This window comes from Dicentrarchus labrax, unplaced genomic scaffold (genome assembly GCF_905237075.1).
Source record: "Dicentrarchus labrax unplaced genomic scaffold, dlabrax2021, whole genome shotgun sequence".
Classification (NCBI taxonomy): domain Eukaryota; kingdom Metazoa; phylum Chordata; class Actinopteri; family Moronidae; genus Dicentrarchus; species Dicentrarchus labrax.
In genome coordinates, this window is record NW_026136715.1 from 2,352,103 (window position 1) to 2,424,191 (window position 72,089).

General features: G+C 40.8%; 2 protein-coding genes and 1 long non-coding RNA gene across 4 annotated transcripts in view; 2 read left to right on the plus strand and 1 right to left on the minus strand.

Moving 5' to 3' along the window:
- The first annotated feature begins 1,327 nt into the window (after positions 1-1,327).
- LOC127377866 (PDZ domain-containing protein 4-like) lies at positions 1,328-55,955 on the plus strand. 2 transcript variants are annotated; one of them, XM_051426142.1, is made up of 18 exons: positions 1,328-1,992; positions 3,200-7,475; positions 28,211-28,264; positions 31,359-31,461; positions 32,330-32,576; positions 32,688-32,772; positions 35,410-35,508; positions 35,940-36,002; positions 40,378-40,548; positions 44,854-45,347; positions 45,482-45,662; positions 46,350-46,788; positions 47,913-48,336; positions 48,470-48,540; positions 48,955-49,301; positions 51,672-51,812; positions 52,099-52,211; positions 53,517-55,955. In XM_051426142.1, exons 2-18 carry the CDS (start codon positions 7,416-7,418, stop codon positions 53,758-53,760), a joined length of 3,336 nt encoding a protein of 1,111 aa, XP_051282102.1. In that variant the 5' UTR covers positions 1,328-1,992; positions 3,200-7,415; the 3' UTR covers positions 53,761-55,955. The 2 variants fall into 2 exon arrangements, with proteins under 2 accessions (XP_051282102.1, XP_051282103.1); XM_051426143.1 differs by having other exon boundaries at positions 1,330-1,992; positions 40,378-40,479.
- On the plus strand, positions 19,314-21,174 carry LOC127377870 (uncharacterized). Its single transcript, XR_007887782.1, has 2 exons — positions 19,314-19,715; positions 19,845-21,174. It is a non-coding gene; the product is annotated as an uncharacterized LOC127377870 (long non-coding RNA).
- A 12,455-nt stretch (positions 55,956-68,410) lies between the features above and the next one.
- LOC127377231 (macrophage mannose receptor 1-like) overlaps positions 68,411-72,089 on the minus strand; it is a 24,108-nt gene continuing 20,429 nt past the window's right edge. The window contains exons 9-12 of the mRNA XM_051424953.1: positions 71,467-71,720; positions 70,624-70,965; positions 69,701-69,795; positions 68,411-69,178 (exon numbers count right to left, since the gene is read on the minus strand). Coding sequence (XP_051280913.1) covers positions 69,053-69,178; positions 69,701-69,795; positions 70,624-70,965; positions 71,467-71,720 — 817 coding nt within the window. The 3' untranslated portion in view covers positions 68,411-69,052. The remainder of the gene's footprint in view (positions 69,179-69,700; positions 69,796-70,623; positions 70,966-71,466; positions 71,721-72,089) is intronic.

Genomic DNA, 72,089 nt, shown 5'->3' on the forward strand with positions numbered 1-72,089 from the left:
TATTCATAGCTATGTTTTCATTAGTGTTTAATGAGCTGAAAATAAGAATCAATGTGTGTTTGTTACCTTAGATTGAGACGTTTTTCATCCAGTCCACCATCCTGAACCACCATGTTTCTACAGTAGCCCAGAACAGACAAACCAAACACTGGATCTAGAGAGGGGCGTTTACAGCCACTGTTCTCCATAATGTGAGCGCTATTCAGTGCCACTGAATGATATGCACTGCTCCTTTAACAGCAGTCGAGCTAAACATGTAAAGTTTGTCCTGAAGGTGGCACAAGAGGAAAGACAGTAGGGTCAGTAAAATCTGAAGGGTTCATTCTCTGGAGAGCAGGAATGGAATATATTGGATGCATCATCGGATTCATCATCCAGTTGATTTGAAATCGTGTTCAACCAATTATCCAATGACGATTGCACACCTGCTCTCGGCTGACTGTATATCCCAGCCAACATGTTTATGTGGGGGCTGAAGAAAGGGTCCCTGATGGGATTGTCTGCAGGTTCCATAATGGCCCTATGTCAACTGCAGGATTAGACTGGGTGTTAGGTGGGGCCCAACCCAGATGGGCCCCATTTGTGTTGCGCACTCTGAGCCGCCGCTCTTCTTTCCCGTTTGCCATCGGAGCCCCTCGGCTTTAGAACCACCTACCTGAGGGCAGAATCAGTTACTTCTTCTGAATCACTTCCTAAAACCCTTTTTTATAGACTTGGCTTTATGAGTCTTTTTCTAACTTTATTCTTTTTTTATTTTATTTTTTATTTAATAAAGTTAAAGTTTCAGTTGTGTCAAAATGTTTGCACAATTAATATAGTATATCAGGCAGCAAGTGGACATTTTGTCCTCAGAGTTGATGTGTTAAAAGCAGGAAAAATGGGCAGCGTGAGGATCTGAGCGACTTGATGCAGGTGGGGAGTAAAGGCTGGCCCGTGTGGTCCGATCCAACAGACGACCTATTGTAGCTCAAACTGCTGAAACAGTTAATGCTGGTTCTGATAGGAAGGGGTCAGAACACACAGTGCAGAGCAGTCTGATGGTACGAGACCAGTCTGGGAGCCCAGTGCCCATAATGTTAAGGCTGATTGGTATATGTGCTGTGTAAAGAAACCTGCAATGTAACCTGTAAAATAGGAACAGTTTCGTTACAGCGTGTGTTAGAGGCTGACTGCCTGCACAGAATAAAAGAATGTTGTTGTCTTCACTCCAGTTCTGCTGATTTCTTCTTGAGTGCAAGGATGACACGATCACCTTCCTCTGCAGGAGGCAGACTCCAACCAGAGAAACTCAAACATTCTCGCTGCTTAAAGTTGACATTTTGAAGATGAGAGGATTTGATATGCAGATGTGGATTAACAGCTGGGTGTGCTTTGAGCCATGACGAAGTGACAAAAACATGTTTACACGTGTGAAAGCCAGGGAACATTAGAGTGTCACAGAGATGAATGAACAGGTAAAGAACAATAAGGAGAAAGAGACAGAAAGAGAAAAAGAGAAGACAGGAGGGGAGGGGATGAGCAGGGATTCAGAGCAGGTGGGAGGGAGAAGCAGAGGAGGAGGAGGGAGGAGGAAGAGGGAGGAGGAGGGAAAAGCCATCGCTGAGAGGAAAATTAATTGCCGGCTGCAGGTTATTGGCTGGCTGTGCTGCCGCGGAGGCTGCTGTTGTTCCAGCGCGGGGAGGATGCTGCAGAAGGAGAGAGAGCAGCGAGCAGAGAGCTACAGATCTGTCTGCTGATCCCTGATCCACCGCCGGCTCATTCCACCATCCCATCATACATCTGTGAAGAGCCTGGGCTCCTCAAACCGGGAGGGAAGCACTGGATCTGTGTCATTATTCTGAAGGAAGGAAAGCAGGAGGAGGAGGAGGAGAAGGAGGAGGGAAGCCGGTGTGGAAGCTTTGCCCAAACGAGGATCACCTTCTGTGGGAGGACTCGGAGGCTGATTCCCCCGGGGAAATCAAGGAGTGGACGCTTCCTAAAACATCTGGAGAGGTGCAACTTTAAAAGAGATTTAAATTAAATCACTTGAGCAGATTTTTCCCCAGCAGCAGGAAGGCTGACAGGATCTGGAGTTTATATTTGTTCTTTTAGAGCTGCACTGCAGAAATCTCCTTTTCAAGTGTTATTTTCCTAAAAACAAGAGAAAAAAAATGTGCAGCTGCAGTAAGAGCATTTTAAATCCTCTTCCAGTCAGAGCTCAGGGTTTGTTCTTGGTCCTACAGTGTGTGTCTGAATGATGTCTGTGCAGAGTTTGACTCTAGAAGGATGTTTCCACATTCATCTGCTGAAAGTGGAAAGTTTCTCTGAGCTCATTGGAAGTCTGATTTTAAGGGGCGGGGCTTATGAGCATGATAGTCTGGAAGTCAGTCCTGGTCCAGTATGTAACTTATCTTGTCTTTTATTTTCTCATTTCTAGTGCAGCAGCCTGCCTATTGAGTCTTGTTTTAAGATACAAACAATCATTTATGGAAACTGTGCAACTAATTTTCTTTCATTATCTGTTAATCTGCAGATCATTTTCTTGATTAATTTAACATTCAATATTTTTAATTTTTTAAAAATTACATATATACAGGATCCTAAAACAGGCAAACAGGATTCCTGCTGGACACAAGATGTCTCCTCCTTCACTGTAAAGTCCACTCTCAGTGTCTGTGCACTGGTGGATCACACTGTACAAGTTGCATACTGGACCAGGGTTGACTTCCTGAGTATTTGTGATGTCACAAATTGTGCTTGTAGGCCCGCCCCTTCAAATCAGATTTTCACTGAGCTCAGAGAAACTTTCCACTTTCAGCAGATGAATGTGAGAACATCCTTCTAGAGTCAAACTCTGCACAGACATCATTCAACCATCACAGTGTAGGAACAGGAAGATTAACTGAGTTCTGACTGGAGGGGATTTAATTTTCTGCTAATTGACTGATTTCCAAACTTTACTGCTAGAGTGAAAATGTGTGAAATATGAATAAAAGCTGAGAGACTCTTGCTGCCTTACAGTCCAATTCTGGCTTGTAAAACTGACTGTAATCTTGTTAAACCTCTTCCTTTAAAATGGACACACCTCTAGCACACATTTTAAATTTGGAGGAAAAAGAACTGTAACAGGCTTGTGTGTGTTCATTTCTTTCATCCAGTCAGTGTGTAAAACCAGTAAGAATCTCTCTCTCTTTCTGTTCCTCTGTGTCTGTGTGTCCAGGAGCGAAACTAAGCCGGATTTAACCTTTGCAGAGAAACGATGGAGCAGAAAGAGGAAATCGGGGGATGAAAGGAGGGAGAGAGGGAGAGAAAAGGCTGAAGACAAAAACAGGATCCACCTCAGCCTGTCTTCCTCTCCTGGGACAGGACCAGGAGGATTTTGGGGGGAATAAAGTGAGTTTCAATCGCAGATAGAGGGAGACTGTTTAAAGCTGAAACAAAAACGGGTCTTCACATCTCTGGATTATCAGTCCTGAAGGAGGATTTTGGGAATTGATCTTTTATTTCTGGTCAGCAAAGGATGTAAAGACAATTCAATGTGAGAGCAGGAACGCTGGAAGATTCTTTGAATTGATGAAGTTTGGGCAAAGAACCTGAGAAAATTCCTCAGGGAATCTGTTTTCTGTTTGGTGGAAGTCTTTTTTGGGTTTTTGCTGGCCAATGAGATATTTTTAGATAGAAGAAGAGACTTTCTGAACCTACAAGTCACACCTTTTAATAAAAAGCACAAACTAGCTTTTTAGGGACCAGCCCTCTCCTGTTTCTCTCCATCTCATTTCCCTTTCCTCTTTTCTCTTCATGCACCTTTTACATCTTGCTCCTCTTCCCCTCTTTGGGTTGTCTGTCAGGAATCCCGAGCAGGATTTGAGGCGAATAAAGCAGGTGTTGATGACAGATAACAGCTGCAGAGAGGCAGAGGTAGACTCTCATAAAACCAGATAAGTGATGTTTAGCGACAGGAGCAGCAGGTAATACAGGCTGAATGTGCTGGTGGTTCTGCAGAGCATCGGCGCTGTCTGTCATCTTTCTGCAGGCTAATTCCATCTCAAGGACCGTCTGTGGGCGAGGTGGGCGATCATAAAACCAGGGGGAGGGAGGGAGATACTCGCTCTGCAAAGCATGACAGAGGAGAGAAAGAACTGATGTAAAGCTAAGATTAGGAACCCAACGTTATGTGTAAAAGGTGAAGAAAAAGAAAAAGGAACTGTGGTTATGAGCAACAGGAGTGTGCAGAGGGATATGTGGAGTTCAATCAGGTGCCTGTAATGTGGAAGAGTCCGGGCGAAAAAGAGAGAATTAACAAAAAGATCCAAAGGGACTGGATCTACAACAGAAACCAAAAACATCAATGATTCGAATGTAGGAAAAAGACTGGAGGAATAAGCACAGGTTAATCTGCTGAGCATCAAACGGATCAATAAACCGCACACACAGCAGGCCCACAGTTTTTAGATGAGCAGGGGAAAGTTGTCCAAAAGTGTGAAAATTGTTTTGAGGTCAGAGTTGGAAAGAAAAAGCCGAGGATGGGCCAAACAAGCAGAATGAGACATCAAGCAGCGAGAGGAAGTAAACTGAGCTGAGAAGCAGAAACAACACGTTCACTGATGCCAGATCTGTCTGCCAACATAAATTTAACTGCTCCAAACCTCCTTTAGAGGCTTTAATACAAACACTGCAGGAACTACGGGGATCCCTCTGGGGGGAAATTCAAAGACGATGGCCTTGTGGTAAAAAAAACTAGTTTGAAGATATTTGATCAAACTTAAAGCACCACACACACACACACAAGAGAGTTCACTTTTTGGCTCCAGAAAATGGAATTCATCCTGTTCTTTAAGCACAAATAGTTTTATTCTTAGTACTCCTCATTCAGGGGCTAAAACGTTACAAACGTCACAAAAACACAAAGCACAAACTGGTTTCTATCTCTCAAAAGAAAAACAGGCTGATTCGAAGAAAAAAGTCATTTTAAAGCACAATTTATGAAAGGAATCCTTCATTCAGGTGCTAAACTGGTGTGTTCAGCTCAATAAGCTCTGTTCACTGTGACATCAATATTCAGGTGCTTAAAGGTGCACGTTTGTATGATTCTTTAGGATTTCAAAGACTTTTGTATCAATTCAAAGGCACAAGCAAGCGTTAACAACTGACCCCTGAAATCCATTGTAAGTGCACAGCTCTTCTCTTCCTGCTCTAGAAACAGAAATCCTACTAACATTTAATATTTCAGCCCAGAATCAGCAGTCTGTTTGCTGTGGGTCTTCTCTTTTATTCTCCTGTCAATTTGGGGAGAAAAGAAGTCGTTTTAAACGCTTGCTGATGTTCAGATGAATTATTGAACTGAAAACTGTTCCAACAGTTTACAGCCGGAGGAGTTTTTCTTTCTTTTTCTCTCCTTCATGTCTTATTAACTGACTCTGGCCTCGTTTCCACTGCGGCTTAAGAACAAACCCCAGGAGAGGTTTAGAAAACTAAACATTTGGCTGAAGACATTCAAGTATTTTGTAAAGATTAGCGAGGCGTTCACAAGCACGGCTGCCGGTTTGACTTCAGCTTTGAGTGGTTTTATCAGCAGGTATCACTTTGATTCACACTGAGGAAAGGAAAAGCAACAATTCTGTCAGGGAAATAAAAATATATAGATTTTTTGTATCTGTGACTTTGTTGGTGTCACTGAAAACAGAAGGTGGGAGCACAAAATTTGGACACATTTTTACAGTTTTAATTCAGTGCTTTAGTTTGGATTTATCTGGATTTATTAAGCGAAATTGTTGAATTTATTTAAAACCTGACGACCAGAAAGATACATCTGATCACAAAGATTATCATTTTGACCTGAAAACACCTTTCCTTTGTGTTCTTCAGCCATTTGAGCTGCTGGTTGTGTTTTAAACAGCTCAACACATTAAATATTTAACTTATTACTGAATCCATTTCAAGATGCGAGATTCAGATGAGTAAACAGACCTACTAATTTTGACACAGAATTCCTAAAAATGTGTGTTTGTGTGCAACTGACGGAGAGCTGGGTGATGCTGTGGACGCGCACACACACACACAAACACACACACACACAGGTCAGTGTGAGCAGTGTGTAGGTGGAATTTAATCAGACACACAAGGCGACACACTGAGGAAGCACACACACCTTCATCCTCCTCTCCAAAGACCTCCTTTTTCATCCCTCCATCACCCACATCCTCATCATCAGGACCACTCCAGCAGGAGTTAGTTTTCTAGGACGCCCACAAACTCAACTGTGTGCGCGTTTTAACAGGTTGAAGCACAAACTCAAGAGCCTCTTCATCCCCCTCCCCCTCCTCCTCCTCCTCCTCCTCCTCCTCCCCCTCCTCCCCTGCAGGCCTGAAACAATCTGCCATGCATGAATAAAAATTAATTTTTCACCGTGATGAAAAGATGCAGCGTCTCGCCTCCTCGCCGCCCGCGGGACGGCAGATAAAAGCTGTTTACTGTGAGGAGCTGTTAGAGCAACACAACGAGTCCTTTCTGTGGGAAAGAAACAACAATGTCCTGCTCCTTTTGTCTTCTGTTTCATCGCTGTTGTTGCCTGCGAGCCCGTGACGGAGCACACAACAGGAACTGAACTCAGCTTGACTCTCAGCTGGGTTTTTATCTGAAGTGACACTTTTCTAAACAGAGACAGATGTCTTTGGTGAAGACTTTGGACTGATAGAGGCATCTGTGTGTGTTTCTGATAAACTTCATGAAGCACACTGGGGGATTTTTCAATGAGGTGGCTTCATTTTTTCCTTTTCATTTCATTTCATTTCCTTTTCTGAGGAAAAACTAAAACTACAGGACCCAGTGCTTGTGCATAATTGCCAAAAACACTAAAAACTGACTCGATTTACTTTTTAATTGGATTTTCCTTTATGCAGAAGAAGCACTGAAGCTACACACAGAACAGTTACTTTTATATATTTGAAATAAACCTGGAAAACAGCAGAATACATTTGAATCTCACTAAAACTTTTCTTATGAACTGCTTGGATTTCTCTGAGGATTTTTGTGAAGGATCTTTGATCAGCATTTACAAAGAACAAACACAAATCTTGTCACTTAAAGGATCTTTGACAGCAGGGATTACAGTTTTCACCAACATTTCAATTTGCCCCAAGAATTTGTCAGAATTTTCTTCGGCTTAGTTTATCTCAGCTTCAGAGACAGTTATCTAGACAAAAACATTATCTCTCGGGAACCTCATTGTGGGTCAAAGGTCAGAGGCTTAAAAAATAATTAACAAAACAGACTCACCTGAGGACATCACATCTGCAGGTTAAAGGTCAGACAGAGAGCTGGATTATCCATACAGAGAGTCAGTTGTTTTCTGACGGACCTGCAGAGAGGACAGAGGAGATAAAAAAGACGAGAAGAAAGGAGAGAGAGAGATAAGAGGACGAGTGTCAGACGTCGTCATGGGCTGCAACATGTGTGTGGTCAAACGTCCGGAGGAGCAGTACAGGATCATGTTCCAGGTAGGAAATCAAAGCCTTCCATCCTGTTTTCTGAATTGCCCTGTTTAAACTTCGATAAGTGCGGTTTTCATTACATGATCTTGTTACACCCTCTTTTCTGGTTTTCCAGAGATTAGGCCCCACCTGCTGCTTATCTCATGAACCCCATCCTAATACCCCCTAACTGTAGTGGATAGAAACAAGCATTCATTCGCATTTTATTTTGCAGTATAACTCAAAGATCTGTTAAAGTTTGATGATACGTATAGATACATTTGGAAACACGGTTACTGAGCAGCGCTACTGGAGTGGTTGGGGCTAAGGGGCCTTGCTCAAAGGCACATCAGTGGTGGTAATGAGGGAGGTTAGGACACCCTAACCGACCTATACTGCCGGTCTGGGAACTGAACTGATGAACTCTCTGTAAAAAAAGCTTGCTCCTCTAACCTTCAGGCCGACACTTTCCTTTCAGGCAGCCGCTGGTTTTATAAAATGTCTATTAAAGTCACAGTTAACGGCCTAGTGTATAGGAGTTAGTAGCATCTAGTGGTGTAGTTTTGCATGGTGGTTCAACATGGCGGACTCCATAGGGCAACCCACCTGTAGATAAAAACGTCTCATTCTAAGGTAACTAAAGCACATTCTTATATTCAGGTGATTATATACTAATAAAAACATAGCTATGAATATTATTTTACATTTCTGTCAATAGATCCTCTTCAATGTTACGCACTGCACCCTTAATATTTAGTTATCTTTATTACTTTCCCCAAAATTATGTTATGTTTAATGAACTTCTAATGTACTCTGTGTTGGTGTGTTCAAGGGAGCTCGGATATCGTTGCAATGATATATATAATGGCTGCAACTATCATTTCATTACTGATTTATCTTCTGATTATTTTCTGGATTAATCAATTAATCATTTTGTGTCACAGAACATTTTTTTGTTACACTTTCCCTCGAGGTGTCTTCAAATGTCTTTTTTTGTCTCACCAGCAGCCCAAAAATATTGAGTTGTCTTCTGACACAATAAAGATCCTTGAAACTACATTTCACCTCAGGGCTGCTGTGTACATCATGAGGTAATAATGCAGGTGTTGCCTAAGGGCCCTGTAATTCCGTTTATAATTTGGAGGTACAGCATTAGGCACACACTGAACCTGGACCCCTCAGGTCCCTGAGGGATTTGCCTGGTTGGTTTTCTGCCTGCAGCAAAAATGGAAGCCGTGAAAACAACCACGTGAGTTTTTTTATTCCTGAATCTTTAGATATTCAGATGTTCTTGAAAGCACCAACACACAGAGACTTTTCACACAGTAACGATAACAATGTTTGAAGTTTGAAGTCATAGAAATAAAAAAGCTACCTGAGAGGAAGAGAACAGGGCCGTAGCTGTCACTGAGGTTGTGTCCTTGATCATGTTTCTAGGGTTAATGTACAATTCATTCAGTTATTTTTATGGTTCATTATGAAAAAAGTCTAAATTCTGGTGACGACTCTGAGTCTGAAAAAGAAAAGTCTAATAATGAAAAGGTCAGATACCAAGAAAGTAGAAGAGGAAGATGCAAATTCCACTGCTTTTGTTTTGGAGAAAGAGGTGAAGGTGTGTGCGTGTGTGTGTGTGAGATTCTCATGGAAACTACGGCACCATTCATCACTGCAGGTTGCTCTAGTTACTCTGTAAAGGTCATTGTGTTATTCTGCTGGGTTTTTTTGCACAGTGGAGGCTGAAAGTCACAGAGGACTGAGAACAGAAATCCTGCTCACACACTCCTACATTGTTCATGGAAAGCAGTGTGTGTGTGTGTGTGTGTGTGTGTGTGTGTGTGTGTGTGTGTGTGTGTGTGTGTGTGTGTGTGTGTGTGTGTGTGTGTGTGTGTGTGTATGCGCATGGATGCTCAGGCTGCTATGCATTAATGTGCAACGCTTCAGTTCACATAAAAAGAAATGCCTTGTTATTTGCAGTTGTACCACATTTCATTACATCAATCTGCTCGCTGTACAGAGGACAGTTTATATATTTCTATTTATTTTTACAACAATTGCAACCCGGAGCCCCAGGTCCTTGTTAAAGTAACTCACAAATGCAATGTGATTGGTATTCCACAGATCAGGTCTTTACTAATAATTGTAAAGTGAGAAAAACTGAATTCTGGTGATCCATTTTCTAAGTCTGTTTCATCCGTATTAACCAAAAAACATAAAGCTTGACACTAGATTGTAGGACAGATTAATGAATTGTGAAAATAAAGAGGTCTAGTCTATTTGTGTAAGAAAAGTGAAATTTACTATTTTTACATTTTATGTTGAGAAAATGTTGGCTTGGACTGAACTGCAGAGCGCTCTAAAAAGACCTGGAGGTGATAGTAAAGACTGTAAGGAGGCTTCCACCTCCTCCTGCTGATATCCAGTGACTGACAGGAAGCAATGTGTAACATGATAGAATGGGTTTCTTTCCATTGAGACAGGGATTTCACAGTGAAACTGACAATACACTAACAAGTCCTCCACACCAAACAATAATGAGCAGCTCAACAGAACAACAGATATGGAGTGTTTAATGATCTGAAACCACAAACATTTGTCTGTACCTTCAAAGGGTTTGGTTCAAGCCCAAGAATGACCTGCTTAAGGTTTGGGAAACCAACACAGACTGTCTGTGTATGAAACAGAATGAGAACAGCAGTCTCCCACACCCAATCATACGCTACAGGCCTCCCTCCAATGTCATGTGACTTCTGCTCTTTTGTTTCAGAGAGACAAAGACTGGGCTACAGGCTTCGTGGCTCTTATTGTGCTGTTTGGTGTTAGTCAAATCTCACAAGACTGGGCTCAGCTTGCATCTGACAAACAAGAGATAGCTTAGCTTAGTGCAGCACAAGAACACAACACCAGCAGCATCAGTAAAAGCAGAAAGAGAGATATAGCAGTGTTCCTTCTGTAGCCAAAAGTCCTCCAAACTAAACCACAAAATATTCAGTTTTTCACTTAAAAATAAACCATATGAGGGTCCAGAAAGGAAGAGTCCAGTGCCCGATGATAACAAGTAAGTAACAAAGCTTACGATAAGAAGCGATCATTTTATTAGCAGTAGTTACAAGGTTCCATCTCTGCTGTCTCAAAAACAGATGAGGTTTATGGTCTTATGCCTCTATCAGCTGGAAAACAGTGTGCTTCACATGGTCATTAAGGCACAGAACTGACTTGGTTAAGGATCGTGGTAATGGTTAAAAGACGCCCACATTGACAGTCACATGATATGTTGTCCCGTCCAAACACACTGACATCCTCCCTATCAGGTCTAACCAGCAACTGGTGCTGCTGGTTGTCATTGTTGAGACTACAGTGGAGCTGTCCATGGTCCTGAACCCTGGTCTGAATGTTGCATGACTGTACAGTAACCAGTGGAGCTGTCCATGGTCCTGAACCCTGGTCTGAATGTTGCGTCACTGTACAGTAACCAGTGGAGCTGTCTGTGGTCCTGAACCCTGGTCTGAATGTTGAGTGACTGTACTGTAACCAGTGGAGCTGTCCATGGTCCTGAACCCTGGTCTGAATGTTGTGTCACTGTACAGTAACCAGTGGAGCTGTCTGTGGTCCTGAACCCTGGTCTGAATGTTGAGTGACTGTACTGTAACCAGCCTGAGCTGTCCTGGAACAAGTCTTCTGCTGCTGTCTCGTCCGCATTCAGTCTAACTGTATCCTCTCTGCTTGAGATCTTATTTTAACCAGGATTGTTTTTTAATAAACAAAAATAAATCTGATAAATATACAATACAACCATCTACTAAGATCCTGTCTGCACCATGTCTGATGGGACAACTTTCACCTGAGGAGGTTGGGTGAAATGTTAATCATTTGGGTGGCTCAGTTGTTAGCTCAGCTGGTCTGTTTGTTCGACTGCTCTTGTGTATCAGAAAGCCAAACATAATGTTTGGAACAAGGAATTCATCCTTTTTAATGAAGTGAACAGGCAGCGGTTTGGTGATTGTTGATCTTGTAAGATATTCCTGTAAAGAAACTGACCGTCAACCACTCTGCAGCTATTAAGGTTGCTTTCAGAAAAGCTCCCTGTGTGAAACTGTATACTGTAAATGTTCAGCAGGGTGTTGCTGTAAAAAGACAAAGAAGCTCATCTCTTTCTGAATAAATTAAGTTAATGTATTATAATAAGAAACTTTATAATAGTTTGTAGCCTTCACTGCTGCTGAGTTTGATTTTCAAACAGGCTGAAACTGCTCAGCGTGTCGGGAACAATGTAAGGATTCAGGGAATGTGTCAAGAAGCATCGTAGGAATGGGTTTAACCTCCGACAGCACATGTTTATGGAGGAGCTGCAGAGCCGAGCTCCCCTCATACATAAAACACACAGACTCACTTTCAAATGATCACACCTGTAAACTTCCTCTTCTTTCACCCTCTCATGCACCTAAAGAAGAGGATTTTGCCAAAGAAGCACAAAACTACATGTTGTGTTCTAAAAGACGACCATGAGAGCACAAAATATCCACTTCTTCGCTTTCCGCTGTGAACTCTGGATCTGTCCTGCTGGGGAACACACATTTCTTTCTCTTCAACTACAGTTTGTGTTCACAAAAGACTGAAAGGCTGTGAGAACACAGTGGGAGTAATGCTTTACTCTCAAACACACTCTCATGTATATTTATATGGACCAGATCACACAGTTACACACGAATACAGTTGTTCTTATGGGGTTACTTATTTTGTTTCCTCAATTCAATCAAATATGTGCCACTAAAACTCAAAATCCTGCTTCCAAATGACCTCATTCATTCATTGATTTATGTCTCTGTTCAAGATAAAATATGTAAAAATGTGGTATAAAACTCCATAATGAGAGAAGGAGAAAGGAAAGAATGGATTGCAGGTGAAAACCAAACACTGTTCAGTAGCATTTAGCAGTGAATTTCAACCATTAGTATCGCTCAGCCTTCTAAGTGTGTAGGAGAAACTACTGTGCACAAAAAACCCTAAAGCCCCTCTCCAGAGCCAGTGTTCAGTTTGTGTCTTGTGTCTGTGTTCGGCTACTGTAGAAACATGGCGGTCCAACATGTCAGAATCATAGAACAGGACGTCTGTAGATAAATACAGCTCATTCTAAAGCAACGAAAAACAACTTATTTTCAGGTGATTATACACTAATGAAAACATAGCTATGAATATTATATTCCATTTCTGCCAACAGATCCTCCTCAGTGTTACACACTGGAGCTTTAAGCCAGTCAAAGCTCAGGGATTATCTGGGAGGAAAGTAGTAATCATAGGTGGCAATTACAAGAACATTAAGTGATTGTTGTAACAGTTGCAACATAAAATCAAACACAACCATGTGACAATCCAACAATAAGAATGAAACATAAACATACCATCCAGAGGTGGGGTCTGGATCCTCCATATTAACACTTAGAACCAGTGTTGGGTGTTACTGTAATCACTTTACAGTAATACAGCACATTACTGTTATTAATCTAAGAAGAGGCTACATCATTTCAGCATAATGGGTAGAAGAAATCGTATAAAAGAAAAAATGATAGTCTTTACTTTCTCTGAGGAGGATTCAGACACTGAAGTCTGGGTCCGTAATGGAGATCCTCAACTGCTTCCCTACGATATCCATCAAATTGAACACTAGACGCTGTCTAGTCGGCCCATGGAGAGGCTCCTCAGCCTGAGCAGTCTTGTGCGGACTCCGAGGAGGAACGGACAGTCTGATGGTCTCATGAGGTTCTGCTTTAGTGATAAACATGTGAAATAAGCTGCACTTGTCTGATATAAAGCCAGAGTTTGGTGAGCGAGCGACCCCAGTGAGTTTGGGTCATTAAATGTTCTCATTAAGTCATCTCAGGAAGTGATGTAATTACTTTCTACACAGAGTAAATAAGTAAGGTAATGTATTACTTTTTTGTGATGCTTAGAACACAGAATGTAGTTTTTGAAAGTGTGATGTTGCCAGCGAGTTATTGTGTGCAGAAATGAAGAGAACTCGGTGGAACCCTGCAGTGTGATCCACTACTGCAGCCCTCCAGCTCAGGCTGCCCAGTAGCTCTGGGCATCTATCTGGGGTTGTGGGGGTCTCACATCAAAGGGTTTGGTCGTGAGCGGCTCGGATTTTGAGATAATTGAGAGTCACAGGTCGGTCACGGTGAGGGGCGGGTGTGGGGGTTCAACTGGGACTCACGCAGCGCTCAGATTTAGTTGGAACGCTTTTTGGATTCTGCGGCAGACTGTTCACAGCACGAGACCCTCGATAGACACTCCGCTGAATTCTTGTTACAGAACATGTCTGAGGCTCTAAAAGGCAGAGAGCACACACACACACACACACACCCACCCACCCACCCACACACACACACACACACACTCTGCCTCCTCCTGAGGTTTTGGTTTCCACACTCTCTACTGATTGTTAGACATCATTACCATCTTCACTAGGTCACCTCGGGAGAAACACACACACACACACACACACACCACACACACACACACACACACACACACACACACACACACACAAACACACACACTCTTGGGATTCACATTCATTATATAGCTGTTGTGTCCTGATTGATCTGAGCTCCCAGGGAGTTACAAGCAAGGATTCCTGCAACCCCCAACACACACACACACACACACACACACACACACACACACACACACACACACACACACACACACACACACACACACACACACACACACACACACACACGTCCATAAATATGCCTATATATTCTCTCTCCCGTTGGCAATCTGAAAAATTTGATTAAACCTCAAAATCATCAAACTGCTTCCCTTAACTACACTCAGACTATCCCCCTCACTCTTATAGTTCAGGTCCATTTTCTCACTCTGATCTTCATCTTCTTACCGACCTGCTGCCACACTGCCGGTGAGAGGAGCGAGTAGGCTTCAGTTATTACCATCCGCTCAGAGCAGTAAGATTAATGAATAGCAGTGGGTGTTTCCTCGTAGGCTACACACAGGCTGCCCAACCTATCTCTGGAGGTTGTCGTATGGAGGCTGAAACACAGACCTGCAGACACTGAGCAGGGCTGACAAAACTACTCCACCTTTATTTGATTAAAAAAGGTTTCCTAGTAGCAAAAATGCAAATGATCAGACTATCAGGGAAACTAAACATGAGTTAATTCATAAATATCCAGAAGTTTTAGATGATTGCATTATGGTTATACTAACATTATTATGGAAAGCACAGTAGCCTATTATATTTCATTTGGAGAGGAAACTGCTTTAAATAAACACACACTCACATTCACTGTGACTCATAGTCACATAGTGGTTCAAATGATCGGTTGTTGAATGCTGATAATGCAGTCGTATTGTTTAAACTTCAGTAACTACAGTCGTGACTTCAGCTGGGAAACCTTCCTCTTCGATTACGTGAATCTTTACAAAAGTCAAACTACCTGGAGGAGTTGAAGCTGTCGGATCCAGCTGAAGGTCATCTGTGCTGTCGCTCAATTTAATCAGTCTGATTAAATGTTACACACACACACACTCTCACATGTTCTCCCTGCTACACACACACACACACACACACACACACACACACACACACTTATTGTAGCGTTTTTTCCTCGTTCTTGTCTTTCATTTCCTCTTCTTCCTCCCTCTGTCCTACACGCAGAAACACACACACACACACACACACACACACACACACACACACACACACACACAGATGGCACCCTCTCCCCTAGCAACAGTTATGCAGTTATTGCCTCAGTGTGCCAAACACACAAACACACACACACACACACACACACACACACACTGAATGCCCCCTGTCACCTTGGCTACGTATGAGAGGGTGTCACTATCAATGTGTGTGTGTGTGTGTATGTGTGTGTGTGTGTGTGTGTGTGTGTGTGTGTGTGTGATTAATGAGGTCTGTAATGGATTCTGATGACCTCATGAGATTTGAGGAGGAGATGATAAGCAATCACATACACACACACACACACACACACACACACACACACACACACACACACACACACACACACACACACACACACACAGGTTGAAGCTAATTTTAGACGTGATATTGCATACTGCTTACAAGAGCAATGGAAAGACGTGATTGGATGCAAACATGGATGCAGGCCCCAGAATTTGTAAAAGTGTGTTAACCATTCACAATGAGCCCAAAGCTGTGTGACCCCACGTCATGAACACACTGAGAAAGAGAAATGAGAAAGATCAGGAATGTCTGAGCTGTCACACACACTCACAGTGTGGGTCAAAGTTACAACTAGCATCTGTATCTCCATTGTTAATAATTAGTACGAATAAAAGCTAATGTAACCGATTTCACTTCCTGTCACAAACCTGCAAACTGACCCACTGCAAACAGCAGACTCACACTGTTAGAGAGCAGCTGGTGAACGGAGCATTTAGCAGCTAAAGAAACAGATATTTCCCTCCGGAGCTGGTAGAGACCAAAACAGCTACAAGAGAGAATATTGGACTTCCATTCATCAGGCGGATCCACAGACAGCTCCAAATAAATCAACATGTTCAGTCACGTACAACAGTTATAATTGGACCCAGGGCACAAGAATTACTTATTAAGTGTGCCATATATATATACATATACACACATATATATACATACACATAAATATATGTATATGACCAATATGTGTTGGATTTTACAGTTGAATGAGTATCATCTCACCACATGATCAAATAGAGACTTGACATTGAACAACATCGACCTACTGCCCAGCAATCATCATTATATGTCTGTATAAGACAAAAATATCAAATAGTGTAAGAAATTAAATATTTTATATAAAAGGACCAGTGTGTAGGATTTAGTGGAGGTGTAGTTGCAATACTCGCTCTCTCCATCCGCATCACAGCCAGTGTTTGTCCATTCTGGCTTACTGTAGAAACATGGAGGTTCAACATGGTGGACTCTGTAGAAGAGGACCCGCTCCCTCTGTAGACAAAATCGCCTCATACTGTACCTATGAATATTATATTCCATTAATGTCAATAGATGTGACACACTGGACCTTTAAGTAATTCAATTATGGGAAGAGTTACCGTAGTGATTGATGTCTTTTGCTACTTTTGTTTGATGGTTCTGGTGCTGAGGTCTGAGAGATGAGGAGGAGGGAGGATGATAATCTGCAGATGGTAATATAATAATTCACTTTTCATTTTATTCCAATATAACCTATACATGAGTCTGATTCATTTATGAGGAACCAATAGCTCCACTGCAGATTACAGTGAGATATGGAAGACTTTTTTTCCTTTTGTAAATGGAATCCACTTCCTGAATAAATGCCAGTAAGTGCTGCCACAAAACAGCAGCCTCTGGTTTGTCCCACGTTGCCTCAGAGCATTTGAACGCCTCTCTGGTGGCTTCCAGCTCCGTCTGTCTGAACGGAGCTAAATGGCTGCCGGGAAGCAAAGAAAACATCTGAAGTGAAAATCAAACGTCAGGAATCAAACTTGTGTGTGTGTGTGTGTGTGTGTGTGTGTGTGTGTGTGTGTGTGTCCCACAGGGCTCCCTGCAGCTGTGTGTGTGTGTGTGTGTGTGTGTGTGTGTGTGTGTGTGTGTGTGTGTGTGTTAAAGCTGACAGGTGTAGAAGCTTATTTCATTTCATCCGATTTCCTCTGCCTGGGCCTGTCTGGACACACAGACTGGGCCTCTTTCTTCACCTCTCCCCATTCTCACTTTCTGTCCTTCAGTCTTCCTTTTTTTCCCCTCTCCATTTCCATCTCTTTCATTTTTTTCTTCCTTGTCTTCTGTCTCTTCCTCCTCCTCCTCCTCCTCCTCCTCCTCCCCTCCCCTTCCCCCTCCATTCTTCTACAATATCTCTGACTCTTCTTATTAAAGTCGTCCTTCTCTGATCTCGGTTTTAAATCTTCTGCCACCTCTATCGTTTCTCTTTTCTTTTTCCCATCTCTCTATTTCATGATCTCCCCTCTTCAGGGTTTCTCTGATTTTCTCATATTTCTACTGCTGTAATAACTGTATTCTATGCTGCACACTCTGCAGACACTTAACCTTCTACAGCCAATTCCTTTGAGTGCATTTTTTAAAATTATTTTGGGCAATGTATTATTATTTCTATTTGTGGTATTTATATACCATAAGGTTTATATATGATCTCTATGTTCATTTAAATTTTTCCATATATGTTTACATTAACTTCAACAACAGAAGGGAAGTTAGCCAAAACACTGATTGCACTAACAGCACCTTTAACAAACTGCTTTTGTGAGAGCTCCACATTCTGGATATGAACATGTTGTGTAGTCATGTAACCCAGCTGGCATTACTTTCTGTCTTATAATTATAAATCCACACATGTGCAGTGTGCGTCTTTTTTTCGTGATGTAATCAGATGATTACTGCGGATCATTTAATAAAAATCCTCATGAAATTATACAATTGGAATTTCATTAACATGCAGAGAGAGGCTGGTTTTAAAAGGGATGTGAGGATTTAATTAAAGTGGAATGGTTACAAAGGCTTGCAGATTTTCCTTTCCATCTTTTTTCAGAGTTTAATTTTTGTGTTGCAGCAACACAACATCAAAGCTGATATTGGACGGTTCAGAAAACACCTGATTATATTCAGTCCCTTCCAGTCAGAACTCAGTGTTTCTTCTTGTTCCTACAGTGTGATGTTTGGATGATGTCTGTGCAGAGTTTGACTTTAGAAGGATGTTTTCACATTCATCTGCTAAAAGTGGAAAGTTTCTTTGAGCTCACTGAACTCACAAATAGCTCAGGAAGTCAATCATGGTCCAGTATGTAACTCAGTGTGATGTTAAAACATATTTCACCTAACCCTAACCCTAACCATATTCATAGATTCTGGAATTGTTAATTAGGTGGAAGGAGGAAACGCCCTTCTCTGTTTTTTGCTATTTTTTTGCTAACTAAACATCTAAACTGTATGTCCATGAACTGGCACAAACTCCAGTTGCACACACCCGTACACCATCCTCACCTCTACACTTTTAATCACTACATAAAGGGCACATTGCTTCTTGCACTGGCATTAAATATCGGCAGTGTAAATAAATCAGGAGGTGCAGAATCGTCCAATGTGAAGTCAGTTATGGATGCTGGGCAGGCTGATGACAGCCCGGCTCAGTGAGTTTGGTTCGCTAATATGGACGAGTAAAACAAATCTAGCAGTTTATTAAAACCATAAAAACAGATTCTACAAACCCTTCTTGTTAACTTCAGCCTAAAACAGAGCATGAGTAATGTATCAGTACTGTAAATACTCATCAGTGTAGTCTTATCAATCTCTCACTCTGTCTTTTAATAACTTCCTTCCTCTCACTCCTATTTCTCCTCTAACCCTTCCTCTCGCTCTCTCTCTTATCAGCTCTCCTCCTCCCCCAACACTCCTCCCTTCGTCTCCCTCCGTTCCATCCCCGTCCATCAATCCTCCCTCTCACCCTCCTCCTGTTTGTCTCCTGAATATCTCTCTCTCTGCTCTTTTCCCTCTTCCTCCCCTCTCGTTTCTCCTCTCCCTTACTCCCCCTCCCCCACACCTCCCCTGCCCCCTCCCCCCGTCTCCCTCACCTCTTCTCCTCACTTTGCTGTCAAATTTGTCTCAATGGGATGCTGTTGCCGCGGTAACCGAGGTCATTAGGGAAGCTGTATTTATGCTTTCTCATACTGGAGCTGGCAGATCTGCTGTAATGAGTGTGCGCACACACACGCACACACACACACACACACACACACGCACACACACACACACATGCACATACACACGCACACACATACGCACACACACACACACACACACACACACACACACAGAAAACCCCACCAGCTGCTTGTGTAAACGACTTTACTTTGTCGCTGGCATCATTAAAGAGAGAGAGGGCGGCAGACAGAAGACACTGAAAAGGACGAAAGAGAGACGCAGACATACGCAGACATTACTTCAAAGATGTGCTCAACAGGACTGAGGGTTCACTCAGCGTCAAAACTGAAAACTAAACTGAGCTAAAGTGGAGCTGTTATACATACTCAGATAAAACAAACACTGAGCTGTTTCCAGACACAAGATACAGATACTGTACAATATCCAAGACACTGGAGAGCTAAGAGCTGGAATCAGGATGTTGGAGCTCAGTTTAGAGTTAGCTTAGCATAAAGACTGGAAGCAGGGGGAAACAGCTAGCCTGCCTCTCAAGCTCACAAATGAACTCATTCATTGAAAAGGTCAGTGTGTGCGATATATGGGCATCTATTGTCAGAAATGGAATATAATATTCATAGCTATGTTTTCATTAGAATAAGAATTGTTGTGTTTTTATTACCTTAAAATGTTAAATCTCCATGTTTCTACAGTTTCTCCTTCATGTGTGGTTGAGACGCTTGATGCCACTAAGACCTAAACACTGGTCCTTCCAGTGCAGCCATTGTGCCCTGCTACAGATAAGTTGAAACCAAGAGCAGCCAATGAGAGAAGCTCAACTCGCAGTACAAAGCAATGGGTGACGTCACGATTCACACTTGTAAAGCCCCATTAAACCATGTGTAACTCGGATTATTTTGCTTGGGACACTGGTGACCTTAGTGTGAGTATCGGTTCAGACAAACTGGACCACATTAAACTGGAGAGCCACAGACAGTAAAAGTGTGATTGACAGACAAAAAGAATGAATCCATCCTCTCGCATTATGGCACTCCGAGACGTCGTTTGTACGTTCTTCTTTAAAAGCACTCGTGCTCTCAGAGTCGTCAAAACTACATTAGTCTTAATGAGCTGTCGGCTCATTAGGCCGTCAGCAGCGGAGAGAAGAAACACTCCAGAGACAGAACCGGCTCGTTTGTATTCAGCTGCAGATCTGAGCTGAACACCAGGTGGTAACATGTTGCTACAAACCCCATGATGCACTGCTGCTGCATCCACAGGAGGGGCAGTTTGGTCGAGGGTAGCAGACAGAGGGCTGAGTGAATGTTACAGAACATTTCAGCCAGTTTTTGAGGATGAAAAATTGTTCTGAAAGCTTTTCACTGAACAACACAAAATGAACCAAAGCCATTCCGATTATATTTTATTTGTGTTATTTATCAACTCACAATGCTTTAAATATTGTGTGATTAGAGCTTGCCAGATGTGAGGATTTGCTGCTTTTGCCTGTTTTATATCACACTGAATTGAATATGTTTGGGCTACTTTCATATGATACCAGAAGGGGGAAAATTCTCTCTCTCTCTCTCTCATGGAAAGCACAAACGTTAGGATATTATTATTTATTTCCGCCCCCACGTTAGTTATTTAAGAAACCCCCACAAAGCTCATTTTATTACTCAAACCCTGCTTTCTGGCATTAAACCATCCAAAATAGTGGGAGAGTGATCAATCAATAGCCAAAATTGAATGGCAATAACAAAAAACATACGAGGACAGTCACATATTTATAGCACAACATATTCTGCATAATGAGGACTTTTATTTTTGGTACTTTAAGTATATTGATGATAACTAAAATGTTGAATTCATGCAGTTTTACTTGTAACAGTATAGAGTCATTTGAAGTTGTGATATTGAAGTAAAATATGTGAATACCTCCTCTACCACTGATATTTACAGTATATATTGTAGGAAATGTGTTACAGGAGGAAATGTGTCCACAAATATGATCTCCAAATAAACATTTGCATGAGAATGGTTGCTGACGCTGACAGACTGCGCTGTGTGTAATGGTGCTTCAGCTCATCAGACAACCCCAGGAGGGAAATGATGGCATGGATCAGTGTTGCGTTTGCTATGCAGTTATGAATCTTAAACACACAAGATAGAGGTAATCTGTGTGTTAGTATTCTGAGTTTATGCTGTTATACTTACAGCGACACAGTGTGTGTAACACTGCTGTCTGTTATGCAAATAAAGTATTGAGCTCATGAACAGGGGGTGGAACCATATCCAGCACAACATATAGAACATACCGATGACAGCTGTTGTATTACTGCGACCTGAAGGACTCAATGAAAACAATCTTTGTTTCTATCTTACAGGGTTCTGAAAGCATTTTCCCAACCTATGTATTCAAATATTCTATGACACTATTGTCTGAAGTAACATGCTCGCAGGTGGAAAGCTCTGCCCATGAGCAAGGCACTAAACTGCCCTGTTAAGTTTATGTTCTGAATCTTAAAACCCATTGTGCCTGTGATGCATGTTGATGCTGTGTGGATTTACATAATAGGCACATGACTGAGAATAAGCCATGGAATAAATGTGTGTAATATCTACCAGTGTGTGCCAGTGGCCCTCTCATCCAGCTGGAAGCTAATAATACGCTATTTAAATGATTTGTGTGTTCATATTTACATGCTTTGTTCCTAAAATGAAATGGAAATCACTTGTATGATGTTATGGCTGTGAGGGGCGGAAATGTTTCTGAATGATGGGGCTGAATGTGCAGAACTAAATCTGAATAATATGGCTGTTTGAAGGACAGATTGTACGGAAAAAGAAAATTAGCAGCAGGCTTTCTGACTTGCTGCCACATTTGTGTATACACATCCAGTCTGAGTCTGAACAGACTTTTCCTCATAAACAAAACTCCCCATGCACTGCCAACAACAGTCAGGTGCTGGTAGGTTTCAGGAAAATGTAGAAAAACATCCAAATTAACCACGGCACGCTGGAATGACATCACTCTGATTTATTTAGGAGCAAACAACGGGTTTCAACTGCAGCTTCCTCAGGTTCTCTTGGCAAGCAAACAGACTGAGTAGACTTTTATTCATGTTGGCCATTTTGACTCATCAAAGCACAAAAACCACAGCTGTGACTAATAACATTAAAGGATCAATTCTCCCAAAAGCTATTTTTGCCTTTTTTCCAGTGGTATCTATGCATGCAGATAGTTTGGGCTTTATTTGTCCAGGTTCGTACACTCAGTATCATTTCACCTCCGGAGACCCGGAAAAAAAAGGGTTTTATATTTAGATTTTTCTAAAAATTATTTTATGTTTTATGTGCTTTGTAGTGGGTTAAATAGAAACAATATATTTTCATAGAATCATGCTTTATGCTTACAACCGTGTTTAGATTCAGTACTGAGGAGCAGTGTGAGGTTCTCATGAAGCAGAGGGCAGTAACAGAGTGGAGGTGGGGGTGGTTGATGGACATACAAAGTGTTCAGTGGTAGAGACTGGAGTTTAACATGCTGGGAATGTTGGTTTCTTTTTATCGTCAGGATATTTAACTAGACTTAGTTTTATTTTACTAATATCAACCAAATCTAACCACAGAGGTATGAGTGCAGAGAATGCTCATGCGAGCAGGTTTGGAGGGCGCTGACAGACAAACTGTAAGAACATGCTTGTTTTCTGGTCGGTGGTGTCGAGCTGCAAACATCAGACAGAGAAACAGGAACAGACGCTCATGTAGGAGGATGTTGGGATTATTGTTGCTTTGACAGAAGCGTCAGCGAAATGCCTGGAGGGTAAAATGCAAATGTGTTTGGATAATGAATCATAATTCAGAGTGTTTAAGGAAACTCTGGAGGCTTCCAGGATTCTGGAGCAGCATGGAGATTGTAAAGTGTAAAAGACAACAGATGTGTTTTTCCTCCGTGCAGGTGAGTGTGTGCCGAGGTGTTTGTGTGTGTATTGATTTTTCTTCTTTTAAATGAAAGTGTGTATTTTGTGTGTGTGTGTGTGTGTGTGTGTGTGTGTGTGTGTTCCTTGATGAGCCAGCCGATGTGCACACACTCGTTTGAATTCTTCCTGCTGTGTCTGTCTGTTTTGTCTTCCTTTACGGTGTATTCAAAATACATTTTTAGAAACTGAGAAAAACAGCTTTGTTTATCAGGCTGAGGGTGCATTTTGGATGCATGAGAGAATTGTGAAAGAGTTGATTATAATAATTATTATTTGAGCGCCATGACTGATTGGACAGAGCTGGCCTGAGTCCATTGTAGTCTCGTCCAGTTTCATTTCAAGTTCATTTTCTGAAAGACTCAGAGGTCAGGATGGTCACAGGTGTCAGTAGAACACCTGGAGCCAGATGTGTAAACGATGCACAAAACCCATTTCCTTCACATGAACTGGTGTTTATAAAAGAATGTGCAGTGAGAATCTGACTTCAGACCAGTGTACACACAGTTTGGTGTGGGTGGTGTGATAAGGCCAAAATTAAATATAAGGTGAGAAAATAAAAAGTCACCCAAAGTTTCATTTAAACTGTATTTAAATAGCGTTGAGTGATGAATTTTATCATTTTTATTGTGTTCCCTCAGATATCCCATAGCAGCAGAAATGACATATTATACGTTTAAGATTTAGTTAAGGTTGACATTTGGAACCTGGTCTGAAACTTGTCTGGTCCAACATAGGGTCAGATCAGAGCCCGCTATGGTCACACACTGTGAGATACGGCTGTCACTGGCCATAAGTGGCTACCAGATCCGGCCCACTTGTGGACCATAATTTATTGCTTTATCTGGGCTGAGATTAAGTGGGCTGTGTGTCATTGGGACAGACCAATTTTGCGATGTGGGACATTGCGGTACGCCACAAGCTCTCTGAAACATATACAGTGTTATTTCTCAATTAAAGTATTCCTCATGCTTCATGCAAATTTCAGTATACATCTCCAACAAAACGTATTCAAAAGAACCTCCTTCAGTCAGTCTCTCTCGCATCTTCTCTTTGTCAACATGACAACTTTTCCAGAGATTGTTCGCAAGTTTTTCATTTTTTATTAAAGAATCTTAAAAATAAATCTTAAATCTACTGAACTTATAAATTAGATGGAAACATACCCATGGTCTGTTCAGATATCACAGTGTCTATCTTCTGACACACAGAATAAAGTCACTGTTCCTCTGGGGCCGTCTGGTAATCTCCACGTCTGTTCTCAGCCTCAACCTCAGCCTGACTGCCATTAGACTCTGAAAGTCCGGAGGATTGAGAGAGGTGAGAGCTGAGTGGAGAGAGAGAAAGAGAGACTGAAAGTAGAAATCTCTTTATAATGGCTGAGACTCCCTCTCACCTCTTTTCTCCCACTTTCACATTCCCTGTCTGGTATTTTACATTGTCAACCTCCCCCCTTTTCCCTCCCTTTTTTCCAATTTGTCCCCCAGTTTCTCCTGATTTCCTCCTTTATCCCCGTCTGGATTCAACCACTTTCCTCTTTCTTCCACTCTTTCTCTCTCTGACCGCTCCCTGTCTCCCTCTGTAGCTCCCCCTCTCTCGGGTATGATTATAGTATCTCTGCTTTCTGCTCGGCATGCTGGGAATGAAAATGGATCCCTCGTCCCATCTTTCTCCACAGTGTGTGTGTATGTGTGTGTGTCCATGCACTACAGGGAGTGGGTGGTGGGTGAAAGAGATAAATGCCAGAGGAAAGTGTGTTGATGTGGAACTATTTTTTTTGTGTGTGTGTGTGTGTGTGTGTGTGTGTCTTTGATAGATGTGGTGGAAATGTGTGCTGATGGAATCAGTAAATAGTTAATGAACAGGGAGGAGAACCGTGTCGAAGCCCCGGGAGATGATATTGATGGAGACATTCTGAACACATGGCAACAACAATACAGGACAATAAAAATAATCACCATCAGCTCCATATGTTCACGTGCTTCTATTTAAAAACCCAACAGGCCTGCAAGCTGAAGGCACGCCTTCTGTTTCAGTCGTGTTTTTACTCGTCAATACGTTTATGCTGCTGCCTGTTTATGTCAGGTCTCATCTTGAGCTAGCAGTGAGGCGCTGGCGGAGGCTATGTCTGTGGCGCCCCCCAGGGGATTGATTATAATAACATCAGTGATCTCCTAACCAGGTCAAAGTTTATTCTTGTCCAACACTTTACAGTCAAGAATGAATTCATGTGGGGATGCTAACTGTGAGAATTGATGAAGTTGATGTGCTAACCTGATAAACAACCTGACTCTGGAAAGTTATCGTTGGAAGCTGTTTGGAAAAGAGCGAGCAGTTTCCAGGCACGTGATTGGATGAACCATCTATCACTGTCTATCATCAGCGAACTTCAACCAATCAGATCAATGAACCACGTAACGTTGCTAAACTCTCACTGAAACTAGTCGGAAGAGCAAAAACGTCTTTTCCACATAGAAAAACCTTCAGTGCCATTCTTTGAAGAAATCCAGTTCCACTGATGCTAGCAGCACCTATGCTAACCTCTTTAGCAGCCACCAGGGTTGTTTTCCAATGAACTTCTCACACACCTAGTGTTAAACCACAACCAGTACTTCCTCAAAGGACACCACACCATGAGCAAGCACTTGGCAACAAATACTATAGTTTGTTAACTTGAGTATTTTTAAATACCAGTAGTTTCCATTGTTGTTCAGTAATATTTCTACTTGAGAACAGATTTGAAATCCTCTTTCCACCACTGATAAAGAAAATGTTCACTCTTTCATTAACATATTTGATTTCATTCACTTCTCTCTGAAACACTGAGACTGCTGGATTAGAAATCAATCCACATGCCTCACTCGTCAATACTGACTGAGGAACATCATGGAGACAGAATAATAACACTGCTTGTTACTGGTCTGTGGAACAATCAATATTCCACAAGTAATGAAGTTTAATGAAGTCTCAGCTCCAGCTTCCATCATTAAAAAGTCAAAGCAAGTTGCTAACTAGCCTCTTGGCCCAATATGTGCTATCAAATTGTGCAGACTAATGTTTTTTTTGGGGGGGGAATTGTTGAGTGCTTCTGTGAGCCCTACTTGTTGAAAATGATCAATATCACCTCGACTGAGATAAAACACAACAGGCTGCTGATAGAGATTCATCCTGTCTGGGCAAACATAAAGCTCCATTAGGTGAAAACCAGCCCTTGTATGGAAGATAGCAGCCAACTGCCGACAGAAGAGGAGAACAGTCAGCTCTTTTCTCCTGTTCAGTTATTAATTTCACACTTCACTTAGCTGTGATTTCTGTCGGGATTCTTACTGTTGCTGTCCCTGTAACCACACATACACACCAGTATAATGAGCAGGAGCGCAGCAGGCAGCCGGGGATTGTTGTAATTATAATCACACATTCACAGTCGACTGCCAAATCCACACAGACAAAATAAAGACAATGATACCGGTGTACTGAATATTCAAATCTGCTAGCCTCATCCATTAATCCATCTATCTGCCAGGCCATTATCTAAACACAGATGCACAGACTTATAACCGCAGTGTAAACATCACGGCTATTACCATCAATTAAACCTGAGATAAAGCTAGCTGTTAAATACAGTGAGGAACTGAAACATGAATTAAAAACTGTGTAACAAACAAAAACAAAAAGAAAACAAAAGTGATGTGAATGCCGTCTCTAGAGCCAGTGTTTGGTTTGTTCCTTTTGGGCTACAGTAGAAACATGGCAGTTCAACAAGGTGGACAAAAGTAACCATTTACCAGACCGTGTTGGCCAATTCAGACGTCTGGAACCAAGTGAAGCTATTCTCCATATAACCACGCACTGAACAACACACACACCCACACACCCACACTCACACACACACACTGTTGTCTCTCAGAGAAATGTGTTTTGTCAGGGTGGAGAGTCCAGGCTGGCCTATTTAATGGCAGATGAAACACAATCAGTGACCACACCACAACAGGCCTGATAGATGATTGTGGTTATTGAGTGGGTATTGACTGGCTCAGGCCTTATGTTCACTGACACACACCTACACACACACACTTACACACCTACACACACACACAGCCAGACAACCTGCAGAAGACATGTAATGCATAACAATCAGCTCTGAAACAAAGGCAGGGAGGAGGAGAGGTGTGTTAGACAGAGCTATGTGTCTGTGTGCAGCCATGCAAGTATTTATGAGCTAGTGTGTGTGTGTGTGTGTGTGTGTGTGTGTGTCACCTGGAAGTAGCAGGTTAGTGTGTGCATTCAGAGGTCCTCTGCATGTCTTCAGGTATCAGTTTGATGTGTGTGTGTTGCAGACATTAACTTCACAAGTGACGATTGCAGCACGCCTGGAAAATAAAAAAGATTCGCACAGTATTTTCATTATTACAGTTCACACTCACACACATCAGTAGACACTCTGAATCATAAATAATTACCTCCGTGTTCACTTGCGAGCAGGTGTTTCTTTTCATATTGCCCCCCGAGTGACGCCTGCACCCGCTTGTGCTTACAGCTATATTACGGATGCTAATGTGTGTGTCTGGCGGCTCGTTGTGTGTAAGCTAATTATGAGCTGTTGATTGAGGTGGGAGTGAACCAGGGGTTAGAGACTGCCCGTTAAATTAGCATCTGTTCTGCCAACAGTGCGTCCCCTTGAGCAAAACACTAGGTGGGTTTCATTTGACGTGCCCCTCGTGTGCTCGTCACTCGTAACATGGCATACTTGAAGTCTGAGTGGAGAAGTGAAGGCTCTGAAACTGACCCAGTAAAGTGAATCAGTTTATATCCTGTGTGCATTTCAGCCACCCATCACTCTTTATACTACTGCGGCCACTGCACCGTCATACAGGCGTCTACACTGACACTGTATGGAGTACGGTGTGGCGACACTGGCATTATGAACATAATAACAAACAAACAAACAAATACATAAAGATGTGTAGTTCTTAATGTTGGTGTCTCTGTTGTTTGTGTTCTTGTGTCGTTTCTCCTTGACTTCTTTCTTCTCTCGACTGTCTCGCTCTCCTCCCAACTTCAGTAACACCATCTATCTCTGTCTCCCTCTCTCTCGTTAGCAAAAAGGCTGGAGTAACTCCCTGCGGCCGATGGACAGACATGGAAACGCGAAGGTAGGACACACTTGGATGTTGCCATCCATCAGTTTTCAATGATCCTCCTCCACGACTTCTCCTCCTCCTCACCGACTCTCCTGTCCTCCATCCCTCCTATCAGTCATCTTTAATAAGGTTCCACTCCCATAAAGCTGATGATAGATAGAGAATATTTCCTCTCAGACTGTCATCTGTATGGCTTTTAATCACTGATTTATCTGACGAGGGGCTGATAAGTGTGCATTGTCTTGACTCTATATCATACATTCACATCTACATGTAAAGCTTTATTTGGTTGCTTGATGCTGTTGGTAGTTCCTCTTCATATCACAACCCATACCTCTTTCAGTGTGCTACTTCTGGAAAGAGTGCTGTTCATTCAGTCTTTGATAAGCAGACAGATAAATATAAAATAAAACGTACGTACTCTGAGTACTCCAGGAACTCTTGTCCATGTTGGCTTAAAAGCAATTCACAACAGAAACTGTAAAACTATATTCATTTCACTCCAGTTTATGTGTTGGGTATTTTAATCCAGTGGTTCCCAAATGATGTCCAGATGGTCTGCGGAAATTTGTGAAAACCATACACAGTTATTGCTATATACAATTATACGACATGTTTAAAAGAATTGTTCATCTACTGTATCAGTACTTTGTACACACCCTCCCGCACCCAGTTTTCCACATTATCGTATTCAGCAGCTTCCCAAAAACAAAACTGTGTGTTAGAACCACCAAGCATTTCAGAACCGAGCTCATTATTGACTGCTAATTCATTACCTTGAACTAGAGAGACCGCAGATGCTCTGAATTATGCAGGTACCTTGATTCATTATCAGTCAGCCTTTGACCTTGAATTGTTTCTCTGTTTTACCTTCAGTTTTTTAATCATTTTCCTCAGGTGTTTGATTTCTGAACTCTGTCTTGAATCATTAATCATCAGATGCATTATTCCTTATGGTTTCAGTATTCATCTGTCATTGTTCATTTGGCTAACGTTTTGCTAACAAACCTTTGGGGTCGTGGTCGTTTTGGTGCCGTGCAATGTCATCTTTAAGGTCTGTGAATGTTAAAATACAAAAATATAATAATAATATAAAAAGATTTGCTGTTGATAGAATAAATCCGGATTTTTCCTCAAGTAGTGCAATCAGGGGGAAAAATCCACTTGCACGCAAGAAATAGATAAATCGGATTCGCAGATTACCAAGAAATTAACTGAACACATCCGTGCTCCTCACATAATGAACACTTTTCATGACCGTTTCTCTAGCGCTGCCTGCAGGTCATGGGATCAACTTTATCTCATATTCACTTGTACTCAAATAAAACTTTTAGTTTAATGAGCAGACTGCCCATGACCTTTTATTTCCCCCTTTGCATGTCTTTTATTATTCATACATATCTACTGCTGTTTTGGGTTTGTTTATCGTAGGGACGCCTAAAGGTCGCAGTGGGATTTTCTTTTGTACTAGTTATTAATGATGATGATAATTATTATTATTATTCCCTTACAATAACCTTTTGCATTGTTTTGCAATATCTTTCCATCCCACTGTTTTCCATGTTTACAGAGAGATATACAGTATACAACTATTAGTTGTGACCATCGTGGGTATAGGATATGGTCATTGTTAGGTCTACGGCTGTAGCTGTGGCTATTCTTTACAGCTTGTGGAGTATTAACAAGAGCATAGAGATCATCAAAAGCCATCAACTATGGCAGGTGTGTTTGTGCAGAGACACTAGAAGGATGTTTTCACATTGATCTGCTGAAAGTGGAAAGTTTCTCTGAGCTCATTGAAAATCAGATTTTAAGGGGCGGGGCCTATGAGGATGACTTATGACGTCACAAATGGTATGGAGGTCAGTCCTGGTAGAGTATGCAACTTATACAGTGTGATCCACCAGTTCACTGTAGGAGGAGACATCTTGTGTCCAGCAGGAAAACAGACATTATCTCAGGATATTTTTCTAATAGATACCCATACTCATACTTCTAAAATAATGTACACCAAGCACATGGTGACAGTGACAAGGAGGAATTTCCTTTTAAGAGGCAGAAACCTCACGGCTCTAGGTTGGTGGCCGTTTGCCTCGACTTGTTTGGGTTATCTGGAGATATCAGACAGACAATTTTGTTCCACAAATTATTGTTCCAAGAGGACTGTTTGTGTATAGGTTTTATTATTTGTTTGTCTGGAGGAGATCTTTTAGTATTTTAAATCCAGCATCGTTTACAACCATGTTTACTAGCCTACATTTTTCTTCTTCCCTACCTTTGCTGGCACACAGCAGTATATCCTTGGGTGTATACACAGACAGTGACCATTGGTGAGACTGTGTAATGGTAAAACATGGTAAACAGAGGACCTGCTCGTAGAAAAACCATAGTGCGTCTAGAGGTCAAGAACTCCACTGTGAACCTTTAAAGACTGAGTCACAGCCACAGTAATCAACAACAACAACAACAACAACCAGAGCCACAATGACAGGGGCAGTAAGAAAAAACTATGTGGCAATAACAGCCACTTCAGCAGCCATAACACTGTGTAGAGAACCAGGTCAGAGCCCTTACAAGAAACTTTGTTTTGTGTTGATTCTGTGAACAAAAGCGGGAGTGTGTATACTGCCCATCTCATTTATTTCAAAGGTAATCAATAATCTGACTGAATCTGAATAACTATATACGGAAAATAGTGATTTTTTTTGCTGATGGACTTGTTAGTTGTAGTCTGTACTGGACAGACTCATGATGTAGAGGTAGCCCCGCCCTAAAGCATACCCTGCTTTATCATCTATTTTACTCTAAATGGGACCATCATTTACTAAATGAACATCATGCTGTATGGAAGAAGACTGAAACTACAGACTGAGACCAGAAACTCATCAGGAAATCATTTACTGAGCTAGTAAATCAAGTAAGAAGTTGGCTGATTTCGCCATATGATTCAGTTCTAACAGACTTCTTTTTTTGCAGCCCATGGAGTTTCCCCCTGCTGGTCATTAGAAAGAATGCAGCTTTAAGATTTCTGCGTTGGTCTTAATTTCACAGACCTGGAGGCTCTGTCCACAAATTACTCAATCTGTAACTCTGATCCCCTGTTCAGGTCAGAGGACGGAGGCCCTCTCAGCTACCGCTAGACAGACCACAAAATTCCCAGGAGTCTTTGCACCAACCTGGGTCGGTCCGCAAGAGTCACAGGAGGAAAGGTAAACAAAGTCCCACTATTCAACATCAGACACATGCATGAGCACATATTTTATCCTTTAATCAGTGCTTTTATCTGCTTTCATTTCACACAGGTAGTCCATCTTTCTTTTCTTCTGTCTTTGAAGCTTTGTGCTGCTGTCAGAAGGGAATCTCCCTTTTCCATCTCATCTTTTAAAATAATCTCACTTCATTACTTCCAACACAAACCTCACTTTATCCTCTTTTCTGTCATTCCCACGTTCTTGCCTCATTACATTCATCTGATTTCTCTTCGTCCCATCTAGTTCCAGATGATTTTTCGCTCTCTTCTTTGTCACATTCTCTTTTTTTTCTTTCTTCTTCCCCTCTTCATAGCTCCTGACACTTCCTCTCATGTCCTTCCTCTCATAAATATCAAATATTTTTATGTTAGCACTCGACTTTTACCATCTTTTCTGATGTAACTGCAGCGTTTTATCATTTCTGCTTATCTGTAAGTATCATCATCTGTCATCTGTATACTCTCCTATTTTTATCTGTCATTTCAAGCAAATAGCTGCCAAGATAAAAATATATATAAAACATGCAGTAAATACAGATTTGTCAGCTTTACAGCTTACATATACCTTGATTTTCTTGAGTTGTTGGTTTATTCCTACTAAAGGCGGCAAGCATGTTGGGCCTAAACATGTGTGTTATGTTTACAAAATGTACTGATCTCATCTGACCCAGATCTGGTTCTCATAATATCATTATCATCAAGATATCATGATCAGTTCACAAAATTAATGAATGATCTTTTCAACACATTTTTTAAAAACTAAATGAAGACAAATTAAACTCAGCTCGGTTCTGTGTTTGGTTAACCTGACCCTCCTCACTGCTCAGGTACGTTAGTGTGCAGCGGTAACGGGACTGGCAGCAGCTCTATCTACTCTGTTGCCATGGTGGCGATCCCCGACTGCGTCGACAATGCCACGCAGACGGACATCAGCTTCCAAAACATTGTGACTCTGGGAAAGAGCAGAGGTCATCACCACCACCACGGCCGGGGAGGAGGCTCCTCTTCCCCTCCACCACCTCCACCTTCACCTCCCCTCCCTCACCTTGTGGGACCATACGGGATCAATGAGTTGTATGTCCTGACCTGTAGTCGTTATGGGTGTCAAGGAAAATAATTCCAGACATGAAAAATCAACAATGTTAGATATGATGGGAATTGATTTTTCCTCCCTTCTCCCTCCAGCTGTGTGTTTGAGTACAACGACCCCGATGACTACTTTGACGTCTCGAACCATGAGGTGGACAGGCAGGATGACCTGGAGTATGAGGTGAGGACTCTGCTGCTGTATTATCATAAACCAAATGTCATTAAAAAATGATAAATGACAATCCTTCATTCAATAACACAGTTGGTTGTCAACCCTTTTTCAAGTACTTAACCTCTATAGTAATCTTAAATGCCTCAAGATCCCCTTGTGTGAGAGAGACTACTGGCATCCCCAGCTGCACATCTGTGTCACTATTAGAAGTAGAAAGACACATGCAAGTCTTTTAGCCTGATGAATACATCTGGAATATGAACTGAGCCAGCCAGCTGTGGTTCTTCACTTTTGCTGTGAGACAACAGACTTGCTCAGAGAGGAAAGACTCTTTTTTTCTTGCAAACATAGTTCACTGATGAGCTACCTTCAGAGGGGCTCTCACTCATATATTCAGTGTATTTCTTTGAAGGCCTTACAAAATATGACAAAATCTGTCTGCCGAGGCTCAGGCTGCTTGAAAATGTGTGTGAATGTGTCTCATTTCAGATGTGCAGATGTGTTTAAAGTTTGATCAACACAGCTGTTTACTCTTGCCTTGTAATGGATCACTCTTTAAGTGCATAACTGAGACCAAAAGCTTCTTTTTCAAATACATTTTCTGACTTGTGACCCTAACTACATTGAGTGCTGCAAGACACCTCTGCACAGCAGTGATGTGACTGAAAGCATTTCAGTGGGTTACTGAAGGTGATGCACTGTTACTGAGAAAAGTATAAAATTACCTCCTAGTTTAGAAGACAACCTTAGGGTTACTGCGCAGATCTTGTGTCAGGAAAGAACAAAGAGAAGGGATGAGAGGAAAGAAGACAGGAAAAAAGGAAGGAAGGTTAGAGGTAAGAATGTGAAGGAAGAAGGAAATGGGAAGAGAAATGTGGGAGGAGTGAGAAAAGAAAGGAAGAAAAGTATGAGGAGATAAATAATTAAGTGAAAATGAATGAAGGGGTATAAAAGAAAGGGAGAAAGGATATAAGGACAAAAGGAAGGATGAGAGGTAGGTTGGAAAGAAAGACATGGAGGAGAGGAGGAGGTGCACAGACAGAGAACTGAGCAAGGGGTCAATTACATGAAAACCTGGTGGATGGAAAAAGACTCAGAGGAGGAAGGAAAATGGAAATACAGACATTTCTGCTTGTGCTGCAAAACCATCCACAGCCTTCAGAAATGTCACTGAAACAAATTGACTTCTACAAGCTGTCATGTTTGCTGGAGAAAATCAGGAAGAGTGATGGTCAGAGTGGTCTTAACCTTCGAAAAGAGGCTCTAAGTTCAGTTTACAAATGCCTAATGGACCACTGTGTTTAGCTGAATGGCACTTTTTCTTTGTTTCTGCGCCGTCGGTTCACTGCTGTTTCCTGAGACAAATGCCTGTTTGGTCATTAAAGAAGTCAGCAAAGTGGAAACGTTTGTGCGCTTTCTGGCTCATAGACCAAAGAGACTTCCCAGAATCGCTTCCTTCTCTTCATTTTGAAATTCGTGTTCACTCAGTCCTCTGATCTCTTTCCTCCCTCATTCATTTTACCAATCGCTACCATCATTATATCCCCTCAAATTACTTCCTAATGTCCTACTTTTCCCTTGGATTACATCCTTCATTTCCTCCCTAAATCACCTCCTCCTCTCTGCTACATTCCTCTGTTGATGCCCTCTAGCTAAAACCATTGGTGGTGCAATGATGGTAAAAACTGCTGGTCTAAGGTATACTCTTTCTACACTTAAACGTATTCTTTGAGCTGTAAACTACATTATATGACTGTTCTGTGATGAAAAACATCAATGGCTGGTGTTAAAATTGACAAATCTGCACATCAATAAATCACCCTAAATCTTGTAAGGCCAATGCTTAAACAGAGTCGAACATTTAGGACTACTTAAAGTCATGACATTTATATAAAGGAAGAGCACAGCTTTGAGTACTCGAGAATCGAGACACATCATTCACAGTAGTTGATGCTAGTTTTTGCTAACCCTCTCCTTAATATTTTTCTATTTTGGCGCGTTAGTTCAGGCTGCAATCATACCGGAGAGTTATCCTCTCTGAGCTGTTAGTGCAGCTACAACACAGGTAACACAGAAACATTGACAAACGGCCGTGAATGTGCTTCTAGTGACTGTAAAAGCTCCAGCGGATTCTTTTTCTGTCCTTTGCTGGTCTCATTTTTAAAAAAAAAACAGAATTGATGGGTGTAGTTACACTGGTCTTAACTGGTTTTTGGTTTTCCAAACTAGCCAGAGTCTGTGCAATAGTGATCGGGGTTGGAGCTGCGATAACGATGCTCCGGCCATATACCCGGCCGAACTGTGAGCAGAGCTCAGCTGTCAATCAAGATGTGAAACCCTCTTTATATGACATAAAATAACTAATTAAAACCAAACTTTTACATACATCAGAACTGCCTAAAATGACAGAAACCAAAACATGTATGTGCTTTGATTGAGCCATCATGTGGCCGATATTTAGGTATATAGAGTCAATGGTCCGAACTAGTCCTGATAGTGTCAGCTGGTCTTCGACGGTGGCAACTGGTCTTTCGTAGTCCCAGCCAATCACTGAGGGCCACATAGTCTCTGATGTCATAAGACTGTATTTGTTCTAAAGCTTGAGACAAACCAAGACTTGCTAAAGGCCTTCCTCTGTTCCTCCAGGAGGTGGAGCTGTACAAATCCAGTCAGCAGGAGAAGTTGGGTCTGACAGTCTGCTACAGGACGGATGACGAAGAGGATCTTGGGATTTATGTTGGAGAGGTGATGACACATCTACTCTTCATCCCTTTACTCTACTCTTCCTTCTCTCCAGAGCTTATTCACCCATTCCTTTAACATCCAACTGTCTCATTTATTTATTCACTCCTCTGTGCATGATGCATTAATACAGCTCATAAATGTGTTACTCCATTTCCTATTCAGTCAATTAATCACTATTTTCCATTCAACCTTCATACATATATTTTCTAATCTTTTCATTTATTTATTACATCCATCCATTTATCACTTTATTCATTATCTTATCCTTTGAATAATTCCTCCAACCAATTACTCACTCTTTATATTCATTTAGTCAGCTTATACCAATATACTCTTTAATGGATTCATTCAATCATTATTAATTTATCTGTTTCTTAATTCATTCTTAATGCTTTGTTTATCTTTCTCTCTTTCTCTCACTTTCACTTTAGGTAAATCCAAACAGCATAGCAGCAAAGAATGGACGTATCAGAGAGGGTGACCGAATACTACAGGTACACAAACATTAATTTAGTTCTAGTTCTTCTGTCTTTATTGGGAACGTTGTTAACCCTCCCATAGATCTGGACAATTGAGAGGTTTTTTTTGGGTTGCATCAAACACTGATAAAACATTAAAAATCCTTCCTTATGAAAGCATTGCACTTGGATTAGGGTTATAGGTTAGAGTCTGTTATAGTACAGGTTCTATGCAATTCCTGCTTAATTCAATTAAAACTTGACTGCAAATAAAACTTTGTTTATCCAAAGAAAAGATTGTAAGTTATGTTGTGTACCTGACATAATTTAAGTACCTGAATAAAACGTACGTTGTTTTGTTGCGTACCTGATATAATTTAAATAAAGTAATAAAACATTACTTAACATACTTGACATTACAGCACAAAATCTAAGATCTGTGTTTGTTTGAGCCATCCACCCACCAGCTCCATATGCTCGCTCTTTATACTACATCACTTGGATTTGATGGCAGGCAGGTATAGAAATGACGCTAGAGGAATACCTACAGCGTCATATTTTGAAGCAGAGGGCCACTGACCAAGCAGCTGAATTTGACGATTTGGGAGTGAGACCAGGTTTCCCAGGGTCCACGCAATAGCTTTTTTTAAAGAGCTTTCAACGACAACTCACAATCTTCTTCTGGGGATGTAGTTTGCGCAGTTATTATCACAGGACCCAATATATGTATTGAATGTGGGTCATATGATAACAAATCAACCATCTCCATGACAACAGAGGAAAGACATTTTATTTTTTTTTTTTTTTTATTTGACTCTTAAAGGACCAGTTTGAAGAATTTAGTGGCATTTAGTGGTGAAGTTTCAGATTGCAACTAACTGAACACTGCTGATGTCTGGATTTGATGACCTGGTAATGAGAACTACAGTGGCAGCAAAGCACAATGATTATAGGTGATTATACACTAATAAAAACATACCTATGAATATTATGTTCCATTTCTGCCAACAGACCCTCTTAAATGTTACACACTGGACCAATAATTTGGAATTCTTTGTCATAACAAATAATTCACAGATTGATCAGGCTCATGCTCCCCAGAAGTAAAACCCTTTTGATTTTAATGACCCTTTGACTTTTCCTTTAGCTTCCAATTTAGGACAAACTTTAGACTTTTGAATTTTCTAAATTACCACAGTTCATTTAAGCCACTGATGACAGTGCAAAAAAATCTCTGTATTCATAAATATTGAATGTTCACCTTCAGATTAAGGTAAGCACATTTTCTGCACACTGAAAATACAAACTTGTCCTCTGCCAAATGAACAGGCTCTCTCAGGGTTAAGAATAGTTTCAGATCAAACTATGTAAATTTATACCTGGAACCACTGGGACGGTCTTATCCAATCAGCGAGAGCTGTCAGCAGCCCAGTTACTGCTGTCCTAAAAATAGACAGAGAGAGAGAGAGAGAGAGAGAGAGAGAGAGAGAGAGAGAGAGAGAGAGATGGAGGGTGAGACAACATTGTCACCCTGTGTTACCACCGCACTGTTCAGCTCTGTTTGTCAGTCAAGAGAGAGAGAGAGAGAACACTGCCGTACTGAAGATATTCAGACAACAGGTGACGGTTTAAAGAAAGAACCTGGGTTAAAGTTCTGTAACACACTTCATGTTGTGTTTAACTTTATTTTTACCCAAGTACATTTGTCTGAGAATCTAAAGAAGGTTCAAGGGGTATTTTAAGAGGATTTAGAGGTTTAAAAAACGGTTCTATGGGTCCTGTAGGAGGTTTTAGTAGCCATTGGTGAAGTTTTAGATGTTCTTTAGGTTGGTTCTATTGGTAATTGAAGAGATTCTACAGGTCTTTTTAGGTTTTAGTGGTTCTTTATGAGGTTTAACGCTCAGGATGTTCTAGTGGGCCTTCAGGAGATTCAGGGTGGTTGAACACTAATGAGAAATGTTGGAGCAACATGTCAGACAGCGTCCACTGTCACCGTCAACACAAAAGAGAGAATATATTTTGAAAGAACGCTGTTCATTCCTTCAGTAGAGTTCAAAATACATGAAGAATCTCTGACAATCATACTGAAGCTGCTCTGGACCTTACGAACACTTTCTTTCCTTTAATTTGTAAAATGGTTGATCTAAAGTAGCAAAATGCCACTAGTGGTTCACAAAAGATTAATTGATTATACACAATGCTGGAGCTCCTTAAACACACAAATACAAGATATTACCATCCTTTTATTGTGTAACCACATAGCACTATAGCCTTATAGTCTTCTAATAATATCAGACCACAACAAGATCTTGTATTATGAACGTTGGAAAATTAATTACTGTTACTACTGATACACAATTAAATATTCATTCACCCTCTTATCAACAATTTACAAAGCAAAAAAAAAAAGAAGAAAGAAGCAAAAGTCACATTCAGCTTTAATATTCTTCATTCACAGCTCTGCATTTCTGCTGACTGCTACGCATCATTTACCCAATGAATGTTAACTGCTAATAAAATACTGACAGACCTTGAGCCTTTAACAGCAAGTTGCTAACCTAGCAAAAAGTGCAACATTTTCCTTCAATTGGAAGACAAACTTCCTCTGATTGTATTGTACTGCTACAACAACCATCCTGATGAAGGCAAGATGAAAACATAAAGCGTCCTGGAGAAGGGTTGTGCTACCCGTTTGTGTGTCTTTTTTCTAACAAATCTCTTTGTAAAATGCCGTAATATTATTAATTATTATTAATAATAATTTGGATAAAATAGAAACTTAATAAAGAACTGGTGGGCTCCCTAATTGAACAAGGATGTGACAATACAAGTATTTATGTACAAAATTTTTTTAATACATGCTAATTTACTATCACCACTACTTATGTAACAGTCTAGGTAACCAATTCCTAACAAAAGTTATCTCAGGACACTTTTCAAATAGAGCAGGTCTAGACCGTACTCCTTCAAAAAATTATTTACAGAGACCCAACAGTTGCCACCATGAGGAAAATTGTCTTTTAAGAGGCAGAAACCTCGAGCAGACCCCGGCTCTAGGTGGGTGGCCGTCTGCCTATAATTAATGCTAAAGAATTACAAAGTGCCATAAATTGCTGTGATTTTATGTTTTTTACTTTGTAAGAGGAGCGGTGGGAGTTTAATTAGGAATTTAACCTTTTTCATATCCTGTTAAAACAATGTTTTTGTTTCTGCTCTGAAGCTGCACTCCCACATGTGTTCTTTCTAAGAGATCTAGACGATGAAAAACGAGCGTGAATACATTTATCTTCCTGACATTTCTTCGCTCATTATCATCTGACCTTCCCTCGCGACTGACGACCTCAAGGAAGCAGTGTTAGGGAGAAGGTTAAGGTAAAATGGGATAAGAATAAACCACGAGCAGCACCTGGCATCGCCATGGTTACCGGGCAGCGGATGAATGTTGTCAGCTCCCGTTCCCAAGGCAGTCCAAGATGTGGCGTCTGTCTGCAAGTTTGGGGAACATACCTGTCATTACACACAGTACAGCCAAATAATATCATATACACCTGTCACATGGTTCATACATGTTGCTTTTTAAGTCATATTTTCTGTGACACCTCACATAAAAAGAGAATTTGTTTGTTCTTCTGTTTTAAGAATTTGAGTTCAAGCTTCAAAATTAAGCAATTTGTATACTGTCTATAATAATTAACCAATAATTTAACAATAATAAATCATATTATAAACTGGACACATATTGTATGCATAACCTTCAAATTAACAAGTAACAGCTGACAGATACATTTATCACAGTAAAAAGTACAATATTTTCTTCTGTATTGTATAAAGTGCCCTAAAATAAAAATGCAGTGTACAGCAAGTACAAAAAACTCAAACCGTAGTTTTTCATTTGCACTTGGAAGGGTAGGGTGAGGCACTGTTAAACAGTTAGATGCCACAAAATCTACTCACTGGTCCATCAAGTTTAATATGACAAAGAATAGCAGCAAATCCTCGCAGCGAAAGAAGCTGACGGCACGAAATATTAGGCATTATTTCACTATTTTTGGTTGAAAAATTAAAGTTGATTATCAGAACAGCTGCTGATCATCTTTCTGTCTTGTGATTAATCGATTAACAGACTTATTCTTTGAGCTCTACAGCATGTTAGCAACGTTGTTCAAGTCATTATAGGAATAGATTTTACACATTGTGAGAAATGAAAAGAAGCTATTGGCTACCTGTGGAAGGAAAATAAAAAAGGTTAATTAATTGGCTAAAACTGAATGAAAAATACTGTTGTGTTGGCCCCATTGAGTGTAGACTCCATATTGTCTTATCTCTGCCTACGAACATGCCCATGTACTGTATGTATGATATGACTTTTACTAATGAATCTGATCCCTTTACCTCCCCTCAACCCCTCCAGATCAACGGAGTGGATATTCAGAACAGAGAAGAAGCCGTGGCCATTTTGACCAGAGAGGACAGCATCAACTTCTCACTGCTGCTGGCCAGGCCGGATATAGAGGTGACTTCACACGACACAACGCAGTTAAAGCACTCTCCTAAATCAATGCTTGTGGAATGCAGACTGCAGGTAACCATAGAAACCAAAGTTACAGGTTAACTCTCAGTGATGAAACTAATACCTCTGTTATACAGGAGAGACACGTGCAGGTCTATTAGAGGGTTTACAAGGTGTTCTGTGGCCTACCCACACCACCAAGTTTGTGTAAGTTTAATTCAACCCAAGCATGTTCCGAATTGTTGTAGTGCGCATTATCGCTTGTTCACAGGCGGGAAAACCAACCAGACACTCAGAGGTATGAAATTGGAGCTAAGTAATTTAACATTATAATGAGAATCTGCCCCAATCTGCATGACAACAGTGGTGAAATGTAACTCAATTCATTGTAAATGAACTATTTCCATTTAATGCTACTTTACAGTTACACACTACATTTTAAGAGCCAGTACTCTACTTTTTAATTTACATTTATTTGACATTACTTACTAGTTGTATTGCAGATTTAGATTATTGATACAAAACAGCATTTATTATCTGCAACATTGGTCATGAACACATTAAGGGTATGTTCCATTTCATCTAAAAATGTGTGGAAAATGCTGGTTTTGGGTGCAAATCACTTGTTTTTTCAACCAACAAACCACGAAAACAAAAGATATTCAGTTTATGATGATATAAAACAGAGGAACCACCAACGACTAACTGGTCAATCAAATCCCTTCACCACTTTAAAATAGAATGAATCGCTTCCTGTGAGATTGGTTCTCTTCATTTTCAGGTCCAGAAATAGTCATCACATCCATAACTTCAGGTCTAACAGTGTCTCCTGTTTCATCACTCAGCCCGCCTGCAGCCTAGTTCACTAACCTACTTTCTTCTCATATCACTGCTCTTGCGGGGGGCCGACAGCAGAGGAAAGTTTGGTTCCCACTTTCCTCCAGCAGGGATGTCATATGTTCACCTCCTTCTGTGCTTAGTTGTTCATTTATCCATCCGTCTGTGACTAACATGCATATGGAAAACTAACAGCTGGTTGGGCAGGAAATGTGTTTCCCTTTTTCAAATATTGATTGATTTTGGAGACCCTGTGACCTGTCCTATAGCACTACCATTATCACAAACTTTACATTTTCAAATGATTAGATCTCCTGACACTAACAGTTGTAAACACAACATTTGCTGACCTCATGATATTTCTCAAAATGCCACCATAAGGCCAAACCTTGACCAGATTTATTCTAATTTTCTGCCCTCCACACAGTATAATGTTGGTTGTGCAGCAAAACTAACCAGAGCTTGAGCCTTGGTATGCAGTCTAGATGGGTAGAGTTGGTTTACTTGTATTTTGGGTACAAAAAAAGGGGAAAGTGTGCAGATCCATGAGGTTATGTCTTTGTTAATGTCTCTTTAATTTTTGGGCAGTTTTGTGACCTGAAGTTCAATGTTAACAGTTTACAGTTTGTTAAATCTTATACATACATACATACATACATACATACAAAAATTCAACTTACATAGGGTTAGTCCTTGTCAAGTCAATTTTAATTTATGTAGCCCAGTAGCAGTGCAACCCATCACGGTTTGAGCCACAGACAAAAACTGATTGGTTACACTTCACAACTAATAGCTTATCAACACTGGAAGCAGCTTGTGTGATAAACAGGGAAGGCTGCAGATATCTCAAGTTACAATAAACATCACAACCCATTTCTATGACAACAAGCACACCCAGTTCCCAGTTACACCACTGAAAAAGTCAGCAGCCACAACCTGCAGGATTTCACTCAATGGAGGGGAAACCGACAGCATTTAGAACTTCGAGACGTGTTTTATAAATTATAAAAGCACTTTTATAAATAACATTGATTTTTAGTATTGTTGAAATACTGCACAGTATTATGTGGGCTAAAATTATACTTTATATTTATTGTGAAGGAACTGATTGATGATTTGCTTGTAATTGAAATTCTCAAAAGAACTAGATGACTTACAGATATATGTTGGTGCTCAGGTGGCATATAGCACTACTATTTCAGTCGAATATAAAGAAGGAAAAATTCCATCACATTTATATCAAACTTAAAACTATATTTTATTTGCACTGCAAACATGAATTCCCAGCCTGCAAACAACATGGCTACCTGGCTAACATCTAAATTAACTAAACCATCATAACTGAAATAATGACACTTGTTAGAAATTCACAGTGAGTTTGTTGAGCGAATGCCAATCTCTGCTTTATCTTTAAGGGTCTGAAACCAACACGTCCAGCTTCAGTCTGCATTCACTCACATTCAGCCTCTTTTCTTCATAACATGAATGTCATATACGTAACATTTATGGTTGTGTGTGTGTGTACTCTGTGTGTTATCACACACACACACACACACACACACACACACACACACACACACACGATAAATGTATCTAGAATGACAGCTGGTCCCAGAGTGTGTGTCCACATCTGCTGACAGAGGAGGAACTGCATGACGGCATATTCATACACGTCACTTAAAAGACACACACACACACACACACACACACACACACACACACACACACACGCACACGCACACACATAGATATTCACTGATGAATGTGTGGTGTGTCTGCATGCGTGTGTGTACACTAACATGTCAACTAAATAAATGAGCCATCAGTCAGTCAGTCAGTCAGTCAGTCAGTCAGTCAGTCGTTAGACAGCTCTAACACTTCAGCCAGTCAGATCTTCTTGTAATGAGGGAACAGGATATGATGGATGTTTTATTGACTGAGCAAATAACAAATTAGGAAGTGATAGTGGAGCAGCTATGATGAAAGGTAGAGGGAGCAGAAATGCACTGAATGACGTTATATAATGTATTTATATGAATTATGTCTGTTATCGCCCTTTCCGGTGGGGTAAACTATGGTGAAGTACATTTGTCTTTTTAACCCCAGAGTAAGATATCTGGACAGCTACTGTGCAGATTATAGAATGGAACAGATTGGACTACATTTATATAGCACCTTTCTAGTTTCACAACCACTCAAAGCGCTTTACACTACATGTCACATTCAGCCTTTCACACACATTCACACTGACGGCAGAAGTTGCCATACAAGGTGTTCAGAAACAAGTCAGTATCTTCCTTCAAGGACACAAGTTTTGCAGCCACCATAGTGTCTCCTTTGCACTTAGAATAGGAGGATGAAGCAAGGGAGTTGCAATCTGCAACTACACCACTAGATGCCACTATATCTACTACTACTATTTCCTAGAGACTGTTATTGAAAGCTCTGGAAAGCCCATATCCCTTGGACTCACTGTCCATGGGAGAGTGTCTATATGACTATAAACAGATCAATTTCTCTGTCTATATTTGCTGAGAACTGCATGGCTCATGCGAGCAGTGTAGCTGCCAGTTAACATGGGCGAAATAAAAAGGAATACATTTCGCAAAAAACACATGCTGCAGACTGTAAGATTCTTTTGGTTTACCTGCTAAAAGATGGTTATAGCCAGTAAAATCAAAGTGTTTCCAGCCAGAAAAATCATTGTTATTGACTGGTGTTATATTTTCTATTACTTTGTGATTTTGAGCAGATGGTGAAATATTTATAGTGGCAGAAGAACAGAACCTGCTGTAAATGCTGTTGAAACGAGACAGAGGGGGAGCAGTATCAGAGATAGAGGAAATGATGCAGAGATGAGAGGATGATGGATGAAGAGAGGAAATAGAGGAGAGGATATTTATCCCATGTGACCTAATTTCTTCCATCAAGGTCACGCGCGCATACACACACTCCACACACACACACACACACACACACACACACACACACACACACACACACACACACACACACACACACACGGATGGTATGGATACACAAGAAGATTGGTTCACACACATTTGATTACTCGTAAAGACCAAAACTGATATAATATCACAACTAAATGCACCACTCCAACACAAATTCTAATTCATATTTTTCTTCTTGTCAATAAATCCAATCCATTTAAAAATTTAAAAACACTCAAACTAACAATGTGTTAGTCCGTCTCCTTCAGTACTACCTCAGCTCAAAGCCTGCTTGTTTCTTCTGAAGACAGAATCTTTAAAAAGACACCTCACAAGTATTTCATTTCATTTTTAAAAAGGTTCAGTAACTTCCTAAAGCAGCTGTAGATTGATTAAATGAGTGCGTGAGTTGTCTTAGCTCCCGTTTGGAGTGGACATGGGTCGGTTTTTTTGAAGGTCAACTTGGTTATTTAAAAGAGTTAACTGTCATTTACATGATTACAGCCATTAACACTCAATAATTTAATGATGAGCTATACAATGTCAGCTTATTTTCATCTTCGCATTAATTGTCTCTGCGTCCTTCCAGAATGAAAACCCTGTTGACCCAGAAGAGGACATGGAGCTGACCCTGGAAGGAGGAAGTTTCCACCCAAACCCTCAAGCCTCCTCTTGCTCCATCACTTCCTCTCACCTTTCTGGCTATTATCGCCTCTGCCGGACAGGAGGAGGAGGAGGAGGAGGTGGTGGCCTGTCCTGCCCGGGAGGAGGAGGAGGAGTTGGAGAGGGTGCAGGGGGTGATGTGGCTGTGGAGGAGGAAGAGGATGAGGATGGGGAGGAAGGAGAGAGAGGAGAAAAGGAGGACAGAGACCCACCTGTTCCCCTTCCTCCTCTGCTGAGCCTGGCTCCTCTGCTGTGCAACAGCCAGGAGCTGGACAGCGGAGTGGGCCGGACCGACGACAGCACACGCTACGAGGAGTCGTCCGAACACGACCTGCTGGGTGATCAGACCAGTGCCTGTAACACCAACACCACCAACACACCAGGCAGCACCAGGAAGTTCAGACCGGGACCCAGCCCCAGGTAGGACAGGGGAGTTAGACGATAAATTGACTTCAGTAACAAATGCAAATACCGGGAAGAACTTTCAGATTCATATCTAACAATACTCAGTTTTAGTGTACCTTAGCAGACCCCTCTGTGTTTCCTGTACACAGACCCAGTCCTAGACCCAGCCCTGGCCTTGGCCCCAGTCCCGGGCGAGGAGACACCACCCCTCCCTTCCTCCACCTGCGAGACCTCCAGCTCAGCTCTGACTCCCTCCCTGGCCTTGACTGGGCAGCTGGAGGAGGAACAGGTGGAGCAGCGTACAGTCCCCACCACCATCACCACCACAAGGTACACTAAAATGAGGTCTTGTGAAAGGATAGGTCTGTATTGATATTGTATGATTTTGTATATCGTACTTATTTTCATCAATTCCCATAAAAAGCACACATTTTTTATCGTCGCACAAGGACAAAAGTTCAAGATCAAAAATATGGAATATAGCTTGACTCACTCTTTGTAGAACTAATATGACCCTAAAGACTCAGATAATGTATGTGCTTTAGCACAGAGAAAAACCTTTAAGCTATTATCTAAAATGTTGCACTTCACTTGGGCTGTCAGTCGTCTCATAGCAACAAGCGCTGCGACCAGTGCTTCCACTGTGGTCAGCGCTGCTGGATAGAAAGAGATAAAACAACTGTAATTTGACAGTAGTTGGCTTTAGTAAATTGTATTTAGCATTGAATACACAAGAAATGTTGTCATCACAGTTCATTAGATTGTTTCAGCTGAGTAAAATGAACCCAGAGTGTCCATTCAGGCTGAGTAAGAATGGTCTGTTTTAAGAAAATATTTTGCATTCACTTGTCTTCAGAAAGCGCAAATAATCAAACACAAAAGGTATTTTATCAGTGCTGCTCTCCCGAACAAAAATAACATCTAGATTTAGACTTGTAATGATTACTGGAAGACTTCTGTGGTTCTGTGGCCTCTATGTTGGTTTCTGGCTGCTAACGCCTGACCTCTGACCTGCAGCACTACCACCACCATCACCATCAGCCCGCTCTGACAATGATGATGATGCCAGGTCTGACGGAGGAGGAGTGCCAGCGATACCAGGAGCTGCTGGAGATCAAGTGCCAGTACGAGAGACGCAATGAAAAACAGCAAAAAGACGCAGCGGGGGACGTCAAAGGGGAGAGGAAAGATCAGGAGGAGAGGAAGCAGCCAGGGAAGGAAGGAGAGGAGGAAGATTCCTTTTCTTCTTCAGTGGTGGACGTGAACTGCAATGTGACTTTGAGTGAGCACGAGATGGCGCTGATCGAGGAGGAGTTGCGCCACCTGGAGTTCAAGTGCCGCAACATTCTCCGAGCGCAAAAGATGCAGCAGCTCAGAGAGAGATGTCTGAAAGCCTGGATGATGGAGGAGGAGACAGTGGTGGTCGGAGCAGGGCGACCAGGCCCTCCCGAAACAGGTAACCACGACAACAACTGAAACGTCAGTTGTTGAAAAGTCTAGCATCTTGTCCCATTCAGTATCCATGGAAATGTGAATTACAACCAGATAGGAGTATTTTAAGAAGATGTTTTGAGATCCCTCCCTATTTTATTTTATAAGAATAAAAGTTGTGGTTTTACGGGGGGGTTCTGTGTCTTGTCGTTGCTGTGAGGTTGCCAGGCAACCAGCAGATATAGTCTCAGCTCCGGGCCTCGAAATAGTCCGTTACACAACCCACCTTAAAACCACAACCTGTCATTTTTACACTTTATTTTTCTTTATTTCTTATTTTTCTATTAAACAAGTGAGCTTTTAATCTTTGTTGGTGCAGAACACACTGACAGATCAAGACACAACTGAACAGATTATCAGAAACCAGGATGCTGTGTAACCATGTAAAAATCGATAAAGTTAAAGGCTCATATTCAGCCTATAGAGATGAGACTGACATCAATATTTTTGTTTATTTCTCGGCAAGAAAGCAATTATGCATATTTCCCTGAACAGCCTCTACATTTCAAATCAACATAATGAGGAAATCTGCACTTGTTTCATTAGTTTTTCTAAAATGGCAACACATCAGCATTATTAAGGTTTTTTTTTTCCATCTGATACCAATTGATATAGGTTAGTCAGCTAGTTAGCTATCATTTTTCCAACATTAGCCAACTTAAGATGTGACACTATACATCTTCCTGTATCTCTGGTCTTGCCTTAACAAACCTCATTGAGTCAGTTACTTCCTTATGAATTATCCGCACAAACAGCATTGTGGTCTTTTGTTTAATTAGCATTTACCTTGATAAGATACAATACTAAACAAATGTCCACATATGTCACATAAACTTACTATTACAGCTAAATGTTCTATCATTTCTTCTTATTTTGCACTTGTGACCACACCTGCTCTTTGATGTCATTCTGCACTACAGTGCAGCGTTACCTCACCTTTTTAACCACTAGATGGCAGAAAGGCTTAATTTGAAAGAAAACGATTGAATGTGCTTAAATTAACTCTAATCACATATAAATATGTGGATTGTCGTTACTTTAATTAGTTTTTAACCTCGGAACTGAAAAACAAAACTTCCTTATTTGTAGGTCTGGATAATGATAATGACGATGATGATAACGACCCTCATCGCCACGAGCTGTCGGCCATCAACGAGCTCCCAGAGCGAGAGCGGTCGGACGACAAAGACAGCACCAGCGCCTACAACACCGGAGGAGAGAGCTGCCGGAGTACGCCGTTGGTCAGCACCGAGCAGATCCCGCCTCTCCACGAAGAGGAAGATGAAGGTGGGAGACGACTGATGTCTCCACCTCCTCTTCTCCCCCTCAGTCGCCTCCCACCTCTGAACTCCCCCCTTACCCCACGGCGTCACAGGCGGGACCGAGACAGAGAGAGACGCCACTCAAACCTCAGCTGCTCTTTTTCCCCCACCACTTACAGGAAGTATGAAACAGCCAATGGGAACGTGGCAAACAGCTCAAGGTCCACCCCCTCTACACCCTCCAAGTTCAGGTCTCCTTTATTGTTTTGTTTTTTACTGATTTTAACAGATCTTGTCAGTTTAAACTTAATAAAGCTGCATGCATATTTTTGTTTTATGTATAAATAATGTTGGATATTGTGCCCTGTTTGTTGCCACCATCAGGTCTCTGACCAGAGAAGTGGGGTCATCGTCAAGAAGGGGTGTGGCTGATGGAGGCCGGGGCTCCAGAGCAGGTACACAATGCATGTTTCTCCAGTTTAAGCACCTCAACCGCTAACTCTGCTGAAGCTGTAACTACTGTGTTATAATTCAACTTTTTCTTGTCAAGGTTCTCCACAGTAGATGCACATTAGACCCCAGTTTGAAAGGAATGTGTCTGAAGGAATCCCCTCAGAGTATTTTTATTTCTAGCTTTGAAGATAAGAAAGTCTTCATAGTCAATGATCAAAGTATGATCATAAATTAAAATCAATTAAAAATTGCCAACTCCATATTCTCTTGTTATTCCAACTTCCAGATGAGAAACTATTCTTCCTTTTGCTTGGGACCCCATTCAAGGACCCCTGTTGATCCCCAAGCTCTGGTAAAATGTTGTTTCCTCCTTGGTTCTGGTTTTTGACTGTTAAGCTGTATTGCTATCTCTGCAGGTGGAGCCACTGACAGGCCCATAGGTGGAAGTGCAGAGTCCAGTCCCTATTTCACCAGAAGACACCACAGCCACAACAAACCATTAGAGCGCTACCAGAGCTGTATGACCCTGCCCTCGGAGGGCCTGGTGGATCCACTGGACCGAGTGAGAGACACAGTGAGGGCCGAGGGCGAGGAGAGAGGGATGGGCACAGGCAGCAGTGGCCCAGGCAGCCCCAGGAGTGTGAACAGCGCCCCCTGTGCACTGGAGGACCATCATACAGGCGCCTCGCGGTTAGGACTTGCCTTACCGCTTGGGCTGACGCACTCGTCACCAACTGCCTCACCACAACGCATGGAGTGGAAGGTAAATGGTGTGATGATGCTGATAATGATAAAGAGAAATTAGCTAGCTAGCTAGGTTAGCTAGGCAAAGTTGCCAACTTACCTTCCAGCTTTTAGTAATATTGACCATAATGATGAATTACATTGGCTATTTGCCCAGATTTTACAAATCAGCTGCACAAAGATCGTGTGGAACTGGTTCGTTCATTTCAGTGGACTGGAAAAATCGACGTGCAGTGATTGAAACCTGCTTGGTTTTATACAGAAAAAAACTTCCCTCGCACCCTCTTGGGGTGGTATCTGTGTCATCCTCAAGCTCGGGTCCTCTACCAGAGGCCTGGGAGTTTGAGGGTTCTGCACAGTATCTTAGGTGTTCCTAGGACTGCGCTCTTCTGGACTGAGGCTTCTGATGTTGTTCCTGGGATCTGTTGGAGCCACTCCCCCAGATTGGGGGTCACTGCCCCGAGTGCTCCTACTACCACAGGGATCACTCTCGCTTTTACCTTCCACATCTGCTCCAGCTGCTCTTTCAACCCTTGGTACTTTTCAACCTTTTCGTGTTCCTTCTTTCTGATGTTGGCGTCTGCTGGTATGGCCACATCTATCACCACCGCCTTTTCTCTTCTTTTTTCTACCACCACCGCTTTTTTTTCTCCTTTACCATTATGTCTGGTTGGTTGGCCAGGACCTGTTTGTCAGTCTGGATGCTGAAGTCTCACAGCACCTTGGCCCTGTTGTTCTCAGCCATCCTCTGTGGTGCGGCCCTTTCCATATGTACAGATGTTCCTGTACACTATTCCAGCCACTTGTTGTGTCTCTCCATGTACGCTGAACCGGCAGCACACCCTTTTGTGGTGTCTCAGAGGCATCTTTGCATAGTTTGCCCTTGGGTAGTTTTTCTTGTCTTGGCCTTATGGCTCTTCTACCTAGGGCCTGTTCTTGTGCTGCCATGATCAGTGCCTCTGTGCTGTTTGAGTTTCTCAGCCATCTTCTTGAGTGGTACATGCGTAGGGCTTGTCCCCCAGGTTGTTTCGGATTTTTGGGTTTCTGTTGCCTGAGACATTCACTTAGCAGTTCATCCTTTTGCCCATTTTTCTGATTCCGTACTCTTGGGTATTTGATGTTTCATCCTGGATAGTGGCCTTGATGCTCACTAGTCCTCGGCCTCCCTCTTTCCGCTTAGTGTACAGTCTCAGGGTGCTGGATTCCAGCCGTGAGGAACTTTCTTGTCTTGATATCTGTGGCTCATCTCCTTCTTATGAGCTTATGATCCCAGCAGGGTATCGGATGACTGGTAGTGCGTACGTGCTGATGGCTTGGATCTTGTTCCTGCCATTCAGCTGACTTTTGGCCTGCCTTACTATGTGATTGGAGCTGTCTCAGATGTTGCCATCTGGTATGTCAACCCTTCAGTCTGCATCTTGCCTCTTTGAGACCATCCGGCCGCACTTGTCCAATCCGAAAGACATCCCTATGTCGAGCTTAGATCCTGGTGGTGTGGATCAGCGAGCGATTTCTTTTTTTGTCAGCTTGATGTCATCCATGTAGAGCAGGTTTCTTGTACCTCTTTGTGGGCCTGATAGGGGGTGCAAAAAGGATTCTTCTTGGTATATGCCGCATTTGATGTTGACTTGGGCAATTGGCTTTGAGTTGGCTTCTAGGGTTGTCTTCCACATTCCCATCGAGTTCTGGATGAAGGCCCTTAGGTTCCTGTTGATCTAATACAGTTCCAGACATTCCAGTATCCACGTGTGGGGCATTGAGTCATAAGCTTTCTTGTAGTCGATCCAGGTGGTGCACAGGTTGGTCTTCATTCAGTGTCATCATAAATCAACTTTTTGTGGAAGTTATTATTCTTGTGGTCATATTGTCATAGTGATATTTTTTAAACATAATTCTACCATCCAAAAAAACGATGAAGCAGATTTAAACTAAAAATGAATTATTTGGTTTAGTGTGATCGAAAATACTAGTACATAACATGTTTGTGTAGTTTTTACTTTGTATATTGTGATATAAATTGATTTTGTTATTATTATAATGGACTTGAACCCTCCTTGACACCACTGTAAAAAAACATCACACCATCATAGCAAAATGGCAAACATGAACTCAAACATGAACTCAATAATTATCTATTAAAACTGCATTGGCAGAAATGGGTGCTCTTGACTGGGGTTAAAAAGCACTAATTAGATAGAAAACAAATAATAATATGAAGTCAGTAGAAACACATTGACTGAGTCATGGAAAATTGTAATGATAGAAAAAAGCACCACGACTTTATAAAGCCAAATTAAAGCCCAGTGAGCTTAAAGGAAACGTATTGTTCTGCCTCTAAATGCTCAATTTTAGACTTTGGACTTTTAGACTTTGTCCTGTTTGTGTCCAGGTAAAGATCCGGAGTGATGGCACTCGCTACGTCGCCAAGCGGCCGGTCAGGGATCGTCTCCTGAAGGCCAGAGCCATGAAGATCAGGGAGGAACGCAGTGGCATGACGACTGACGACGATGCTGCCAGTGAAATGAAACAGGTAGACTGAGTGTAGACCTGAAAGATTGGGGCTTTTGGGTTCTTTACTTCAAAGGTCCGGTGTGTAACATTTAGGAGGATCTATTGGCAGAAATGGAATATAATATTTATAGGTATTTTTTAATTTGTGTATAAGGGGATGGGAGGGTGAGGTGAGCTAGATGCCACTAAATCCTACACACTTGACTTTTAACTTTATTTGGGACTAAATCATGTTAATCCCTTATTTCTACACCCGGGCTACGTACAGTGTGACTCAAAACGTCTTCCAAACTGTGCTTCAACAGGGCCGATACTGGAGCAAAGAGGAGAGGAAGCAGCAGCTGCTGAGAGCCAGAGAGTACCGCCGAAGAAGAGAGTTCATGATGCAGAGCCGCCTGGAGTACCTCAAAGGAGACAGGTGGAGTCCAGTTCTTTCCAAAATTTTAAAAAGAAAAAATGACTTAAGGAAAACAGTGGCTAATTTATCTTCGCAGTATGGACTATGGAGTTGCACCAATGTGAGAACACGGGATATACTTTAAGATTAATTAATTTAAATGTAGTTATACATTTGATTTACACAAAGGTTGGTAGAGATTATTGGGAGATTTTTAATGCATTTTTATCAGTTAAATAATTGTTTTCTTTGTGATTTGTCACTGTCAAGAGCTCTGAGTGTGTCCACCAGCACGTCATTAGATGCAGAGATTAATGTCAACAACAAAATCCTCTTACCTCCTTCAGCTGATAAGATGCCCTGTGCTGTAAAAATCCATCACATATCCCAACAGCTTCTCATTAATCCAAACCAATAATCCATCAGTCAAACATAATATAGGGAGATTCCAAGTACTAAAACAAACAGTAAATCTGTTGGTGGTTGTCAAACAAAGGTTGACTCACTCCAAGACCTAAACACTGAACCATAGACCTTATACAGCATCATCCCCTTCACCTGTGAAGACCTGAGTGTGGAGGTTGCTGGGCTCAAAATGAGGAATGATACTGGACTTTACTGAGACGCGTTTCAGTAACATTTTATCTGAAGCAGCAAGTGAAAACTTAGAGCTTTCTTAAAATATTTCACTGCTGAAAGGCATTTTTATAAGCTATATTCAAAACCAACATTTGCATAGAAAGGTTTGAAAGAAGGTGACTAGTTGCCCTCAGGCAGTCAAACTACAATTTTGAGTTGTCCCTGCTCACTACCAAGCAATGATTGCATACATTTAGAGACTGATGGAAACAAATGGCTGCCTTGAAGCTGCACAAAGCTGTAAAGTTGGTTTAACAGTTTATTTTCTTTTTTTGGCAGTATAGAAAAAATGTATAGATACGGATGTTGTTTGTACAAGATGTCTTTTGTAGGGATTAATCAGAACAGATTTTACTAGTTTAGAGCAGTTTATCCCATTACAGGAAGTCATTTGAGCCAGTGACAAAAACATATTTCAGTGCAGGTTCAGGGTGTGCTTTGGAATATGCTTGGCAGTAATTCATCATGGACTGGACTTAAATACGGAGCCCCCAAAGTCCACCAAAATATAATATTCTTTATATTGAGTTCAAGATAAGTTATTACCTTCTTCGACCAGCGTATTAGATCCTTGTGTGCACAAGATAAAAAAATCTTTCAGGACTTTTTGGGGGCTGCATATTCAAATGTGTAAAACTAAAATGGTTTATAATGTTGGTCTAAATCAGTGTTTGGTTTTATGTCCAGGGACACTTCATCATTGACAGGGGGCGCTGATGACCCCCTTTCATCCCAGACCGCCCAGCTTCATTCCCGACAGGACTCCCCCAGCAACAACATCCTGTTACTAAGCCAGAAGAAGATCATGAAGAAGAGGAATCGCCGCATCCTCGACAACTGGATCACCATCCAGGAGCTGCTGGCTCATGGCTCAAGGTCACCCGATGGAAAGAAAATATACAACCCTCTGCTTTCTGTGACTACTGTGTGATCTGCAAACAGAGAGGAAGACAAGAGGAGAAAAGAGGGAAGAAATGGACAATAAAAACTTGGAACGAAAAGATCAAAGCTTCAGATTTCTCTGAGCTTGAAGGAAGAAAGAAACTTGTTAAAAAGAAAGTGAAAGACTTAAGACTCAGGAGAATTTGGAGAGAGGGTAGATGAAAAGAGGAGATATTTAAATGTTGAACACTTAGGTACTTAGTACAAGCAGAATGACAAAGGAGAGAAGAAGGAAGATACAAAGACGTAACGAGTGCAACAGGAGATGGTGGAAATGTCAGAGAATAGCCCTGAAAAGGCAGCGATGGAATACAAGCGGCAATAGCCTCTAAAAAGGAATAAGCCCAAAAACTGCTTGAAAAGTCGAATTACTTTACAACTTTTTATGTTAGAAAAGAAGTCCTGGCTGAATCTGGGAACTCATGATGTTGGGATTTGATGTTGGATGTCCTCTTTTGCAGCCAAAGAAGCGCCATTGCTTAACTCTTCTACTGGAACTAGACTGGATCCTGATCAGGACTCACGTCTCAGAGCCAAACTTCTGTGATGTAAAGAAAACATCTGATATAAACCAGGTTTTTCAACATCTCTCCTTCATGGCGTACCTTCAAACTTAGTAAAGATACATTTATGGAGGGAACATCTTTGAAAGGTTCTCTGACCCATCAAATGTTGCACGATAGACTAGCAGGTGGAGACACTATTCTCTGAACAGGTTCAGACAGACATGGGTGGGAAGCGCAAACTGAGGCAAGACTTTTGAATTAATCTTTTGGAATCTTGGCCTCCAGAGAGGAAAAAGGAGAGAGACTGGATGCTAGCTAGCTTGTAGCTAACGTACAGTTGGTAGGGATGAGTGGGTACATCATTATCTATATCTGTATCCAACTAATATGTTTGTATTTGTGCCTGTACTCGAAATGGGCAGGGCTTAAGCAAGATGTGGGTGGTGCTTAAACTGGAAGTGGGTGGGACTAAACTGAAGTTGTTCATTTAAGCCTGAAATTGCTATATTTATTAGAAAACTATTTGCAGAATTGAACTTCGAAGTAAAATTTGATCACTCAAGTGAAAGAAATATTTACAAAACAAGTTTTTTTCTAATGTAAAAGTTTCAATACTTACGAGTACGGATATTGACACATTTTGTTGATACATGATGATACACATCAAAAATTACATTATCTGTACCTGATACTTGTTTCAGCCGAGTACTGACTCAACCCTAGCTGGTACATTGGCTCTTTAGGGCTGAGTGCACTCCGCTGCCTAACGTGTGACGTGATGATACAGTTTCCACTGCGTGCAGTACGGATGTGCTCAACAGAATATGTAGATTGGATGACAACGTTTAAGAGATGAACTTTCGAACTTTATGTGCTTTGTTTTCATATTTAGGAAAAAATAAGTTTCTGAAGATTCAGAGGAAAAGTCGAGTGTTTTTCCCTTCACGTCTCAGAATCTAAGCGACTTTATTCTCCGAAGACAATAAATGTACAGAAATTTATGGTGACGCTGGTGCAGAAACATATTGACAGTATTAAAAAAATTATTCATACAAACAGTGGAAGATTGTACGATTGACAAACATTCAGTATTCAACCACTATGTGCATTAAAAGAAAAATCCCCACTTTTATATCCGACAGTCAGATCTCATTGACCTGTGATGTTCAGTGTTTTCCAGGACATAATTTGTTTCAAAGTGTTCTTTTACTTTACTTGCCTTTTAATTTGCAGGTTCATTATTTGCAAAGCACTTTCCTGGGATGCCTTTTGAGACTCCTAAGGACAACGCCGGCACCTGACCCATGTGTTTATTATTTTCTGCTCGTTTTAGAGTTGACATTAGTCTCTCTGTTTTTTTCAGCTTTATTATATTTTAAATTATTTATATTAAATTTAGTTGCTTATGTTCTTTTTTCCTTGTCTGAAGGATGGTTCACATTGTGGTTCTGACCCCAGAGGAGACTGGTTGTGCCCATCATTGTTTTGGACCCGTGTAAAATGAGATATTAATACTGAGTAACGAAATGCATGAAATAAGTATTGAACGTTGTGGATTATTGGACATAATTCTTGAATTTAAAGTGGTGTAGTGTACAAAGCCTTGTGCAGACAATTTTTAGTAGTGAAATATGTGAAAAATGCTGAGTAAATTAAATCAAAAATGAAGTGAAATGTATGAAGTGTTCCCTTTTCTTTCTTTCAGTCACTTAACAAGTGCATCAGCACATGTCAGGTTGTCTGATAGCAAGACTGAAAGATTTAAATCTTTCCTTTCTTTTAGGGACGACCGCAAATGACTTGAAGATGTTGATCTGATCAGGCCTAATGGTTACCATTACAGTTATAAAAAAAAGACAATGAGATTACAGTAAGATTTAGTAAAAATTGGGATTATTAGAAGATTTTATTTAAAAAAAACATTTGAAAATAAAGAATGATATACTAACATTGGATTGGGTACCGAAACATGGCGCCACTATGGCAACGGTTCCTGGTATTTCCCGAACCAAATCACAACACAGATGTCAATTCTTCGTGTTGGTACCAGAGGTGTCTATCAGAATAGTTGCCCTCTGGTTCTGATGTAACAGAGGCATCATCATACGAGTCATCACTAGTTAACATTACAGCAACACTCTCTCTATATGGCTCTGGCAACAGGTAGCCTACTGCTAGCTAGCAGCTACCTTAAACGCGGTTAAAATGCCGAGCTAGACAGTCTAAAGTGTGGTTTTATTTCACTCACAAGGATTCCAACACTGGGTTGGACGTGCAACCAATGTTTAACAATTGCTTGTGAAGGGGGAAAGCATCTGATCAAATGAAGCCAACACAGAAGTAAGAAAAACTGCAGTTCCTCTAATTCCCTTTTTAGAGCCCATTGATGATGACAGCAACCTTTTCCTCAAGTTATATATTTGAAATATTTCTGCAAAAGAATTGCTGAAGTTTGAAGCTAGAATACCAACTCAAAATTATTTTTTCTCTTATTACTGTAACTGTTATTTAGTGTTAAATTATTGTTTTATTATAGGTTTTTTTTGGGTTAGGGTTATTTTTTAATGGTTCTCAGTTTAGACCTGTTTGCAAACTGTTTCCAAAATGTAACTTCCGAGATAAGCAAATGAGGAAAAACTGTAAAATAAATAAAAAATAAACTCGTGTTTATTGTTCAGCAGGGGCAGCTGTGATAATTTGATTTGAGAGAGACCAGGAACTTAAATCAGCGCTGTTACACTGACTGCACATGGAAAAATTAAAGATGCAGTACTAAATCCCTCCTTTGCACTGATGAGAGAGAGCGAAAAGGGTGTAACAGGCTGAACGCAGGGTTTAGAAGGAAAGAAAGGAACAATGAGATGGTTCAGCCCAGTGAGTTACAAGCTCAGGGTGCTCAGGGAGTTTGAAGATCAGCAGGGAAGGAAGAGGAAGAGAACTGGTGGGAGTCAGCTGAAAGAAGTTAATGAAGGAGGATGAGAGAAGTAGACCGAAAGAAAGAAGAAAAATAAATGACAGCATGTAAGAAAAGCTCATTCTTCTTTGTGCCACAGCACAAGAAATGTAAAACAAAGGACTTGAAAGGATGCCTGAAAATGTACAGATGGAGAAAGACGCGTTTATTTGTACAGCACCCAACAAGGCAATTCAAAGTGCTTTACATAGAAAGGGAGATAAAAGAAACACAAGGCAATATTAAACGATATGCATAAAAAGGTTTTAAAAAAGAGAAGATAGAAACACATAGAAAGTTACAGTAAAATACAATTTCACAGTGCAGTTACAATGCAGTGCAAGATATGAATACATAGTCCCAAATTGAATTTAATACAAACACTTGACTTTGTATTTTTAGGATTCTTAGGATTTTGGTGCAGTGGTTCAGAGTTGTGCTTTAGATGGCGGTAGAGGAATCAGCAAAGATCATTTCCCCTGATGGTGATCGCACGCACTGACCGCCCCCCCACAGACACACACATATGGAAGAGTTAGCCTTGCTGAGCTGCTAGCTTGGCTTCAACACAGGTACCACACAGAAACTATTACAAACGACTGTGAATTTACTTTACTTTACTGACTGTAAAATCTCCACCAGACTCTCTGCGTTTTCAGCATGGACACAGAGAGTCTGGCAGCAGAGGTGTAGTTGCAGATTGCAACTCCCTTTCTTCACCCTACCTTTCCAAGCACGATAAAGAAACTACGGTGGCCACAAAACATTCGAAAAACGGGAAAGGCCCACTCTAGAGCCAGTGTTGTTTTGTCCATTCTGGGCTACTGTAGAAAAATGGTGGTTCAACATGATGGACTCTGCCATAAGAGGACCCGCTCTCTCTTTAAATAAAGATTACATTTTTTTTTTTTTAATTACTGCAAATTAAAGGAATAGTTTGACACTTTGGGAAATACCCTGGTTTTGCTTTGCACAGAGGAATTGTATAATGGTGCATCAGCCATTTTTGGATGAAGAAAGTTGTAGTCAACCAGTTTGGTGTACGCAAAACCAAAAAAGTCTGTGTACTTCAGCCTGATGCTGCTGGAGTATGATTGAATTTATGGAGATAACGTTATCTCATGATAACAAGCACGATAAAGAAACTACGGTGGTTCAACAGGACCCGCTCTCTCTGTAAATAAAAACGTCTCATTCTAAGGTAACAAAAACACAACGATTCTTATTTTCAGGTGATTATAAACTAATGAAAACATACTAATGATTATTATATTCCATTTCTGACAATACTAAATCCTCCTAAATGTTACACACTGGACCTTTCAGAGGGTGAAATAAACTCCAAATAAAAGGGTAAGCTTGAACGAGAGAACGGTAGATGGAGGCAGCCGACGGAGAATTAGCTCCACTCTATCTCCACGGTGACGAGACCAATCAATCACAGCTGACAGACGGAGACAAACCCCCGTTATTCCACCAGAACAATGGACAAAACAGTCTGAGCCTATCCAACAGTTATTCAGGTCAGAGAGACATGCAGTGAAAACAGTAGAGAGAGAGAGAGAGAGAGAGAGAGAGAGAGAGAGAGAGAGAGAGAGAGAGAGAGAGAGAGAGAGAGAGAGAGAGAGAGAGAGAGAGAGGGAGTCCTTTTGGGTGAAAATAAAGATTACTTTTTTTTTAATTACTGCAAATTAAAGGAATAGTTTGACACTTTGGGAAATACCCTGGTTTGTTTGCACAGAGGAATTGTATAATGGTGCATCAGTATGATTTCAGCTAGCTAGTTTCTTTACAGCAGGAAGTTGATTTTTTGGCTCCATGTGCCACTGAGCAACTTTCATGGGAATGAATGAGCCCCACCTCTGATGCTGTATCCAGTTCTCATTAATACATCCATCTGTAGAAGAGGACCCGCTCCCTCTGTAGAGAAAAATGTCTTTATTCCATTTCTTCCAATATCTCAAAATCTTACACACTGGACCTTTAAGGGACAAATTACTCAAAAAATCTATGAAAAGACCAAAACCAACAATGAATATACCGCATGTACAACTATTGTCTGTATCTTTACCCTGTGCCACAGAGCTCCATGACGGTTTCCCTGTGTGAAATTTTCCTTCATTACCATGAACACACACTTTCTTTTTTAATAATAAAAATATATGATAATGTTAGATTTATCTTGGAGATTTTGTGAATGATGATAATACACCCACATGCTACTACTGTAGCCTGCCTTTAATACAGCACTATATATAATGCCAGTACAACTAAAAAGAACATGATAAGATACTACTATATATTTCTGTCTTGTTTTAGTATTTTTTTATGAAACAATTCATTTATGGAATTATTAAGAGTTGGATTTTTCCCCCAATGCTGGCACAACCCCGTACCTCTGGATTTTCCTGTGTAGTGTTCAGTTGATGGCTGTGTAAAACCAGGCTGTACATATGATAAAGGTTGTAAGATTAATGATAAGGTAAGAACCTGCTGAAAAACTGTGGTGTACAGTGACAGCTGCTGGTCTGATGAGGAACAACCTGCAAAGAGCTTGCTGGAACTAGAGCACCTAAATGGAAAGCAGCCATGCCCTGTGCCTTTCCTGAATACTAAAATGTATTGTATACACAAGTAAAACAAGTCCTACATCACAGTGGTTCCAAATGTACTAACTGTCAGATTAGATTGACGGTTTGAACAAAAAAGAACAATTTCTAAATTACTAAATTAAAAGATCAAAAAATCAATAATCAAGTCAATGATGCTGTAATGGAAGGGGTTCCTGGTTCCTGATGAACAGGTTGGCATCTTGCATGGAGTCCATGTATGAGTTAAAATGGTCAAGCATAAAGTGCACTCACCCCACCTACACATTCTCCAACATGGTGTTACCATACCGCCAAATGATGTGCCGTGTTCAAATATTTTATTCCCTGAAGAAGTTTTCAGGAAATTCATTCATGCTTTAGCTTCATACATACAGTATTCCACTAACACAGACCACACCAATGAACGTGTGGGGTAGGGGTTGGGGGATGAGGGGAAGAAGAGTTGAGGGATAAAGAGTTGAAGATTGAGGAATGAAGTGGTATCTGAAGGAAGAGTGAGGGATGAACGGATGGAAGAAAGGTGGGTTTGTTGGCGGATGGATGAATGGACGGAGGGGTTTGGTGCATTGGGTTGTGAGACTCTGAGTGGGGGAGCCGTCTTTTCGTATCTCTTGTAGAGAGCCCCAGTGGTTCCTATATTTGGACAAGAGAGACGGGGGAAAAAGGAAAGAAAGGGTTCGGGGGGAGGGATGTGGTAACTGAGTCGAGGAGGGAGTGAACGGATAAGGTGTGCTTAAGTACGTTTTAAACGGAAATTAGATGAGTGCAAGGCATAGTCTTTGTTCCCGAACCTAGTTATAAAACTTCATATACATCACCAAAACAATTACGGCCAAGTTCCTGCTATACCTCACTGTATCAGCCACGGGCCTTCTGTTGGAAACAAAAGCATCACACTTGAGGGGCTGTACTTAAACCTGTTAGAAAGGGGAGGATAAAGAAGTGGCCGTTTTTGGATGAAGAAAGTTGTAGTCAACCAGTTTGGTGTACACAAAACCAAAGAAGTCTGTGTACTTCAGCCTGATGCTGCTGGAGTATGATTGAATTTATGGAGATAACGTTATCTCATGGATCAGGACATGGCACTAGATGGTAATGATGCAAAGAACAGCAATCTTTACAATTTGCTGGAATTACAGGCCCAGAATTGTCCTGAGATGTACCAGTGTGTAGCTGACAGAAACTACATGAGCCATGACATAATCAATACACTGATTGATTTTTCATTCAGTACTGTCCCAGGTCATTGCATCAATTTGAGGAGAGTTTTAAGCAATAATAGTGGACAGAACGAGAGACATTTCAAACAAAGAGCAGCTAGTGGTTCCGATCCGCTGGGTTGACGGAGATTATGTCCCTCACGAGGAATTCATTGGCCCGTTTGACTTGCCTCAGGATGACGCTTCCGCCACTCTCACTGCACTAACCGACACTCTCCTCCGCGTCCACATTTTACCCAGTATGTGCTGTGGACAGGCATATGGACTTGCAGCAAGCTTTAAACGGGACAATCTTGCAGCCGTTTATATGCATTGCTTTGTGGTACCGATGGGCCCAAACAATTTAAAATGTGTTACATGAAGGCTATAATCTGAAGTGCATTTACTGCTATAACTGCTCTTTGGACCAGCAATATCTATATAATATCTTATAAATTTATACCCAGTGTAGATTTTCTTGAAATGAGTGTGACTTCCTGGAGTATTTTTAGAAACAGATGCAAATTCTCTGTCAGTGTCAGGACGGTAATGTTCCATCATGAGCTGCTAGTCAGGTTCAGGTACGTCCAGATCTGCAAACTGATAACATCTGTTTCTGACTGGCTGTTCTGTGTGTATGCAAAAACTGAACTTTAAGCACATTTAAATAGGGGATGGAATCAGACAGTCAGGACAGAGTCAGACGTGGAGAGACAGAGGAGGAGGAGGAGGAGGAGGAGGGACAGCCAATGAAGCCGGAGGAGACTCTCAGTAAGTTCCATGTTTCAGCTTCTCGGGAGCTCCCTGTGAGCATCCACGACTTCTAAACAGACACTCAAACACCGAAGGAAGCCATGAGTTGTCAAGGGGTAAAAAGTTGTAATTTCTGCCCTCAAATAACACATTCTCAAAATGACTTTTTAGTGCTCTCAACATACCTGTTGATAAATGTTATTCATTTAAGGTAAAGAAAATGAATATGCAACAATTTTGATAATCTCAATCCGTATCCTGTTTGTAATGATCTGACTTTTCCTCTACGTTCACCACCCACTCAAAGTTTTCATGTCTGCAGCTAAATATCTAACATGGATTGGTTCAGATTTCTCTGACAATATCTCTAAACTATACTGCATATTATTATATACATTGAACAAACTGTTTGTTCATATGGAAAGCTCCCAGTTCCAGATACTTAGATTGTTACATTTGTACAGTATTATCAATACTCAATATATGATCAATATTCATGCCAAACATTTTCTATTATTGAAACTTAATAATATATATGTAATATGTCACTTTCTTGAAATGACTCAAACAAGATGGTATCAAATGTGTTTGAAAAAGGGGAAAATGAAAAATGATATGCATTATTTACCTAATATGCAAATAACTGTTGCCTACGACCAATTTGCATGAAACCAGATGATACTGGAGTACTGTAAGCTCGTTCATGTGTAACTTGATAAGATATTTCAACTGCTGCAAGTCTGAAGTCACAGCTCAGAATCAACAGAGAGCCAAATAAGATGGATGTATTTCTCCTGCTCATCACGGCTGCATCAGGCAAGTGTTTCACATGTTTAATATTTCTTTTTATGTTTTATTACAGTACATTAGTGCTACCTACCTGTGCCTGCAAAACTCTTGTCAGAATGTTTATGATGTATTTCAGTTATATAATACTTCTTTATTGATTGATATCCAGACTAATGCAAATTGATTATAAATTTGATTTATTCTGTGTTACTGACATCTATACAAGGTTGGATTAAGACCTACAGTACAGGGACTGAAGGTCTGCCACCTACACCTTGTCAACCAACTGTATTGAAATATTTTGTGGTTATACTGCAGCTCTTAAATAATTTCCCCCTGGGATTATTAAAGTATTTCTGATTCTGATTCTGATTACAAGCTTTTCTCTTATACTTACTTCAGCTACTTCTGTTTCATCTTTTAAAATGTTTCTTTTTTATTTAGTTGCTTAATAATAAAATCAAGATAAATAAACAATATAAATATGCAGAGGCAGTTCCTCTGTCTCTATATGTAAAGTAATAATATGAGCACTTGGATGAGGCAAGTAAGCAGTGCAAATGATCTTCCAATGTAGAATAAAAAAAGATCTAAAATATATTGCTCATACCAATTCAATTTCAATTCAATTCAGTTTTATTTGTATAGCGCCAATTCATAACAGAAGTTATCTCAGGACACTTTCAAATAGAGCAGGTCTAGACCGAACTCTTTAAAACATTAATTACAGAGACCCAACAGTACCACCATGAGCAAGCACCTGGCAACAAGGGCAAGGAAAAACTGCCTGTTAAAAGGCAGAAACCTAGGACTGATCCTCCGGCTCTAGGTGGGTGGTCGTCTGTCTCGACCAGTTGGGGTGAGAGAGAGAGAGAGAGAGAGAGAGAGAGAGAGAGAGAGAGAGAGAGAGAGAGACACAGACAGACAGACAGGTGCACAGCAACAACAGTATTGGCAATGGCAATCTAGCAGGACCATGGCAGGAGGCTCCACCAGGTTCGATAAGAACCTGTGAGAGGAGAAAGCACAAGAACTCCGGGGAAGAAGTGAAGTTAGTAACATGCATTAATGGGACATGAATGAGTGCAGAAAGAGAGAGGAAGAGAGGAGCTCAGTGCACCATGGGAAATCCCCCGATAGTCTAGGCCTATAGCAGCATAACTAAGGGATGGTTCAGGACTCACCTGATCCTGCCCTAACTATAAGCTTTATCAAAGAGGAATGTCTTAAGCCTACTCTTAAATGTGGAGAGGGTGTCTGCCTCCCGAACCACAACTGGAAGCTGGTTCCACAGGGGAGGAGCTTGGTAACTGAAGACTCTGGCTCCTGTTCTACTTTTAGAGACTATAGGAACCACAAGTAGCCCAGCATTCCGAGAACGTAGTGTTCTAGAGGGGTAATAGGGTACTATGAGCTCTTTAAGATATGAAGGGGCCTGACCATGAAGAGCTTTATAGGTGAGGAGGAGGATTTTAAATTCTGTTCTACATTTTACAGGGAGCCAATGCAGAGAAGCTAGTGCAGGAGTGATGGATCTCTTTTTCTAGTTCCTGTCAGTACTCGTGCTGCAGCGTTCTGAATTAATTGGAGCGTTTTAATGGACTTATTGGGGCAACGTGATAATAAAGAGTTGCAGTAATCCAGCCTAGAAGTAACAAATGCATGGATTAGTTTTTCTGCATCTGTCTGTGATAGGATGTGTCTAATTCTTGTAATATAACGTAAATGAAAGAAGGCGGTCCTAGAGGTCTGCTTTATGTGGGAGTTAAAAGACAAATCCTGATCAAAGATAACTCCAAGATTCCTGACAGTGGTGCTAGAGGCCAAGGTAATGCCATCTAGAGTGACTATATCTTTAGACAATGAGTCTCTAAGGTTTTTGGGGCCAAGAACAAGAATTTCGTTTTTTTCTGAGTTTAACATCAGAAAATTGCAGGTCATCCAGGATTTTATGTCCGTAAGACATGTTTATAATTTAGATAATTGATTAATTTCATTGGGTTTGATTGATAGATATAACTGCGTATCATCTGCATAACAGTGAAAGTTAATGGAGTGATTCCTAATAATGTTGCCTAAAGGGAGCATATATAAAGTAAATAGTATTGGTCCAAGTACAGAACCTTGTGGAACTCCATGACTAACTGTAGTATTTATTGAAGATTCATCGTTAACATGTACAAACTGCGAGCGATCTGATAAATATGACTTAAACCAGCTTAGTGCGGTTCCTTTAATGCCAATTTGATGCTCAAGTCTCTGTAAAAGAATATTATGGTCAGTGGTGTCAAATGCAGCACTAAGATCTAATAATACAAGTACAGAGACAAGTCCATTGTCAGAAGCAATCAAAAGGTCATTATTAACTTTAACCAGAGCTGTCTCTGTGCTGTGATGAACTCTAAATCCTGAATCCTCAAATAAACTATTGTTATGTAAAAAGTCACACAACTCTTTGCAGACTACTTTCTCCAGAATCTTAGAGAGGAAGGGGAGGTTAGAGTTCGGTCTATAATTGCCTAAAACCCCGGAGTCAAGAGTGAGCTTTTTAAGAAGGGGTTTAATTACAGCTACTTTAAAGGACTGTGGTACATATCCTGATAATAAAGACAGATTAATCATATCCAGTAAAGAAGTGCCAATTAAGGATCGGGTCCAACAGAGAGGTTGATGGCTTCGATGTAGAAATGATTGAAGTTAACTGATGAAGATCGATAGCAGAAAAACAGTCTAAATATATGTCTAAGTTTACATTAGTTAAAGTTCCTGAACTTGGAGAGCCACTGATAACTGTTGATGGCAGTTTGTGATTACTTTTCTCTCTAATAGTAATAATTTTATTATAAAAGAAGCTCATAAAGTTGTTGCTACTTAAGTTTATGGGGATATGTGGCTCAATAGAGCTGTGGCTCTCTGTCAGACTGGCTACAGTGCTGAAGAGGAACCTAGGGTTATTCTTATTTTCTTCTAATAGTGCTGAATAATATGCTCCTCTGGCGTTACGGAGGGCCTTTCTATAGGTTTTAAGATTATCTTGCCAAATTGAGCGATATTCTGATAATTTGGAAGAGTGCCATTTCCTTTCAGATTTCCTAGCTTTTTGTTTTAACTTGCGGGTTTGGTGGTTGTACCACGGTGCTAGTCTCCTATGTTTTAATAATTTCCTTTTTATAGGAGCGATAGAGTCTAATGTTGATCGTAGTGAGCCTGTAGCACTATCGACAAGATTATCAATTTCAGAGGGACTAAAGTCGTTATAGGAGTCTGTTAAATTCAGACATGGCATTGAATTAAACACTGAAGGAATCTCCTCCTTAAATTTAGCTACAGCACTGTCAGATAGACATCTGCTGTAGGAAGTTTTGCCTAATGGCTTATAATCTAATAGTATGAATTCAAAAGTTATTAAATAATGGTCAGATAGGAAAGGATTATGTGGGAAGACTATTAAATGTTCAATATCAATGCCATATGATAGAACAAGGTCAAGAGTGTGATTAAAACAATGAGTTGGTTTATTTACACTCTGACAGAAGCCAATTGAGTCTATTAATGATATAAATGCGTTACTAAGGCTGTCATTGTTAACATCCACATGAATATTAAAATCACCTACAATAATTACTTTATCTGATTTAAGGACTAAACTTGATAAAAACACGACACAGTCTCTATGGGGTTTTGGGTGGGTGACTGTTCTAAAGAACTGCAGAGAAGTGTGTAAGACAGCAGCTCTCATCCAAAGTGGGATGGATGCCGTCTCTCCTAATCAGACCAGGTTTTCCCCAAAAAGGCTTCCAGTTATCTATGAAGCCCACATCGTTTTCTGGACACCACAAGAGACATAAGATATCATTATGACCACCCTGACACGGACTGGTCCCGAACCAACAGCCTGCTCTGCACTGTGTGTTCTGACCCCTTTCTATCAGAACCAGCATTAACTGTTTCAGCAGTTTGAGCTACAGTAGCTCGTCTGTTGAATCGGACCACACGGGCCAGCCTTCACTCCCTACCTGCATCAATGAGCCTCGGCCCCCCATGACCCTGTCTCTGGTTCTTTTCCTTCCTTGGACCACTTTTGATAGGTACTGACCTCTGCAGACTTAAAAAGGTCAGGTACAGACCCTGACATGAGAGAGGAATTGATGATAGAAAGCAGGCTAGGACCTAAGACAGGGAGGCATGGATGGAGTTACAGGCTAGTTAATAGAAGTAAACAAAAACTTTGGGTTATGTTTATTGCTAACAATGAGGTCAGAAAAGTAGGCAGCTCATGCATCTTTAATAGTCTGGTTCAAATTAAACAGTAGTTCCCTCATGTGGAGGTGGTGGACTTCAAGTTTGTACTTTTTCCAATTTCCCTAGGCCTTCCTATAGTCCTTTCTTTGTTGTCTAGTGTTGTTGATCTACGGAGGATCTAACTCCTCAGCTACTGCTGGAGCTGTTTTCTGCCAGCAGATGTCACCATTTCCACTGTTTTTCATGAGACTTGTTTAAATGGATGCAATATCTGTGTAATCAAACTGGATTTGAATGAATCCCAGCACACAAGTTAAAATAAAACCCTAACTCAATAATGATAAGTACTCCATATTCCAGAAACCTTTTACAATGTAGCTAATTCCCTCAGTTTTATATTTATATAAGTATATCACAATTTTAAAATATATGACATCATTACTAATTTCATTGCAGTATTGGCACTCTTACCCCACTTTCTCTGTTAGGTTACCCTAACAACTACTGTACCCTTTAATTATTAAAGAGGCACTTAAAAAACACACAAAATAAAAACCTTGGGGGTGGTTTGTGGTGAGGGATCCTCACGCTACCCATTTTTCCTGCTTCTAACACATCAACTCTGGGGACCAATTTTTCACTTGCTGCCTGATACATCCCTACAATGACAGGAGCCTCACCTCAAACATACACACACAACAGGAACGAGGAGACTTTCTCTAACTCAATATATCAATATCTCCATGACAGCTTCTACCACTATACTGAAAAAAAATTGGAAAGAGACAAAAATGTAAAATTTGAATAGATTGAAGAGAAAATCCGGGCTTTTTCAACCTCTTTTGAAACAACGAGTCCTTGACTTTAGAGAGAAGTAGAATAAAGTGAGCTTTCAGTCAGCAACCTCAGAGACATTGATTTTGCCATCTTTGCATTCAATATAAGTAGAGCTATGCTGCCCTCTGCTGGACAATACTGAATTAAATACACCTCTTTACTTTGTTTTCTGTATTGTGATTTGATTTTAATGTGGTATGGAAATTCAATTCACAATGAAAAAGCTATTGATTTGGTCATTAAAGACAAACATTTTAATAATTGTCATTTATCATGCATCTTCTATTATTAATGACACAGTAAATACTCTATTACTACTAACTACTACTACTACTGTATTTACTGTGACATAAATACAGTAAGTATTACATAAAGGAAATACATATTGTATTCTCTTTATTTTTTGGATTTGTTTTAATTTAGACATTTTAAACCTTCCTTACTACTCTGTCTAATGCTAAGTTTTCATTTTTCTGCCTGATTTGCATAAAAATGGGAATCATAAAATGGGGCCTTAACTACATAATATAATGAAAGTACTGTTTAACTATGCAAAAAAGGAATAAAATGTACAGATCCCAGGCCTGAAGTTATCACATTCACCAGCTGAGGATCCATGTAGAAGACACACAGATAAAGAAGCAGCATTGCTCTTATAAGTAAAGCTTATTAGGCTTATAATCTTTGGACAGTATCATCAGATAAAAATGTAAAATCAGATGTAACATAACAGACAAACAGTACAAAGTTTAGATTTATGATTTATTGTTTGTATTTTCAAACAGCAGAATTCATTTGTACACAATAAAAGAACCATTAAGTTTAAGCTTCTCTATATTCTATAAAGCAGGACAGAGGCTCTAACGTTACTCTAAACTCTGATATTTTAATATACAGACAAGCTCACACACAGAGGATGTTTCATTCCCAACATATCCTCATACCTAAATGACAGAACAGATTGATTACCATATATTACCAGTGGAGAGATACAAGACAGGAGTATTGGATCTTAAGTACACAACATAAGTGACATTAAATATGGGGGTAACATTGTGAAAACAATGGAAGTCAGCAAAAATACTACTGTTTGGGTTAAACCTTGTGACAAAAATTACGCAAGTTGTGTTATGTGACATAACGTAACTTAAAGGTCCAGTGTGTAACATTTAGGTGGGTCTGTTGGCAGAAGTATGATATTCATAGTTATGTTTTTATTACTTTATGAGCTCTAAGGGGGGTATTAAGACCCTGAGTCATAATCAAGTGTGAACCTATCGTGAAGCCTGGATTTCGATCCTAAATAATTAATACAGCAATTCTATTTGGACTGCAGCTGTTGTGGCACTGGTGCAGGTATATTCTGACCCATTACATAAAGCTCCTCCTTTTATGTACAGGTGTCCTTCTTCTCTGTCTCCTTCTCGTCCTTGTGGAAGATCTTTCCATCTGACTGCTTCCTCCAGCTCAGTTTGATGTCTTCATTCACCCCCTGGTCCTTCAGCCTCTGTTTGATCTGAGACACAGAACTCCTCAACATTATCACTCACACAGAGATATTACATTCTGCATTGTTAGTCATATGTTCCTTCAACCTGTTGACCTGAACTTTCTTCTCCCTATTTCTTCTATTGTAATGCTTGTAATCTGGCTTTGTAGATCGTATTTGGCAGATAGTCAAGTTTCTGCTGAGTGTTGAAATAACACATTGAACATCATAATGTGTTTTTACCATATACTGTAATTAAGAGTGGATGTCTGTCCATCTGTGACGTCACCCAGAGGTTCCTAAAGAGCCGCTGTGAAGCTCAGATCAAACCACCAACTTTCTTATTAGTGGACGACCCACCTACTTTTGCTGTATTTGCTATTTCATATAACTCTGTTTCTGTTTCTGACCTCTTCAGGCTGTTTCTTGTATTGCTGTAACGTGAATTTCACCTCTAGGGATCCGTACAGTATTTAATTTCATTTGCTTTTTGGAGTCATTTGGTTGTTCTGTTCTTGCATAAAAGTTGAAAGGTCAAACAGGATTTACCTGCTTCAAGATTCCTTCCATCACAGCAGGGTCACTGAGATCCAGAGAGGGGTTACTTTTCTGCAGACTCAGTTTTATCACTTGCTTTGTCAAAGCTGTGGGCGAAACACATCTGTTAATGTAATACTGGCATTCCTCAGAATTTCATCTTTAAAGAGACTGACAGGCGATATGTGGCAGTACTGTTGCATATTTTCAGCATTAAAGAAACAAATCTTGTGCAGTTGACCCCCACTGCATGCTATAACTTTCAAGGTATCAAGGTTAATTGTCATTTTACAACACAGGCTCGCGCAATGAAATGTAAGTTGTTTCTCCTTCTTGCTACACACAGGGAACATACTGTATATAGAAATATTGAAATACAAATGAATTAAAAGTCAAATAAATCAATATATAGTTTGTTATAGACATATAGATACATGAGGTAGCCAGTAGCTACCTCAAACTTTGCTATGTATATATTTTTTCTTTATTAGCAAAGCACATACAACCTATGACAGGAAAACAGGAAAAGGAAGCGCAGGGATTGGATTAAGTGTAGTGGATCTTGAGATGATCTTCCAACCACCCAGCCAGACCAGCTGAACCAAACACCAGGCAAGTGATGTGACCGCCCTGGGAACTCAAGCGGGATAAGAGTTAAGGTAACCCAGCTTGGACCTACAGCTCCTCCACCACTTATGCTCCGCCTTTCCAGCAGGAAAGTTAAATGAGTCAGGCTAACCCAGCAGCAGGAAATCAGAGACTGTTGTGCTTTCATCTTTACAGACTTGGCTCCATCACACATCCAATATCAAAGAGGATGGTAATTTATTGTAGCTGGTGACCTCGGGACAGGTTTTACCAAATTTCCTCACATTTGGGACATGTTAATTTCAATCTTAATCCAAATACTATTTTAATTAGGGGTTACCACTCACGTTGACTGTAGCAAATGAATTCTTTCCTCCAGTGACAGGGCCAGTCCTCCCATTGTCCAGAGGAGCTTAAGACTGTTGTCACACAAATCTCCTTCCCTCCATTGTTATTAGGTTCCGTTGGTCTCCAGTACCTAAATGAGGAGTTACTTCCATCTGACCACTTCCAGGAGTCCCTGTAAAGGCCGATCCAGACGTTTTGTCCTAAAGCCACCAGCTCCTTCACCTTCTGGTTCTCTGCCATGTTCCTCACACTGGCCAGGTCTGTGTGGTGTTCTCTGCAGTAGCTCTGGGCCTCAGTCCATGTCATGGAATTGTTGTTGAGGACAAATGTCACATTGGGTCCTGGAAATAAAGAACACACACACACACACACACACACACACACACACACACACACACACACATAAACACACAGTGTACAGTATATACACACACATATACACACACACATTAACGTTATTGTCTATACTCTTTGTAAATTCCAGCACCTCTACCATTTAACTTTGCATATTTTTACCTTATTTTAGCCATGTATTCGTCTTTATTGCTACCCTAATTTTTTTATGTTTGTACCTCGGCACTATTGTAATCAAGAGTTCTCCTCCAATGCTTTTTCTGAGGATTTAAATTAAATTATGATGGTGATATTTGCACATAAACAATATTGTTCATCATTCTCTGTAGAAGAAAAAGTGTGTAGTTAATATGAAGACCCACAGCCACCGTGTCTGAACACAAACTCAAAGGAACCAGAGCAAAGGAAAAAAACTTCACTCACCTGTCTTTTTTAATGAATATGTATTGGAATTAGTGTTATAAATGATCTGTAGTAAGGATGCTCACCGCTGACATCAAAGCAGACTGATTGGATGGTGCGTGTGCAGCTCACATCGTGCCAACGTCCATTATCATATATGGCAACACAATATTCTGCACTTCTGTAGTTGTCTGGTTGCCTAACCTCCCAGTTCCTGAACTCTGCCTCCCCGTCTTCATAGAACATTTGATCTGCCAGTGACCACCTCCAGCTGTTCCTGGCGTCATACAGCCCAATCCAGGCTGCCTGAAAGCAACAGCATAACAGAATAACTTCAATTCTCATATAAAACATTTATTAGCCTTGAAATGACCTGGCTAAACTTAAAGCTGCTCAACAAAATCTTTGCATATAGCAAGTATGAATCTGATCCTCTACCAGTAGTTTTACCGATAACTTTTGTGCAGTGCCCTGAGGGCTCAATGCACAGTAACTAAAGGAAACATATGTAAATACACGAAAGAAATACAAGTAAAGAAAATATCTTCACCAATTTAGGAAAACACATGCACAGCATTTAGACAAATAAAAAGCCATAAACACTGCAAATCACACAGAGTACAAAACAGATCAATTCAGTTAGTGGAAATGAGCAATGTTTAGTTTTAACTTTCTGATTGCATCATTCAGATATTATGTACTTTTATTT

Bases quoted from the DNA above. Each gene is read 5' to 3' on its own strand.
- LOC127377866 (XM_051426142.1), top strand. From the start codon at position 7,416: ATGGGCTGCAACATGTGTGTGGTCAAACGTCCGGAGGAGCAGTACAGG. The intron at 7,476-28,210 runs GTAGGAAATCAA...CTCTCTCGTTAG, and splicing joins AGTACAGGATCATGTTCCAG to CAAAAAGGCTGGAGTAACTC. The intron at 52,212-53,516 runs GTGGAGTCCAGT...TTTTATGTCCAG, and splicing joins GAGTACCTCAAAGGAGACAG to GGACACTTCATCATTGACAG.